This window comes from Solenopsis invicta, chromosome 3 (assembly GCF_016802725.1).
Source record: "Solenopsis invicta isolate M01_SB chromosome 3, UNIL_Sinv_3.0, whole genome shotgun sequence".
Classification (NCBI taxonomy): Eukaryota; Metazoa; Arthropoda; class Insecta; order Hymenoptera; family Formicidae; genus Solenopsis; species Solenopsis invicta.
The window spans coordinates 6,895,828-6,967,916 of NC_052666.1; the positions used below are offsets into that span (position 1 = coordinate 6,895,828).

General features: G+C 34.9%; 5 protein-coding genes across 5 annotated transcripts; 3 read left to right on the top strand and 2 right to left on the bottom strand.

Annotated features, from left to right (window-relative positions):
- Positions 1-3,703: 3,703 nt before the first annotated feature.
- Positions 3,704-4,574, bottom strand: LOC120357236. The gene is made up of 2 exons (XM_039447268.1): positions 4,363-4,574; positions 3,704-4,105 (listed from the first exon to the last, which is right to left on the bottom strand). Exons 1-2 carry the CDS (start codon positions 4,553-4,555, stop codon positions 3,735-3,737), a joined length of 564 nt encoding a protein of 187 aa, XP_039303202.1. The 5' UTR covers positions 4,556-4,574; the 3' UTR covers positions 3,704-3,734.
- Positions 4,575-12,798: 8,224 nt separating this feature from the next.
- On the top strand, positions 12,799-13,458 carry LOC120357322. The gene has a single exon (XM_039447486.1). It carries the CDS (start codon positions 12,931-12,933, stop codon positions 13,456-13,458), a length of 528 nt encoding a protein of 175 aa, XP_039303420.1. The 5' UTR covers positions 12,799-12,930.
- A 15,686-nt stretch (positions 13,459-29,144) lies between these two features.
- On the top strand, positions 29,145-32,206 carry LOC105203129. Its single transcript, XM_039447261.1, has 8 exons — positions 29,145-29,277; positions 29,933-30,142; positions 30,308-30,529; positions 30,610-30,660; positions 30,789-30,851; positions 30,972-31,201; positions 31,355-31,513; positions 31,607-32,206. The coding sequence occupies exons 2-7, from the start codon at positions 29,944-29,946 to the stop codon at positions 31,490-31,492; spliced, it is 903 nt and encodes a 300-aa protein (XP_039303195.1). The 5' UTR covers positions 29,145-29,277; positions 29,933-29,943; the 3' UTR covers positions 31,493-31,513; positions 31,607-32,206.
- An 11,509-nt stretch (positions 32,207-43,715) lies between these two features.
- Positions 43,716-52,374, top strand: LOC105203099. Its single transcript, XM_039447259.1, has 7 exons — positions 43,716-44,280; positions 45,363-45,430; positions 48,021-49,002; positions 49,266-49,298; positions 49,381-49,537; positions 49,621-49,780; positions 51,803-52,374. Exons 3-7 carry the CDS (start codon positions 48,212-48,214, stop codon positions 52,282-52,284), a joined length of 1,623 nt encoding a protein of 540 aa, XP_039303193.1. The 5' UTR covers positions 43,716-44,280; positions 45,363-45,430; positions 48,021-48,211; the 3' UTR covers positions 52,285-52,374.
- An 11,537-nt stretch (positions 52,375-63,911) lies between these two features.
- On the bottom strand, positions 63,912-64,832 carry LOC120357323. Its single transcript, XM_039447487.1, has one exon. It carries the CDS (start codon positions 64,830-64,832, stop codon positions 63,912-63,914), a length of 921 nt encoding a protein of 306 aa, XP_039303421.1.
- Positions 64,833-72,089: the final 7,257 nt, after the last annotated feature.

Sequence of the window (72,089 nt, forward strand, 5' to 3'; positions counted from 1 at the left end):
CACACTTGTCTCATTTTCTTCATCTGTTTGGATTGTACGTCGTTGTCTTGTTAGCGATCCTGTTTGACGCAATTGATCTTCAATTCGTCGAAATGTACGATTATTTGGTATTCTTCGTTCTGGATATTTTTGTTGATAAAGTAATCGTGCTTCATTTTCATTACGCATACTTAAATACCAGATCTCGAGCATATCACACTTTTCCGTAATTGTAAACATTGTTCTCACGCGCTCGTATGTAGACGATTGACTAACAGACTCATACTACCCTGTAATTCATATTACGTGCTATACAAATACTTTATTTACAAATCAAACAATCGTGTATTTTGAAAAGTTGAAGGTCAGCGATCCTGTTCGATATAACAGACTTCATACGAGCGCGTGAGAACAATGTTTACAATTACGGAAAAGTGTGATATGCTCGAGATGTGGTATTACAACAGAAGTTGGAGGTATATTAAGGATATTGTTTATGCAACTATTCCTGAAAATGAAGAAGATTTACGACATAAAATCACTAGAGCTGTTGAAAGTATTACAACAGAAATGCTGCAGTTAACAATAAGAAACATTATAAAACGCGTTGAATGCTGTATCGATCATGATGGTAACAATTTCGAACCATTTCTTAATTAATTTGTTAAAAAATTATTACTTTAATACTTTGCATGCCGATTATCTCGTAAACGATGCGTCGTAGCAATTTTTTTCCTAATATAATTTTGATTGAAAATTACCTCTACTATGTAAATATGCAAAAAAAATTATAGGTACCCATTTAAAAAACCTACATTGACCTTCATAACTCAAAAAGGTGACGAGAAAAAAAATTTCTTTACGTGCATTTTGTAGCCGACTAAAAACCATGTAAATTTTCCTTATTAAACTTTCTTCTAACTTCAACCAGTTACGAGATATTTGCTCGGACATTTATGGACGGACACCCTGTATATATATATATATATATTTATTTATTTATTTATTTACATATAAATATTGTAATAAATATTATTATTATTTTGCTGCTGCTGTCTTGCATGCTGCGCCTGATGCTGTGGTTGCTCCTGCTGCTGTTGTTCCGGTTGCTGTTGTTGCAGCCTTTTCTGCAACAGCAGATTGACCGCTTGTTGATGGCGGTCAATCTGCTGCTGCGGTTGCTGCTGCTGTTGCCGCCACTCTTGCAGCATCCGCTGAACGGCCTCCATCGTTCTTACCATTTGTTCCAGCCTTTGCTGGAACCCTTATCGCACGATCTGTTTATCTGAAAAATACAAACAGAATATTAATAAATAACAAAAATATATGAATATATATTATGTAGTAATTCTAAAAGCAAGGTTGACGTAAAATATCAATAATTTCGCTTGAAATATAAATAATTTACATAATTAACATAATATTACAAGTAAATAATGTAAGCTATGTGAATTATTATAAATTGCATGATACAATACAGAAAGTTTTAACGCAATAAAATTATTAATATATCCCAAAAAGAAATAACTCATCAGGTCTATGTCAAATAGATATTGATTCGATATAAAAATCATCATTTTGATGTCGATTCTATTATCATTTCTCGCTGGTGAACGGTTTTAATATTAATAAAATAAAAATATGTAACGTCTCAAAGAATTAAAAAAAAAACCAAGTTTATCAAGTCTGAGGTCATTTTGAGATGCAAAAAGAATTCTTTTTTAAAAAATCAGAAACAGAATTTTTGCATCTGAAAATGAACTCGTGAATTGACATAAACCTGTATTTAAAAACGTTTTTTTAATCCTTTGGGATGTTATATTTTTTATTTTATCAGTATTAAAATCACATCACAGCGAGGAATGATAATGAAATCAACGTCAGAACGATGATTTTTATATCAAATCGATATCCATGCGATATCAATTTGATGAGTTATTTCTTTTTGGAATATATTAATAATTTTATTCCGTTCTAACTTTCTGTATTGATATTCAATTTATAATTTACATAGCTTATCTACTAGTAAGAGATTCGTTAGACATGTAAACAAAACATATACATAACCTCTTGTATCATGAATTATTTCTTTTAATCGCTGAGTTATTATACGTCTCTGAATTATTATACGTACAATCCCGTTAAAGAATTACTTTAATCATTGAATTAACATGGATTGACTTTATCATTATGTTAGTATTAATAAAATATTTATAACTAACCTGCTATATCGCTGTCGCAGGAACATAAACAAATGACAGCGGAGACGCGGATCATCGATAAACGCGCGTCTACATGCTTTTTTATCAACCGATTAGTAAGACGCGTGCTAAATGTGGTATCACTGTTCTGAAATATGCTCAATTATTTTTTTATGCGCTATGTTCATTGTTATCTGTTTGGTCGCAACGTCTTGCTGCTGATCAGAGCTCTGTCTTTAGTTGGCAAATATTTACGACCAAAAAGGTAAAACCGAAGGGCAAACCGCTGAGGGCATTTGGTGTACAGACTTCCCTGCCGAAAATATGCGATTAAAACCGATTAAAAAAGAAGTAATCCAAATCGATCGGGATTTCTGCACCGAAAATACGGTATTAAGACTGATTAAAAATCAGATCGGAATTAGTATAATTCGGACGGATTAATATTGGGATAAATCCATTTCAATCCGAAATTACATGATTTCATAAATTATAATTAAATCGAATTTTAATGCGATATGACACGCTGAGACGCTAACAAATCTTGTGTGCCATTTTTAAATAAAGAGATATTTTGATGACAACACTATAAATCACGTTAAAAAATTTGTAAAATTGTCCAAAAGCTATGATTTTTTGGCAATTCATAAACCGTCAAGAAAAAAAAAGTTTTAGAACAATTTTACAAATTTGTTAAAATAATTTACAATGTTATTTTATCAAAATAGCTTTTTATTTGAAAATAGCACGCAAGAATTCTCAGCGTCTCAGCGCATCATTTCTCGCTACTAGTGTCAGGATTCCTAAATGTGATGGTCACTGAGAGTATTTAGGAGTCTTAATGCAACTACATTAAAATTTGTAAAAATTTTTATATTATGCATTACACTTAAACAATTTATAAATTTAAAAACAGAAATATATATAGAATAGGTGTCGTATTTCACAGTCAGAAATATCGTAAAGCATGAAAAACGAGCGATACAATGGTTCAGTTGCATTCAGGTGAATATGAACAAATATTACACATCACTCTCTTAAATAATAAATGTCACATTCAAATATCAAAAATTACAATCAGTTCCAACAAACCGTTCGTACATGTATCGTACATGGATAAGATAGAATCAGAAGATTATGTACATAGCTCAATAGTTCCAACAAGTGATGTAAAAAGCAAGATTATTCATGTAAATGTAGGATATTTTAAATATTTATGCAAACCTCCGAATGTATATGAGATTCAATAATAATAACATGGTAATAAACAAATTTCATATATATATATTTATCTATATAAAATATATGTAAAATTAAAATATTATAAAATAAACAAAACTTCTGTTTTTCACTTTTTAATTTTATAAATGAAACTTATGTTTTTCACCAAATAATAAATGATATTTTGGTTTTTCACTTGAAATGGTTTAATTTTCTAAATAAAATTTTTGTTTTTAACCAAATAAAAAATGAAACTTCGGTTTTTCATTTGAAATGTTTTCATTTTATAAAAAAAACTTCTGTTTTTCACCCGAAATGTTTTAATTGTGAAAATTAAAACATTTGAGGTGAATAATTATAAAAACGAACATCTTCGTCAACAATATTTGCATTTTTTTCGCTTTGTTCGTTAGTCTCTTGAGTGATTTTACTGTTTCTTGTTTTTCTGTTTGTATACTTCTTTTTCTTGTCACTATTTTTTAGCCTCGCATTTTCATCATTCATCTGTGAATCATCAACAACGTCCTCGCTTCCTTCATCAATCGATTGATCTTCATCGGTATCTTCACATATTTTCTTTAAATCAGCAAGTTTTTTTCCCACATAATAATAAAATTTCGACATTTCTCTCATAGAATTATCTTTATCAGGAGTATCGGCAAATTTGGTTTTGTACACGTTGTTTATCCAATGCTTGTATGCATCTGAACAAAAAATATAAATGACAATACATATTTTTAACTCAGTAGTATGGTCTTAAAAACAAAACATAAAAAAAATAATATATATTATATATTCATACAATAAACTAAAATAATATTCTCAAATAATTACACTTACGAATTTATATTCATTATTATAATATTCCATAGATTTTGTTCAAAAATTATTAGTAACAAACTTTATATATTTATATATTTATATTAATATTATATGTTGCACAAAGAAACATATGTTATACCTTCATTAGCCCCCAATTTCTTTTCATCCAGTTTATTGCATTTCTTTTTTTTACCGCGTCGTGCAATAGTGTATCCTGTAACGGTGCTAGTCATGAGCAATTCATCGTTGAAATTAGCAAGAATAATATTACTTGCAAATTGGCGAGGAGTTTTCGACGAGTTCAACACTCTGTTACAGTGGATTTCACTCATCCACTCGTTTCGCCCAATGTGAATCTGTAATGTGTGCATGAATGTTTATTATCATAACGAATAATTTTTAAAAATAATACATAGGAAAGGCAGTACTCATTACCACTAGTAGACTGTCTTGTCCCAATTGGTGGAAAATTATTTTTGTACTGCATGTTGATATTGGAAGTCAATACAGTTTTCAATGTTGCTGTAAAAATTAAAATGTTAATTTTTATCTAGATAACATTTTTAAAAATTACGACTATCCAGATAACATATAACATATCTAAACAAGATGATTAAAAATTACTTAAAGATTCCTTATTGTCTTTTATATATTTTTAAGAAATTTTCTTTTCTATGCTGTCTGAATAGCTATGTAATTCACTTATTAGTGTATTTATTGTACTTCAAGTATTTAGGATTTTTTTATAAACTGACGGAAAAAAGCGTAATGTATACACAATTTCTTACTTTCGCATTCGTTAGTTTTATCGATTAACGCTGTTTGCAATCGTTCGTTTAACTTTCTTACATTTGTCAACTCAGACGTTACTTTCTCCAGCTTTTTTTTCATTTCTTTGCGTTCACCCTCTAAATTGTTGTTATATTCGTGTAATTCCTTAATCCGTGATTGTAATTTCGACTTTTGTTCACGAAGTAACGATACTTTTTCTTTTAACTGCAAAAAACGGGTATAGTTTTAAGTGTATATTATACTACTACTATAGTAGTATAATGTATGCAGAGAAAAATGTATCCAATTTACAGACGAGAATTAAAATATCTACTGGTTATTCTTATATTGTTATGTTATATAATTATTTTTTATCATAATTCTTTTTATGGAGTTGTATGTTTGCCATAAAATAATGAATTGTTTTGCAAATTGCCACTTTCATACCGATTACTCTTTGATTTTTTATTTAAATACTCTGTTATAAGCTGCCAGACATGTATTTGAATGTGATACATTTTTCTCTCTGTGTAAGCAAATATTTTTTTTCTAACAAATATTTTACACAGTACCTTTAACTCATTACACATTTTCTTAGTTGCAGTGATTTTCATAAAATGATGGAAAGATTTCGGACGCAAAGATTTCGCAAAGAGTTCAGGTTTATGTGGACTCATCTAAATAAAAATTGTCATATTAGGTTAAGTTTTCAAAAACTAAATATACAGAACAATTATACAAATTATAAATTTCTAACTGTTCGATTCGAGAATGGCTCTCAAAATCTGGGGCTTGTGCCCTGTCCGCGCGTTTCGCACCAAGTAACTCACAAGGAAACGTACGGTCGAGAATTGCTGGCTAATTCTCTAATTTCTTTAATAACTTTATTTAAAAAACTTTGAACACACTACAGCTTTTACGAAAACGAGGTACAAGAATATCGACACGCTTGAAAAACTTAAATGAAAAAATGTACAGATACGTCCGCACGCATCGGTGACTGAATTATGAATAATTGTGATCGCGGAGCGCGGGAACAGCGCAGAAATCGGGATCAAAAAAGACAATCGGAAACGCGAATATTCACCTGTCTAAGACGCACGACGCTTTATGGGAATATGCGCAAACGGAGGTTTGTTGCCAAGGGAAAACTCGCGAGAAAAACGGAGTAAGCGATGAAAATAGGGCAATCGCAAAAATGCGATGAAAACGAATCAAACTCAAAGACGCGCAATGGAAACCGAGCGACAACGATGACGCGCGTACCGAACAATGCCGCCCCCCTTGAAAGGACCAACTTTCAAAAAAAAAAAAAAGGTGTGACAAGTACGCGCTTAACACTCTAGCTCTCGCGCGGGAATATACTATTTGACAAATATGAATGAATTGTGATCAAATTTAGAACAAAAGTTTAAAAATACATTGATATTGCCGTAATTCAATTGTCTATTGGCAATATCGCAAGCCGCGATAGCGGACGCACGAAAACACCTTTGGCAGTTTTAATAGTGGCTGTTCTCGCCACCCCGTCCGACTCTGGATGAGTTTCCTGGCCGCGACCCAGAACCCACTGCATTGGTGCTAAATTTTGTTGTCTTACTAGCACCATTTGATTTGGTGATAATTGCGCTCCCTTGCTACTCCTCCACTTAGTGCGTTCCTGTAAGGAGTGGAGGTACTCTGTACTCCACCGCTGCCAAAAGTGCTATCGAAGCTGCTCTACCCTTTGCCAGCGCACGAGGCGGTTCTCAGGAACGTTGCTTAGGTCGCTGTAAGAAAAACTGTTTAGAGCCGTGCCGACCAGAAAATGACCAGGTGTGATAAATTTTAAGTCGTTTGGATCCGAACTCAAAGGCGTGATAGGGCGTGAATTTAAAATCGCCTCGATTTCGCAGAGTGAAGTCTGCATCTTTTCGAATGTTAAGTGAGCATTGCCTATGATTCGGGCCATGTGAAACTTCGCAGACTTAACTGCTGCCTCCCAAAACCCGCCGAAATGAGGGGTGTTAGAAGGTATAAAACTCCAAGAAATTTCCTGATCATAGAGGAATTGCTTAATATCTGATTTGTTGCTCGTTATAAATTTTGTAGAATTCACTAAGTCGGTTTTGTGCGCCCACGAAGGTGGTTCCATTATCGGAAAACATATGAGCCGGCCTCCCCCTTCGCGAGATAAATCGCCTGAATGCTCCAAGGAAAGCTTCGGTCGTGAGATCACTTACGAGCTCAACATGAACCGCCTTCGTAGTAAAGCACACAAATATCGCTATATAGGCTTTGTGATTTCGCGAGTTTCTTCTCTTTCCCTCTTGCAAGATCACCGGCCTTGCGTAGTCGATTCCGCAGCGAGAGAACGGCCGGGATATCGTAACTCGACTCGCCGGGAGTGAGCCCATGACGGCTTCCGACTGACGTGGTATGGCTTTAAAGCACGTAATACAGTTTTGAACAATTTTTCAGGTTGTTGATCGTATTGCCAACGGCCAATATCGCTGTCTGACGGCCGCCATGGTGGCCTGCGTCCCTGCGTGCAAGTTGCGAACATGCTCATGCTCTATGATAAGTCTAGTTAAATTGTCGCTGCGCGGCAGTAATATCGGATGACACGAGTCGAAAGATATGTTAGCATTTTTTAATCTGTCACCGACCCGCATTAAACCTGCCTCGTCCATGAATGGAGACAACGATAGTAAATTACTTGAGATACTAATATTGCTCCCATCGCTCAAAGCTTTATATTCATCGACGAATGTCCGTTTCTGTTACGGCTCGACACCTCATAGAGAGTGCGAGTGACTTCTCGTCTGGGGATACCAAGCGAATAGGCTCGTCCGGACGCCGATTTTTCCGAAATTGCAAACAATATGCCACAATACGGCTTATCTTATTGAGATTAGAGAACTTGCTTGTTAATTTGCTAACGATACACTCACCAATGACGGATGCGACCGCAACGGTCTTCCTTCTTTCCGGCATATCCTCGCCCATGTGAACGAAACTGCTACTCGGCCAGAGATTATCATCGAGCTGGAGGAAATCGGGGCCGTGCCACCATTTAGACTCGGCGATTAATTCCATAGGGCTTACGCCGCGGGAGAGAATGTCAGCGGGATTATTTGACGAAGAAATGTGACGCCAGCTTCCAGGATCGGTCAATCGCTGTATCTCACCCACTCGATTGGCAACGAAAACAGCCCACTTCCTAGAGGAAGACGTTATCCAGTTTAATGTGATCGTGGAATCCGACCAGAGAAATGTTTGAATGCGTGCGAAACTTAACGACTCTTCCACCTTGGCTATCAGTCTTGCCAACAGAACGGCAGCGCATAATTCCAGCTTGGGCAAAGACACGGCCTTGAGGGGAGCAACGCGAGATCTCGAACATAACAGTTCAGATTGATATTTGCCTAGTCCAAGCTCAACGCGAATGTATACGCAAGCTCCGTAAGCTCGTTGACTAGCGTCGCAGAAACTATGTACTTGAATGACGGTGGAGTTTGAGTTTGGCTTGACACAGCGTGGAATTTGCAACTGATTGATGTCGAACAACTGTGATCTAAGTTTTGACCAACGAGAATGAATATCTTGAGGTACTGATTCATCCCAATGGACCCCGGACTGCCACAGCTCTTGTAAAATGAGTTTTGCCGTAACAATAACTGGGCCGAGGAGGCCGAGAGGATCAAACAACCTTGAAACTTCTGATAAAATGACGCGCTTGGATACAACGCCAGGAGTAGTATTAAGCTTGCATGAAAAATGAAAGGTGTCGCTGATTTGATTCCATTGAATTCCTAGAATAGAGAAATTACTTCGATCATCTATGTTGACTACTTCGCCATTTCTGTTGTCGACTGCTTCGAGCAATTCGCGACAATTAGAAGCCCACTTGCTCAGCTCGAAAGAGCCTCGACGCAACAATTGAATTGTTTCATCCCGAATACGACTGACTTCCTCAATCGTATCCGCCCCTGATAGCATGTCGTCAACGTAAAAATCACGCTGGACACAAGTGGAGCCAATAGGATAAATGGAAGCATGTTGTTCGGCCAAATGCTTGAGGCATCTGGTTGCCAGGAATGACGTCGATGATGTACCGTATGTCAAGGTCGATAATTCGTATGTCTGGACATCCGAATTAGGATCGCTGCACCAAAGAATTCTCTGCAGGCTTGTTTGTGAAGGATCTACCAAAATTTGCCGGTACATTTTGATAATATCGGCAGAAATTACGTATTGAAGAATACGAAAACGCGTCAGGATGGATGCCAAATCCTGCTGAATGACTGGGCCCACCATCAAAGCATCATTTAGAGAGATACCGCTGATCGTTTTGCAAGAAGCATCAAATACAACGCGCAACTTTGAAGACTGATCGGTTACCTTGTATACGCAATGATGAGGCAAATAAAAATTTACTGATCTTTCTTCGGGCAGTGCATTTATCAATTGCATGTGACCCAGCGAAAAATATTCGTCAATGAATTGTGAGTATTGAAGTTTTAATTGAGGATCGCGACGAAAACGTGTTTCTAGAGAGAATAATCGTTTGAGGGCAGCGGCTCGAGAATGTCCAAGCTTACTGATGAGATGCTCCTCGACGGGGAGTTTGACAATGTACCGACTTTGCGAGGTCTGTGTGACATTGCTGATGAAATGCTGTTCGCAAAAATTTCCTTCTGATGTACGAGTATCTGAAGTAATAATACTGTCGTTCAATTGCCAAAAACGATTCAACTGCTCATGTAATTGAGATCTGTTGCTGAAGTGTGAAGAGAATGCACCCTTGAAGGCAATGCGAGGCCTCCCAATCGCCCTGCTAAAATCCAGCTCAGCCGCATCTTTTGTAATATGAGATGATCTCGTGTGGCCCTGATCTGTCCAATACACAATAGCTCCCAGAATAAGTCATTTCCTATTAGAACGTCAATTTCAGATGACACGTCAAAGTGAGGATCGGCTAGCTTTAAATTCTGGGGAATGAGGAATTTATTGCGCTTCAATGAGAGTGCCGGCATTCTGTCTGTCACTTTGTCCGCGACGATGCACTCTAGCTGTGTATGAGTTTATGCGCGATTGAAATTTCAAATTGACCTTTTGATTGGCTGTAGAAATCGTTCTGTTTACCCCTGAAATGGTTATGTTAGACGGACGCGAAATAATCCCGAGAGTATCTAAAAAGCGTTTCGAAATAAGATTAATTTCTGATCCGCAGTCCAGAAGTACTCTGCATGAATGAGGTGGGCCATTTATGTCGAAGGCGTGAATGACGGCTGTTGATAGTATGCTAAAGCTATTGTTAATCGAGCCCGATGCATGCGCCGCTAGAACTGTGGCAGAACCGGACGGCTTGGTATCATCATGATTTGCGTTGTGCTCAGATGTTTTCGATGCGGAGCTGGATGAGTGTAGCAGAGTATTGTGTTTGGCTTGACAAACTCTGCAACTACCCGAAGCACATTTATTAGCTACGTGGATCGTAAGCAATTCGCGCAAATCTTACGGCTACGTATTTTCGTGATTCTACGCTGAACTGGAAGAGCTAGAAATTGTTTGCAGCGGTAAATTAAATGTTCGCCACTGCAATAATTGCACTTTGGACGTATAGTTGCTGTGCATGAGGAGTGGCGTTTGGAAACTGTCTGAGATGCCTTTGAAGTCGGTGCGCTAATTCCGTTAGTAGCTTCGAGCATCTGACATTGGTGAGTGGTAAAATCAAAAAATTGCTGGAGTGTTGGCAATTCAGCGCCGATCAATGCCGACCTCCATTCTCTGAGCGTAACCGCATCAAGTTTCGAGCTAAGTATGTGTACGAGTAGGTCGTCCCAATGAGAAGTTGGACGTCTTAGAGCGTGGAGAGCATGCAAATGTTTTGCGGCACCGTCCGCAATTTTTCTTAACTCCAAGTGGTTTTCCTTCGCCATAGATGGCAATTCCATTAATGCCTTTATATGATTTTGAACAATGATTCTCTTGTTATCGTATCGATGCTTGAGGAGGGTCCATGTGACCTCATAATTCGCATCCGAAATTTCCAAAGAATTAATTACGTTACTCGCGTCACCAGTAAGAGACGCCCTCAAATATTGAAACTTTTGAATGTTATTTAGAGTAACGTTGGAATGTATGACTGATACAAAAGTGTCATAGAAGGGAAACCACTCGTCGTATTTCCCGGAAAATGTAGGCAGATTTAATTTAGGAAAGTGGACGTGCGTGACCGATTCAGCTGTATCGCGAGAACTTATCGAGACCGGAGAGGATGGACCCGGCGTACGCGTCGCTGATATGGCCTTTACGACTATTTCGCGAGCCTTAGATGATAACGCATAAAATTGGACTTCGAATGTCACGCGATCGACAGTCTCCGATTCATCGGCGAGCTCTATTCGCGTTTGTTACCCTATCATACTCCATCCAATAATGATCTAGCTTTATTTTTCGTTCCTCGAGTTGAGCGATTATTGACGGAGAAATTGCAACTACTGAGTCTACATATGTCTTAATTCGTGTACACGAACCTTTAATGATGGAGCGTTGCTTCTTGAGCGCGGCGATATCTTCGTTCGGCATAGTGAAATGAAAGACGCGGGCGCACGCGATGCAAAAATAAAAGAGAAACGGCTCGGCAACAGCAATAACAACAGTTTCCCTTACCTTACTAAATTATCAATTAATAATTAACGTAAGGGCCGAAAGGTTCTCCCCGTGGATGACGTCGTCGTCTGAGACGGCCTCTTGGTGAATGCGCAGATTGTCGGGATGCCCGTTACTGGCTGCGTGCAACGCCGACCGCTGAATGTCCGTGCCTCTTTACTCGATCTGCGAAGTCGACCGCTGAGAGCCCGTGCTGCTGCGTGAAGATATACCGATCGCTAGACGCCGCTGAAGAATCGTCGTCAGCTTCTGGGAGGGCTCCCTGGAGAAACGTAGTCCGATCGCCCAGATGCCTGCTTCCCGATGCTCTGAATTGTAGCTGCGCTCAGGAAACGCCGACCGCCTCGAATGTGCGCCATATGATTGGGTTATTTAAATTGCATTCTACACTGTAGGCTTGTATGGGAGCTATTAAAAGTTATTCTATTGCTTTCAATTGAAAGCGGAAATCAGGAAACCACGATTAAGGATTAAAGATCGGTGTACTTGAAATATCGGGTTATTATCACACGAGCAATATTGTTTGTATACACCACTTTTATAAGATCAGGTAAGTGTCAAAAATAAGTTGTACGTTATATGTTATGCTAAAAAAGTTATACAGGCTGCATATACAATACTAAATTAAATCTTTTATAACCACAGACATTTTTTATTATCACAGACAATGGAAAGTACATCAAATACAAGTGACGACGATATCCAACAAACATGCCAGGAAAATCGTAAAAAGATAAAACGGTATAAAATAGGTTTATACAAAAACTATGAAAAATCATACAAGTATAATGTATCTTCACGCACATCAGCAATATGGGAAGCTCTTGGTATAGCTCGACATTGTACTGATGGTGAGTAAATGCCATATATATACTATATATATATATATATATATATATATAAAGTCTATACACAAGACATTATGCATTAATATGATTTTATTTGTTTTACGATTTTATTTGTTTTTTATTTTTTATGCTCAATAGATATAAAGATGTAAAATAAAAATCTATTTGTAACAATCGCTTTATTTTTAACAAGGTTTATTCTACATTATGGTTTTGAAAATTCTATAATTTTTATGATTTAGGTAATACTGGAGTCCATCAAATACATAATACTAAAGACGGTTGCAACAACACTGCCAAACAACTTGAGGATTGCAGTACATCTAATATTGCGAATAATAGTACCATGCGATATTCTCCATTGATGGCAACGGCAGCAAGAAATAAAGATAATGACGACATAGTTAACAACGACGATACATCTCAGTGACATGGATTGCATTGACAATGATAATGAAATAAATAATGATGAAGATGAAGAGGATAATTATACTATCAAAAACGATGACAACTATGAACATATCGAAGAGGAAACAAGTGAAGAAGACGAGGTCGCATTCAACGATATCGTGTTATTTTCAGAGTCTAAGTTGACTATACGAGACGTAATAACATTAGTAATTGCATTTTCACTTCGATTTAGGCTATCAGATGTTGGAAAATCTGCGCTTATAAACATGATAAAATTATTTGCCGGGCCAAAATTCGAAAAAATTAATATTTCCAAGTATACTTTAGGTAAAGCATTTGATCCACCAGACGACAAAATAATTTATCACTATTTCTGCGACAAGCGTCATATGAAAATTATGTATTCGACTTCAAGAAATAATTTTACAAGACAATCTGTAACGTGTTATTCTTGTCGAGAAAAACATGTAATTTCATTGACTTCCAATAATTATTTCATGTCATTTGATATAAGATATCAATTAGCTTTTTTCATATCAAGCAACTAAAACTGAGATATTCGATTTTATTTTATCAAAAAGTAATTGTCATGCCACCCGGGGGTTGAGCTACTTACCGGGCGCGTCTCCGGGTAGCGGATAGGAAAACGGCCGGAGGGGCCCGGGTTCCCCAGGGATGAAATCCTGCGTGGGTCTGGGGTACCCCCGGTTAGTGGCGGTTATAACTGGTCTCCAGGTGTAAAACCCTGCGTGGGGTCAGGAAGGCCATTACCGCGGACCAGCTCCCTAAGCCAAGCTGTAAGCTATCGTGGCGACGGCTGCGTGGCACTGAGGGAGCAGTGTCTTGAACGATGCCTCTGGGGCACCAGGCGACACCCCAGAGTAAGTAGCCTTACCCACGCATCCGGGGCTCTGTGTGGGCGGACCGTTATTTCCCTAGGTACTCGTGGGACCAAAATGGAAACTCTAAAGTACCTTAAAGACGTTGTAGAGGAGATGGAGGGCTCGCAGCGCGGGACCTCCAGTGCGGTGGCGGCGGAGGGGGCTGCGGACGGGGCTCACCTGGGCTCTGAAGGCGCCACCGCCGTCGGCTCCGGCTCTCAGGCGAGGGCGGTGGGTGCGGAGGGGGCTCGCCCGGGCTCCGGAGGCACCACTGCCATCGTCTCAGAGGAAAACTTCGCGCCAGCGGCGGGCCCTCTTGGCAAGAGGAACCGCTCTGGTGCGGAGAAAAGGAGGGCTAAACGGGAACGAGAAAGGTCTCAGTGTGGGACCTCCTCGGGCACCGTGACCCCCCCGGTAGCAACGCCGAGGGAGAGGGAGGGGCACGCCGGCGGCAAACGCCGGAAGGGCTCCACGGACACTCCCCTTTCGGCGGAAGGACCCGCTAAGAAGCATAGGGCTCAACGCAGTGGGACCTATGCCGAGGCGGTGGATCCTTTAACAAGGGTTATCATCCCCGAGGGTTATCCCGAGGAGGAAATCACCGCTGAGCGGCTGGCTCTCCTGAAGCTGGCCGTCAGCAGGGCAATCAGTGGGATCCGGGAAGGACCCATTCCATGCTTCCGTCGTACCTTCCTTAGGGAAGGGGCCGCGGTAGTTTTAGGCAGGGATGAGGCGTCCCTAATCTGGCTCGCTGAGCAGGGGGAGCATCTCTCCCTGGGAAAACGCCAAGCTCAAGGCGGTGGGCCCGGAGGTGCTTCAAAGGCAGCACAGGGCCGTGGTCTGGGTCCCGGGGGCTCCCGATGAACCGGCCGCGGTCCTGGAGCGGCTGGAGAGGCAGAATCCTGGGCTCAGCAGGGGAGGCCGGGAGCTGGACGATTATGGCTGAGAACGTAGGGGCTACCAGGGATGGTAGGAACCTGGTTCTCAGGATTCCAGAGTCCAGCGTCCTCAAGCTGAAGGCGCTGGAGTTCAAGCCCTACCTGGGGCTCGACCAAGTCACCTTCAAGGTGAGCGGGGCCCAAGGTGGGGATAGGGAGGGCGAGAAGGGGCCCCCCATGGACGAATCGTAAAGTTCGATCGTCCCGGGGTGACCTTTACTCAAATTAACTTGCACCACAGCAAAGGGGCCTCGGCGATTCTGTCGAGGAAACAAGCTGCGGTGCACACAGCCATTTCACTGATACAAGAGCCTTGGCTCGTCCGGGGCCGTATCAGTGGCGTGGCAGCATGCGGGAAGTTATATAAGCCTCCAACAGCCGAAAAGCCCAGAGCCTGCATAACGGTGAAGGGCGTTGACGCTCGACTAATCCCGCATTTATGTTCCAGAGATGTGGTAGCGGTCGAGCTCGATGTCGCCGACTCCTTGGGAAGCAGGAGGAGGGTGGTGGTGTGCTCCGCGTATTTTCCCCATGACGAGGGGGCCCCACCGCCGCCGGAACCGGTGACTAGACTGGTAGAGTACTGCCAGAGTGAGCGGCTTCCCCTGATAGTGGGTTGCGATGCTAACTCGCCCCACCGGTCTGGGGTAGCACGGATACCAACGATAGAGGTAGGAGGCTGTTAGAATTTCTAGCCTCGACGGACCTGGAGATTCTCAACAGAGGTAACGAGCCCACCTTTTGCACGGCGGTGAGGAGAGAGGTTCTCGATCTTAATGTCTGTTCTAGGTGTATATCGCGGGACGTGGTCGGATGGAGGGTCTCGCGCGAACCCTCACTGTCAGACCATAGGCAAATCAACTTCAAGCTGGCCTGGGCCAGAGGTGAAGTGACGACGTTCAGGGACCCCAGAAGGACTGATTGGGACTCCTATCGGGTGGACTTGAAATGCCATCTCGAGGGCTTCCCAAGGAGGCACGAGGAGGAACTGGAGCTCTGCGTGGATCATCTACAGAGGGCTCTGGTAGAGAGCTACGAAAGGAACTGCCCAGAAAGGGCGGTTAAGAACTCCAGGGGCAACTCCTGGTGGAGTCCCAAGCTGCAGGAGCTCAGAAGTGCGGCTCAGAGGGCCTGGAATAGGGCCAGGAACACGGGCCGCCAGTCGGACTGGGAACTTCACAGAAGGGCCCAGAAAGACTACAGAGACTCCGTGGTAAGGGCAAAGAAAAAGAGGTGGAGAGAGTTCTGCGAGTCGGTAGAGGGCGTGCCCGAGACCGCAAGACTATGCAGGATCCTAGCCAGGAACCCAGACGCCGTCCTGGACTCCATTAGTCTCCCTGATGGGACAATGGTGACCGGGGAGCGATGTCTGGAGCACCTGCTGGAGGCCAGCTTTCCGGGCTTTCGCAGAGAGCATGGTGAACTGTTCGCCCATGATGCGGCGGGCTCGCGCAGGGCTCGCAAGGCGGACTGGGGATTAGCGGCCAGCATTGTCAAGCCCGGAAAAGTGAGATGGGCGATAAACACCTTCAAACCCTTTAAGTCGACGGGACCAGTTCAAGTCTTTCCGGCTCTTCTACAGGAGGGGCTGGAGTTGGTCGTGGGACCTCTGACAAGGACTTTGAAGGCATGTTTGGCTCTGGGCCATACGCCTAGTGCATGGAAACTAGCGAGAGTGGTATTCATCTCAAAAGCGGGAAGAATGAGCTACTCCTCTGCTAAAGACATCAGACCGATAAGTCTGACTTCGTTTCTTCTGAAAACTCTGGAGAAACTGGTCGACGCGTATGTAAGGGACGTTGTTCTCCTGCGGCGTCCCTTGCACTGCGCGCAGCACGCGTACCGCATGGGCTACTCCACGGAGACGGCTCTTCATGCGACTGTGTCGTTTATTGAGGGGCAACTGGAGAGGGGCGGCTATGCGGTGGGCATCTTCCTAGACATAGAGGGTGCTTTTAACAACACCCCGCACAAGGTAGTGTGTGAAGAAGCGTTCCACAGGGGTGTGCCGGAGAAACTCGTAGAGTGGATCCGGGGCATGCTAGGGCGACGAGTTGTAGCCTCGTCGGGAACAACGAGGGTCAGTGGATGGGTGGAGAGCGGATGCCCCCAGGGCGGGGTACTCTCTCCACTGCTATGGTGCCTGGTGGTGGATGGGCTGCTTGAGGGACTGAGTGAGAGGGGCTTCTTCGTGCAGGGCTTCGCTGACGACGTGGCTCTGTTAGTGCGAGGACCCTTTCTCGGGCCTCTCTTGGAGTTCATGCAGAACGTACTGGGAATAGTAGAGCGGTGGTGCAGGGGGACCGGTTTGTCAGTGAATCCGCTGAAAACGGGGCTCGGTGTTTTCACTCGCAAATATAAAGTGGGCACTATAAAGGGGCCCATCTTTGAAGGTACAATGCTAGCCCCAGCTGGGTCAGTGAAATATCTGGGAGTGAACCTAGATAAGAAGCTGTCCTGGAGGGAGCACCTTGAAAGCCGCTGTAAGAGTCTGTGCTCCTACTTCTGGATGTGCAGGAGAATCGTGGGCCAGACGTGGGGGCTGAAGCTCAAGATGGTCTGTTGGACGTACACTGCTATACTTCGACCCAGGCTCACCTACGCAGCAGTTGTGTGGTGGCCTAGGGCGCGGAAGAAAGCGGCGGTGATGGCGCTCGAGCACATCAGGGCTCTGATTCTGAGAGGGGCCCTGGGTGCGATGCGAACCACGCCGGTGGCAGCCATGGGCATTTCGCTCGGGATCGAACCATTTCACCAGGTGGTGATGGAAGCGGCGGCGATCGCTGCACATCGACTAGCCTGCGAACTGAAGTGGAAGGAGGGGACTGCGCATACTGAGTTCCCCAGCGGCGTGCTGACCGACTCCATCTTCAGAATGAGGCAGGACAGGATGCCAGCAGTTCGGGCCCAGGACAGGCGCTTTAAAGTGCAGGTCACAGGGCCCGCGGACGAGATGGAACCCGGAGCACCGGTTCAGGCCTGGGACGGGGACGTCTGGTTCACAGATGGCTCCAAGACGGGTACGAGCTCCGGCGCGGGCATTGTTTGCCGACAGAGGAGGGTGGCGGAAAGCCTGCCCTTGGATGGGTACGCCACGGTTTTCCAGACGGAGATTGTGGCGATCCTGAGATGTGCCCAACTGGCCCTGGAAGTGAAGGAGACAGGTGGGCGCGTGAGAATATGTTCGGACAGTCAAGCTGCCATCAAGGCACTCGAAGCTCCGATCTACATCTCCCGGCTGGTCTGGGACTGCAGAAATGCACTGGAGAAGCTGACGAAGGACAAAGAAGTCATCGTGACTTGAGTCCCCGGTCACTCGGGGATTGAAGACAATGAAGAGGCCGATCGGTTCGCCAGGGCCGCATCAAGAATGGAGGTGTTCGGGCCGGGACCGGTGCTGGGGGTCCCTTTATGCCTTGGCAGGGAGAGGCTTCGGACCTGGCTGCGGAACGAGCACCTCGAGTTTTGGAAAAATGAGCTGAGGACCAAGTATCGACAGGCCGGGGCTCTACTGGGGGAAACACCCAGTGAGGGAGTAGTCCGGTACATAAGGTCCTTGAGCAGAAGGGTCGCCAGGCTAGTGGTGCAAATACTGACTGGCCATGGAGCCCTCAATTACCACATGCACAGGCTGGGCCGTTCCGATACGACCGAGTGTAGGGCTTGTGGGGAGGAAGAGGAGACAAGTCTCCACATTCTTTGCGACTGTCCGGTCTACGCGGGGTAAGACCAAAACTACTAGGCTCGGCATTTCCCGAACCAGGGCAGATTAGCAGGCTACCTATGAGGGATCTAAGTCTCTTCTGGAGGGAATCGGGGTTCCCATAGGCGGCTAACGACTGGAGGGTGACACAATGGACAACAGTCTGCGTGTCGTAGGCGGATCTTCGATCCGAGGACCGCCCCCTCAGTCTCCATTATTATTATTATTATTATTAATTGTCATGCCAATAATTCCAATGTTATAACAGACATTTATGACAGTAAAATTTATAAAAATATTCCGAAAGATGGAAATTTAATAGCTACATTCAATTATAGTACTGATGGCGCCCCTTTAACCAAAAGTGGGAAACGAAGTTTTTGGCCACTGCAAATAATTTTAAATTGTTTACCACCCAAGATTAGATTTAAATATGTTATTTTAGCCGGGCTACTAATGTGTACTCACGAACCGAACAGCAAATTATTAAACTTATATTTTTTAAAATTCAATGATCAAATTTCTCATCTTTATAACACCGGTATTAGTGTTCGTGGTCCTAATAATGAAAAGATTCGTGTGAAATTTTGTCCTTTAGTGTGTTCCGTTGATTCCGTTTGCCGTCCAATTATGCAAAATAGAGTGCAATTTAACGGAAGATATGGTTGCAGTTGGTGCTACCATCCCGGAGAATACATTTTAGAAATACACGGAATAAGATATCCCGTACGTGAAAATGATCCACCGTTACGGACTTCTGACAGTCACCAAAAGAATGTTCAAGTTGTGCGTGATTTAAATAAAAATAGTGAAATGGGCGTACGAGGTGATATCTCAGTATCTCAAATTCCACAAATTGACATGGTTTGGTCATTTGCTTACGAATACATGCATGGTATTCTCTGTGGTGTAAGCAAATATATTTGGAGTCAGTATACTTCAGAACCTAAGTCGTGTTTTAAGTTAAATAAAGCTGACCGGAATACGAAGTGTGTTCAAAAAGTAACGGGAATTTTTAAATTTCACGGGTTTGGAGAGTCCGACAGTCAAATTTTTTTTTTGTTTATGTTGGTATACATACCCCTGAAGTATGCTGAAATGTTGAGCTGTATTCATTGTTTACTTTGTCTCTGGCAGCCGCTAAGGTTACACGTATTTTTATGAGCTCGGCGATTTTCGTTTCTCAAAAAAAAATGGATCAAAGAATTTGTATCAAATTGTAGGTTGCGCCGTAGATGCGCTCCACGTTGGCTTGCGGGATAAATGGGCCGTCACAATAAACGTGGCCGAGAGACTGATGTTCTCTTAGTTTTTCTTTATTAATTGAGCACACTAGAACGAGCACTTACATCTCAATCGAGAGATTACTCACAGCCGGCGTAAAACGATCCGATCTGTCGGACGGCTTCTTGCAGAGAGAGCGTCTCGAGAGCCGAGCGCGAACGAAGGCTACCGGAGAGCCGCGAAGATGACGGGCCCGTGTGTGAGCGAAGACTAGAGGGCGCGGGAAACTTAAGCATAGCACGCTTGGCAATGAACGCAAAGAAAATAAATTCTACTTATAGTAATCACAACTCATGAGTAACTTCGAAACTCATTATAAATACCGAACACAAATTTTGCGTAAAAAATAACATAAAGTGTAACAAAGTGTGTGAAATGTTAACAAAGGCCTATGGTGAGTCTGCTATGAGTAAAACAAAAGTTTACGAGTGGTATAATCGTTTCCAAGATGGCCGTGAAGACGTTGAAGATGACGAACGCCAAGGACGCCCCAGCACATCAAGAATCGATGAAAACGTCGAAAAAGTGAAAGAAATGGTTATGAACAATCGCCGAATCACAATCAGAGAAGTCGCTGAAAAAAACGCCCGAATTTATGGAAAAACAATTCATGGCTTTTGCACCACGATAATGCACCTGCTCACACTTCATTGCTTGTTCGTGAATTTTTGGCCAAAAACAATACTGTAATGATGCCCCAGCCTCCATATTCGCCAGACATGGCTCCGTGTGACTTTTTCCAATTTCCAAAAATAAAGGGCCGTCGTTTTACAAGCATAGATGACATTAAAAGCGCATCGCTGAAAGAGCTATCCCAAAGATCGAGTTTGAGAAGTGTTTCGGGGATTGGAAGAAGCGCTGGCATAAGTGCATAATATCTAATGGTGACTATTTTGAAGGCGACAACATTAATGTAGACGAATAAATAAATATTTTTTTCAAAAAACGAAAATTCCCGGTATTTTTTTAACACACCTCGTATTGTTAACCAACATTTGAGTTTTATTAAACCGACACAAGATATTCATAGACTTCCAGAATCTTTACATTATCGCGCAAAATGGAAAGCATCAGCGGAAAAATCATGGTTCTTATATTATAGTTTGCCATGCCTTAAGGGCATTTTAAATCAGGATGCATTCACACATTATTCTTTACTTATAAATAGTATGTACGTATTATTACAAACTGAATATATAACTGAATATATAACTGAATATATAACTGAATATATAACTGCAACTGAACTAAAACAATGTGAACATAACTTGTTGAAGTTTGTTGGCTATTTCGAATTATATTATGGACAACAAAAGATGACTTTTAATGTGCACGCTTTATTGCATATAGTACAATCTGTAAAGAAAACGGGTCCTTTGTGGTCATCTTTAACATTTCCTTTTGAGAGAAATATATACGAATTGAAACAATGTATGATTGGTCCGAACGGAATTGACCAACAAATGTCAAAAAAGTCCTTGGAGATATTGCTCTTTCTAACGAATAACATAGATTATTCTGATATATCTGGCGTGCGTGAATACTGCATAAATTTATTTCAATATAAACATTTGTCAAATTCCGGCACGTGTGAAGAAAACAATGTTGTCTTAATTGACAAATATTATACAGTAAAATGCGATGATGGGATGTATAAAGCATATAAAAAGTGTATCGTTAAAGGTGTCGTATTTCACAGTCAAAAATATCGTAAAGCACGAAGGACGAGCGATACAATGGTTCAGTTGCATTCAGGTGAATATGGACAAATATTACACATCATTCTCTTAAATAATAAATGTCACATTCAAATATCAAAAATTACAATCAGTTCCAACAAACCATTCATACATGTATCGTACATGGATAAGATAGAATCAGAAGATTATGTACATAGCTCAATAGTTCCAATAAGTGATGTAAAAAGCAAGATTATTCATGTAGATGTAGGATATTCTAGATATTTATGCAAACCTCCGAATGTATATGAGATTCAATAATATGGTAATAAATACAATGCTGTTTATAAAAAAATGTTATTGTACATTTTATTTAAAAAAATGTTAATGCAAATGTTATGCAAACCTCAATATAGTTAAAATTATTAATAAGAAATATTATTGTAATAAACAACTTTTTTTTTATTTAAAAAATCTACAATTTATGTCCAGGTATACTAACGTGGTTGAAATTTAATTGTTGGTTAATTTACAGAATGACAATGTCAAAATTTCTAATATAATTATTGCATATAATATAGTAGAAATGCTTAAATTTCTGAGTTGCCAGCATCCTACAAGTTAACCAATGATTAAATTTAAACCTTTGATAGAAATGTGCATTAAGCGGATTATTTTGGATTATATATCCGTTCGATTATTCAAATGTATTTGGATTGACAACAGTATGGATTAGAATGTAATTATTTCGGATTAGAAATAATTCGCGAAAGCGATATTAAAATCAATTACGATTTGTATAGAATTAAAACCGATTATTTTTTAATCCGCTCGTGGATTGAATCGATTAAAACATGCTTAAAACCGATTAAAAAGGATTCCGTTTTAATCAGTTTTAATCGCACATTTTTGGCAGGATTGAAACATTATTGGGCATTACTTAAGAATTAGTAGGAATTAGTAGGCATTAGTGGACATTGGTAGCCATTAGTGGGCATTAGTGGGCATTACTATGTATTATTAGATGGGCATTAATAGATATTTATTATATATTATTAAATTTTATTAGGTATTAATTAATATTATTATCAATTTTAAAGAAATTGAATACAGATTTCAGTTTATAATGATACTTTCCTTTTATTTCATTATCTCGTGTGCCAAATATCGACTGAAAAATCGACTGAATTATCGACTGAACGTGCCGAATCCTAACCTAAATGGCTCGATTCGCAATCGTGTCTTTAACGGTCTCCTCGGTTACCTGTTAGATTATCTGCTACACTGATACAAAATTTACATTTAGACTATTATAGAATCTGTTTGGGGTGCGGATTCTATATAATCCATGTCGTGTGCGGACACGTTTGTCCATTACAAAAATTTGTGCAAGATTGCTGATGCAATCATCAGACGCAATACTAGATTTTTGATTCCAACTTTATACTTGTTCCACTATTATTTACATACTGGTTGCATTGCTGTTGCACAAAAAGGTTCGTATTTTCAGAACATTAGAAAGAGCTTGCAGTGTTATATATGTTAAATGCAATTAATTTATGGTTTTATTTTCTAACCAAAAATGTAACCTTACGTATTTCTTTATAATTTTATACAATTATGTTTTTTTATCAAATCTATTAGAATTCAATCTTTATTCAGTAGTAAATAAACATTTATTTTTAAATTTAAGTTTATAAATTTTCTTCTAGTGTCACAACTTATTACTTGTCATACGAAGCAATCGAGGACGCAACTTAGTGTTAAAATTATTTTTAGCAATACATTTTTAAGAACAACACAAATGATATATTATTGTATTTAACAAACTATAGTCTATGGTATCATTTTTACTATTAAAATAAAATGTGTATGTAACCATATGTATATGTACATAAATTATACTAAACTATTATCTTAAAAATGTATATTTTATAGATGATAGATACCGACGATTTTGCAAAAGAACTTAAGGATTCGCAGCAATCGACCTGTTCAGAAGATTTTTTTACGGAAGCTGAAACAGCTTTGAATTTAAAAATCCCTTCAACTTTAAAAAATTTATTAATAATTAATGGTTTCGAAAATGAAATCATTGTAGCTAATATAAATGATACTGACTTATCAGAAATTGTATCATTTGCAAGAAATGAGTTATATAATATTACAGACAAAAAGGATTTGCCAAAATATTATGGCCCGTACTGGAAAAATCCTTCATTGTTTCAATTTGTGCCCAAGCATAAAAATATAATAACTTTGCTATCTAAATACTACAAGAAAAAATTATTAAATAAAAACATTTTAGAAAGTATGTGTGAAGTTGAAAAAAAAATAGATAAAGGAACTAAAAAAAAGCAGAAATTAATTCGATCAAATTTAAATTTAACTGAAGCAAGTACTTCTCAATCAGTTTCAACCGTAAGTAATAAAATAAAAAATAATTTATTGTTACCTCTGTCTGATGAATTATTGCAAACTACATTATTAGAAGAAAATAAATCAGTAAGAAGAGCTATTATTTCTTGGACGCAAAGTAAAGTAAACCAAGCTGGATGTGAAGTTTTGCGAAATTTTCTTGATCAAATAATTATAACAACGAGTATGGAAAGAGATGAATTGAAATGCATTATAACATGTTTTTGTGGGTCAAATTATACTATATCTAAATTTTCGAAAAAATACTTAAATTCAAAACGTTGGATTTATGCTAACTTTCAGACACATTTATTTAAAAAGCATATACAAAATAGAGATATAGTAACTACTAAATTTACAGGTAAAAACACTCTTATTACTAAGTACCCAGTAAACATTGGATATTCTATGTATATACATGTAGTGTCCGTAATGTGAAAAAAATATCCTGTACTTGTCATGTACATACATAGAATATTCAGAAATGTATATACATTTATGAATATTCATAAAATATAGTATATATATACATGGTACGCATATTCATTCAAGATGACAGCTGGAATATACATAGTACGTACGTCATGTACATTTCATGTATGTACATTGAATGCACATACATACGATATACATGGATGTATATACGTTTATAAATATTCATAAAATATTGTATAGATATACATGATACGCATATTCATTCAAAATGACAGCTGGAATATACATAATACGTACATCATGTACATTTCATGTATGTAGATCGAATGCACATACATACGATATACATGGATGTATATACGTTTATAAATATTCATAAAATATCGTATAGATATACATGGTACGCATATTCATTCAAAATGACAGCTGGAATATACATAATACGTACGTCATGTACATTTCATGTATGTACATCGAATGCACATACATACGATATACATGGATGTATATATATTTATGAATATTTATAGAATATTTATAGATTAGTATGAATATATGTGGTATGTATATATATTCATTCGAGATGTTAATCTCAATATCCGTAAAGGCGATCACACGTAAAAAAGTTTTACTCGTAATCATAACATCGTAAGCATATATAATCGACCAATCACAATCGAGTATTTTAAAACGTAAGACCGCACTTTTGATTATGATGCTTGATTTACCTACGGCCTTACAATTACGACTAAAATTTTTTTACGTGTGATGGCCTTAAGAATATTATATACATAATGTATTAATGTAAAATACATAACGTATTAATGTGAATATACATAATACGTTCCATCCATGTACATCAAATTCACGTAGATATGCGTGAAAATAGTGCTGTTACTATTTTTCTATAAGGGATAGGGCGTTCAATCTATAGCATTATTAAAAAAATATAATTGATATTATCCCAGATAACATTTTGACATCCATTGTATATCCATACATATACATCAATGGATACGATTTGGTAAAAGTATAGATTTATTATCCCAATATATAATATATATGTGACTTCTCGGTTATAATTTAATTATTCAATGAAGAGTGTAAAAAATAAATAATTATGAAACATATTTTTCAAATATATATTTTTTAATATATTAATATATTTATCACGAGTTCAATAAACTGACCGATCTGATCATTTAGTGGCACTAGTCGATTTTAACACATAAATTGCGTGCAAATCGAGCAATGACTGTATCACGAATCTTATTTGGAGATTTTCTTGCTATGAATGATTTTTATATTCCGAAAGGCGGAAAGCGCCCGGCAATGGCCAAAATTACGATGATGCGAACACTTACTGCAGCATATTTACGATAAGGAAACAAAATTAGCTGCGAGTAAATAAATGGCGATTAATATGCGCTAATTAGACAAAACGCCCTTTGCAGCTAGGCCCCAGAGTGATACGTGCATGTGCGCGCTAGGCCGCGGCGACAACGCGCTTATTGGTTATTGGCCAGCGCATCGCGCTTCATTGTTGCATATTTCGCGGGGTGGCACTCCTATCGATTCTTTATCGAGCAGGATCTAACCTCGTTCTCTTCTTGTCCGAGTCGTCTACAACGGTCGCGGGTCGACTCGCCGTTCTTTCTATCCTTTTCGTGGCCGCGTGGCCTGAGGCGATTGCCTCAGGCCACGCGGAGGATCGTATCTTTCGTGTGTGATTTAAAAGAAAGAAGAAATATCGCAAGCTGGTGAGTAGTTTTTCTATAAAGCCACAATTCTCTTGTCGCATCTCTGCTCGCTCTGTCGCCTACCATATTTTCGAGTCGTACTGGCAACGCTGCCGCCATTTAGTGAATTTCATCATTTTCGGTGAAATTATTTCAAGTGAGCGAAGCGACCGGTTAGCGAAATGAGCAACCGAGCGAGACAGAGTTGAACAGAGTCGGCTAGCATAGAATAATACACGTATAGAATCCTTTTTTAAAAAAAAAGTTCTTTTCTCAATAACATTTGTGAATATTAGTATGTGATAATGTGAATGGAACGCGTGCAAATAAAAAAACTCTGTAATAATCTATTTATAGGCAGATGGCATTGGCTTTCGCATTCAGAAGGTGGACTGAGACCGCGCGCAGCTCATACAGCGATCTATGTTCAGGAAACAGACTCTCTTTATGTTTTCGGCGGCTATGATCTCAATTACATACTCAGTAACTTAGAAATATACAGGTTTAGCACAAGTCAATGGGAAGACGAATATGGAAATGTATTAGGTAAGTACACAAATTAATGCACAAACAAAGTTTCACTCAAGAAATTTAAAACAATATTATATATTTCTTAATAATTTCTTTATAACTTTTGTAATTGTATTTTGATTACGTTTTTGTCTTCTTTTCTAACGTATAATGAATCATGTTTTATAATGTGGAATGACAACAGTTTTTTTTATATTTTGCGACATCTAAAAATAAAAAATAACTTTAAACTACATTCGTAGAAGGCGCAACATCTGCCGAGTATCTGGATCCAACATTGATCGCTATGGAATTACAATGCAATCCTGGTACCAAAGAGATATACGGCCTACCGACATCAACTTTAATTTGGAAGCTACTTTATAGTATCAAAGATAATAATACATTAGGTCAACACGGTTCGCGAGAATTCAGGAATATGCATAAGGACAAGGAGAACGAGAAGAGCAAAAGTACCATTAGGATCGGTAGGAACGATGATCCCAGATGAAAGCATGTCCACGACATGTAAGACCAAGATATTCGCAAATATCAACAAGGTAATAAGTGACTCGTTCATTAATTTAATATCTCGAAACAATCTTGAAAATCTCCGGAACAATACACTGTTAACTTCGTATTTAGTTTGTGTAAAGATATAAAATAAAGATATAAGCACTATATGTATATACATATATATAAAAAAAACTTATATTTTTTTTATGAAAAATTTCATAAATAAAAATTCATCAAATCTAGTTAAAGTGATCTTTAGAACAACTTTGTATAGAATTTTATATATTCAAGATTCTTCACGAAATATTTAATGCTACCTATTTGTACAATTAGACTTAAATTAATATTTTATTACATATTTGTTTATTAAAGATATCGCAGAAACTTGGAAAACTTGTACAAAAAACACGCGGCGATGCAACGGATATGCAGAATGACGACGTGAAATGGGAAGAGCGAATCGTGGAGGGATTCGCAGAAGAAAATTGTTTTTGATCCAGAGTATCCGAAAGTAACTACTGATTCACTAAAAGTTGAACAGAGCTAACTATTGATAAATTACTCAAACCGAGTCCTCGATATGGTCACGCCGCATGTAAATATTAAGGTCCGTACGACATATAGCATTTATATTATATTAATGCATTTTTTCTTGCGTTTATTCAATGCATTCTTTATAAGTACAGAAAGATGTTATAATATATCGAAAGATATTAGTTTCTTTTCTCCATGTATATTCGCTTGGCACATCTTGGCATTATTACGTGCATGTAAACATTAGATTAATCTATTTTAAATAAAAAATAAAATGCCAAGCATTAGCGGACTACTTTCAATGTTTCGGTTTTTATATGACTAAAGTACTATGTGATAGAATAAAAAATAAATAAAGTCTCAAGTGATAGGTCTATAATATTTGATGAAACAAATAATCGCGTTTGTATCATAGTTAACCAAATTGTTGAAATTGCGAAAGAGTACTTATAAAGAATGCGATTTCTTTCAATGATATTTCGCGATTAAACTTCCTTCCACAGTAGTTGTATTTAAGGTAACAATGTTACAAATAATGGGATCACATCCGAATCATAACAATTTTTTGTATACGGAGAAATATGAAAAAATCTTTTTTATTTTTTAAATAATCAGAGGAAAGTTACGATCGCGTTACGTTTAACATTTAGAAATGATATTCCTGAATAATAGCGTTATATGAATATTACAAATACTTACAATATATTGTACTATTTTACTTCTATAACAATTAAATATATATATATATATATAACCCAATTAAAAATATAAAATATATATTAAGAATATAAATTATTGTGAAAGCAACAAATTTAGCTACAAAATAGAGTAATAGCAGAGTAACAAAATGGATGATATGGATTAGCTAATATTATTGTATAATGAAGAAAACATACAATTGAATATTTATATACTACTGTCCCCGTTATTGGTTTCATGAATTATCTCGCGCATTTTAGAGCATTTTGATGATATGCTATCGGTATTCGCTCGATCATTATTTGTCGTGTCTAAAAATCAAATGTTTTCGTTGAATCGATTTAAAAATTAGTTGTTTTTTTTATTATATATAGAAATGAAAAAGTGTCGATTTTAAAGGTGTATATCGAATAGCAAAATTCCAAGTCTTGTACTAAGTATCGCCAATATTTCGGATAATGCCAACGACAAATCGTTTTTATGAAAACGATTTTTAAATCTCAAAATTCTGCTGAAATATGATTTCTGAATTTATAGCGTATTTAACGTCTTCTCTTCGATTGCACAAAGAATTGCGGGCCCCAACGTGATACGTGCATGTGCGCGCTAGGCCGCGACACGGCAACGCGCTTATTGGTTATTGACCAGCATCGCGCTTCATTGTCGCGCATTTCGCGGAGTGGCACTCCTATCGATCCTTTGTCGAGCAGGATCTATCCTTTTTCTCGATCTTTTCCTGTGCTGTGCAACCACTGCAGTAAACGGTCGCGTCATAGTAATTTTGGCTGTTGCCGGGCACTTTCCTCCTTTCAGCAGTCAACGATCGTTCGTAATTCAGATTGAAGTTAAAAGATCTTTTATCCTTGGAGATATCTCCAAGGATTCGTGATACGCTCAATCTACACGCATCAAGGATCGGGTTGCGTAATTTCAACACCAACAACGGTCGACCCGCCATTCGTTTAATCCTCTTCGTGGCCTGAGGCCTGAGGCGAATCTTTCGTGTGTGAAAGAAGAGATATCGCGTACCGGTGAGTAGCTTTTCTATAAAACCGTACTTCTCTTGTCTCATCTCTGCTCGCTCTGGAACCGTCGCGTGGGTTACCATATTTTCGAGTAATGCTCACGCGACATTCCGATCGTTATCTCGATCGTCCGTATTCCTACCTCGAAAAACGAGGATTCTTCCTTGTTTCTGTTTGCTTTGTCTCGCGTGCTCCGTTTTACCATACGCAAAACAGAGACAGATAGGAACAAGAACTCCTCTTCTTTTATAGAAGGACTCTAAATACGGGTATTAATCTATGCTAGCCGACTTTGTAGTCTCGCTCGGTCGCTCATTTCGCTGACCGATCGCTTTGCTCACTTCAAATAATTTTGCCTAGAATGATCATTTTGCATAGAATGATGAAATTCACTAATGGCGGCAGCGTTGCCAGGAGTCCTTGTTCCTATCTGTCTCTGTTTTGCGTATGATAAAATGGAGTACGCGAGACAAAGCAAACAGAAACAAGAAAGAATCCTCGTTTTTCAAGGAAGGATACGGGCGATCGAGATGACGATCGGAATGTCGCGTGAGCATTACGTCATATTGCGTGCGTGTGTATGTGTGTCGCGTCTGCATTTCATAATTCACTGCCAATACTGAAAATCTGTAATACGTAATTAATGGAAAAAATATTACAGAATAATTAAAAATGCCTTGGCTTGTGATAAAATTCAATTTGGAAAACATTGTAGAAGCGGTGCCAAAAAATTGGTATTGTAAAGAAACATCTTCTTGTTACTGGCCGCCAGATACTTGCAATCATTCAATTAGCGAAAAGATAAAAAATCAATATAGTCCAGATCCTTTATTGTGGGAAACACATCCCGCTGAAATATTGGGACAATATGGTAAGCCTTCTCTTCATATTTTATAACTCTTTCAATGTATTCTCATTTTTTCTCTTCTTATTCTCTCATGTATATTCTCTGATGTGTAGACTGCGAGTAATAATATTATCCTAATGTCCATTTAATATATACCTTTATGACTTTTACAAAATATTTTTTGCTTAGATGATTTTAAAATTGCTAAGAAAAAGGCCAATAAAGCCAAAAGTACTAATGAGCTTTCCTCGAATAATGAAGATTTTAAAAAGAAAAAGATACTAAAAAAACACAAAGATAATAAAACGCGACATAATACAGATACCGATAATACATCATTAGATGAATATTCAAATGATGGAAATAGTTACCCCGTCACATCTTTTCTGAATTCGGAAAAATCAGTGAATGGTAAATACCATCGATGAATAAAACCCACAATTAAACTGTTTATGTATTTAATAATATATATAATTTCTTTAATTTGACAGACACTCATCAAATTACTGTTCAGCATAAACGTACAGAAAAAAATATAAATAGTGAGTATATTAATTGTGAGAAATAGTAGAGTTCTAAATGTCATCTAATATATGGTGGCAACAAATTATAAAAGAAAGTTTCATATATAAAAAGTAATATATTAATATATTAATTTATTTTTTAATAGATGCTTCAAATTTAATTGTTATAAGTAAGGATGCTTTTTCAAAATATCAGTTATTAAATTCAAGTGAGTAAATTATGTTTGTAATAATGTTATTCCTTTACATTTCTATTTACATGAATATTTCTATTTACATATATGTTTGTGTGAAATGTTAGCAAATTATTATTGATTCTTAAATTTCAGAATATCAAGAGGAGGTACTGAAGGAAATAAACTTACTACATCTAAAAATTAATGATATATCGGATAGCATAAAAGTTATCATTAATAGTGCGAAAGTAAACACCGAAACTGTTGTCCAAAATGATAGATCGGAAGTTTTAAAAATCATACATTTATTTCCGATGACCGAAAAATCATTAATTGAGGTGGAAGATTGGATTAACTCATCAATAGATAATAAAGAAGCACTGGTATGAATAAACTTTCTATCTCAATTTATATGAATTTTGTCCCTCTGTAATAAATTTGCATTAAAATTAAAAATATGTATTTAAAATATGTATTAAAATTTATTGTTGATTTCTCTATTAGCTTTCATTTAAAAAAAAAACTTTATATTTCAGACTAAAGAGTTAAGTCATATAGGAGGCACCACCTTAAAGGAATTGATTAAAAAATTAATGTACAGATTATTCTTTAATGAAGTTGGAATGTTATACTCATGGGAAGGGGCCAAAAAAAGAAGGTTTTCAAAAACTTAAATATTGCAGCTGTTATTTTAGGTAAATACCATAAGCTTTAATAGATTTGTGATCTCATAAGTCAAATATTTTTATTTTATGCACATTATTTATTTTCTTATTTATGATTTTCAGATGTAGTTCGTGTAAATCCGAAATTTCAAAACGCCACTGAAATTGAAGCAATTAATTATATAAAATCTTGGCTCGTTAGAAGTAAGGATCGATATAACAACGAACGGAGAAAGACTAACCAAATTGTAAACAACACTCAGGAAGAAACCAATCAAGTTGACTCTCCGTAGACTCAACACTAACGACAAAGATACGTATTTATAATTTTTAATATCCATGCGAAATGTAACATTTCATCGAGGCCGCTTCGATAATTGAAAAACTAGTATATTCATGTGATAATTATTTTCATGCGATAATTATTTTCATTGATTGCACAAGTCATGTCTATATAATTGATAGGATTATATGTTTGACACTTTACGTAGACAATTGTTTACTGCAATGTGTCAATGATTTAACTTTAAAACGGTCCTCCTAGACACTCGATATTACTGATCGTTTAAACTGGTTTTTAACATTGATGGATACAGATACATTATCAGAAATGATAGTGTGTAGATTTTAAATAACTTTTGATCCCGTACACTGCATTTAATGGGTGTGTAGGGAATCCGGTAATTTTTTTAAGTATTTTTTAAATATATACTGTATTTCGAATAAAAATGAATCAAAAAAGAGTTTTCGAGAAAAACGTTCTCGACATATTAAAAAGAAGGTAAATCAATCTCTAGCAATTATTAACAGTACTTATCAATTTTGTGTTCAAAATTCAATGAATGAGACAACAAACGTTGAAACCGATCACTCGCTTGATGAAACCGATTACAGCTACTCAAATAATAAAATTGATTATTATTCTGATAGCGAGGACACTGGTTCGCGTTATATAGACATTGACAATTTAACATTCAACGAACAACCCACCCATAGTTGTGCTAACGTAATTAAAAATACAAATTTGCGTTTGAATCATATCAAAAATAGTGATCAGCTATCTACAAAAATTGCTACTTGGGCTGTCAAAAACAACATTCGTTTTTCTTCACTAAGACAACTGCTTAGTATTCTACGCAAAGATCCTTTTTGTTGCAAAGATTTACCAACAGATCCTCGCACTCTTTTAAAAACGCCTAATAAATCATATGATAAAAAAGTAGGATCCGGTTTATATCACTATTTCGGGGTAGCTGAAACATTAAATTCTTTATGTATTTCTCTAAATATAAATGTAACATCCAGCACAGAGTTTTTTCTTGCAGTTAATATTGATGGGCTACCTTTGAGTAAAAGTTCTGCAAGTTCGTTTTGGCCTATTTTGTGTTCCGTTAAATCAATCGAAGCTCTTAAAAATAAAGTTTTCTTAGTAGCTCTCTATCATGGAAATGAAAAACCGAATTCTAATGATTTTTTACTTGATTTTGTTAATGAATGTGCAAAGTTAACAACAGATGGCATATTAATCAAGACTGTAAAATGTAATTTTAAAATTCAAATGTTAATCTGCGATACACCTGCTAAATCATTTGTTCTATCAGTCAAAAGTCATTCAGGCTACTTTTCTTGCACAAAGTGCAATCAAGAAGGGGAAATGATTAATAATGTTATTTGTTTTATTGAAACGGAAAATCTTGTAAAAAGAACAAATGAGTCTTTTAGAAATAAAGTTCATCCAGAACATCACATTGGTGAAACTCTTTTAATTAATATTCCAAGCTTTGATATTATTGATAATGTGCCTCTGGATTACATGCACAATCTTTTGTTAGGCGGAACTAAGAGATTGCTGTGCAATAAACGCTATGGGTGGATATTTGGTAAACCTCCTCACAAATTACGTGCCAAACATGTTAATGATATTACTAATTTACTTTTTAAATTACAAAAATATATTCCTTGTGAATTTTTAAGAAAGACTCGATCTATAGTAGAATGCAAGCGATATAAAGCAACTGAATTTAGACTTTTTTTACTATATACAGGCCCAATAGTCTTAAAGCAAGTATTGTCTCCTAAAGTTTACAATAATTTTATTACACTCAGCTTGGCGAGCACTATCTTAATTAGTAATTATTATTCAGAGCATGAACGTTATATTTCTTACGCTCACGAGCTCATAAAGCATTTTATTACTAATTCTATTCAAATCTATGGTCCAGATTTCATTTCACATAACATACTCGTACACAGTTTGTTGCACTTGAGCGATTGTGTAAGATTATTCGGTTCGCTAGACAACTTTAGTGCTTTTCCATTTGAAAATTTTCTGCAAAAGTTAAAAAAAATGGTTCGTAAAAGTTCCCAACCCCTGCAACAAGTTGTTCGTCGAATCGTTGAAGAGAATGTTTTAATGTCTACTAAGAATACTGATAATAATTTGTCTACAGAATTGTTAATGGAACATTCTGATGGACCCTTAATAAATACTTGTAATCCTCCTCAGTACAAAAAACTTAAAACTATCGAATATTGTTTAAATATTAATAAAATTGCTGACCGATTTGTACAGTTGAAAAATAAAACAATAGTTGAAATAAAAAATTTTGTTACCCATAAAGATTCAGCAGCTTTTTTAGGTTATAGCTACAGTTTACAAAATGATTTTTACTCCAAGCCATGTAATTCATCTTTGTTCGACATACAGTATATGAAAAAAATTAATAATTTACTTGAAATGTGGTCTGTTGATAACATAAGTAGGAAGTTAATAGTTCTACCATATAGAGGTCAATACGTTACTTTTCCACTATTACACATAAGTGTAATGGTGGAAAAGTAACGTATTACATAATACTTATGTAAATGTAAAACTTTAACTCTGATTATAAAATCAGAGTTAAAGTTTTTATTTAAACAAATGTTTTAATATAATTGTTAAACAGAACATACATTTTTCAATTCAACTTTATTGCGTTTTTATATAGTGTGAGTTATTATAAAAATATTAAATCTAAATATGTGTAAAATTTTTGTAACCATTTGGTTTATGTACAAAAAGTTAAGGTTACTGATGCCTTACTGCAGCCATATTCATATTACATATACTAACAAAACTCTAATAAATATTCATGAACAAATTGTTATAGATCTACTTGCTCGTTTAAAAGCCTTTTATCAGTAATAAACAAAAAATTAAATAACCTTTAAACTAACAAGAGCATTGTGTTCAAATTTTACACAAATACACGAACGTAATAATAGAACAATCTGTAAACTTTTTATATTCTTAGTAATGCTTTTGAGGTACCACTATCATTAAATTCATCTGGTGAAATATAAACCATCTAAATTTTGTATACTGATACCAAAAACTTAGTTACCGAACCATTTTGTTATAAGGCTACCAGATTGTTTAGTCAAAACAATTATATATTTAGTAATTATAAGGATAAAATTTTGATGGTTTATATTTTACCATACGTCTGGTCAACTTAAAATATTATTCTTAGTGTATAATCAAATACGCATTCAAATAAATGATTTATTTTGACATATTATTCAAGAAAAAGATCATAGCATTTCTTGTTTCCACATCATAATTCAATATGGGTGTAGTAAGGGATCAGGAGCCTTAAACACAACGTTAATTGTTTTATTAATTCCTTTACATCAACAAATCGTCTCAGCTGCTATAAGTATTTAATTCTTAAGAAGTTGATTATTTTTTTTTACACAAAAATATATATTTTCCGGTATTATATGAAATGCTCGATGTATCTCAGTGATTCGATCTGATCGACAAAGGGAGTAGTCTGATATGCACATGAACATACGCCATATTATACGTGATAGCGTTTAATTGATTTTTATAGATTATAAGATCGATGTCAGACGAGACACTGAGATAGTCATTAGCACATAGAGACTGATGCTTTTCATATAGATAAAATATATATTTATATATATACATATATTATTTAGATTAGAGTTCTCATGCAGTATATTATACGTAAGTTGTGCCTGTGTAAAGCGTGTGAATGTATTGTACCTGAGAATATGAGTACATGAGGGAAATTGTGAATATTAGAGTATGTGTAATTACAAGAATGAGAGAGAGAGAGAGAGAGAGAGAGAGAGAGAGAGAGAGAGAGAGAAAGTAAGCAAAGAGAAGGAAAAGGAGAGAAAGAGAGAAATGAACAGAGGGAGAGTGCAAAAGAAAAAGAATGAGAGAGAAAAAGAACTAGAAAGCCACGATAATGATATACATAAACGTGGCATATACGTCGTTGTAGACACATATAGGAGGTATATAAGATTGTATGTATTAATTATTAATAGTATTAATATGGAACAAACATTTTGATTTGTTTAATAACTTTTCAAATAAATAATGTATTTATTTAGAATAAGTTTATTTTGTAACTTAAGTTAGCATACCTTCATTTTTTAAGTTTCTTATTTATAGAATGCTTTAATCAAAGAAATAATGTCTAATATTTTGTTCAAAATACTTCAAAGTTTAATTTTAATGTAATATTTATGAATATAGTACATTAAAAAATAAATTTATATATATACATATATACATGTATTAGTAAATTTATATTTCTTTCCATAAACATATAATCCTTTACCTATTTCAATATAGGTATAGAGTATGCATATGGAAAAGTACCTATATATACATGTAAATACCTTAGAACATTTATACTGGAAGAGGCATAGTCTATCTGGCGTACGTAGTAAAAGTATTGCCAACATCTATCTATCCTTATCAGTACGAAATCTGTCAATGCACTTATGCGATTGGATAATATATATACACATATACATATGTTTTAGTTTGTCACACATACACACATGCAACATGATTGACGCATGCGTATCGAGTAAAATGTATCAATAAGGTATAATAGATGTTGACGGCACACGCCCCTTCCAATATGTATATGTTCTAAGGTAAATACATGTACATAGAAATATATATACATGCAAGGAAGTACATAAAAGATATTTTCGTAATTAAATTTATGTATATATCATGTATATTGTGTCACTGACATATTCTATGTGTGTATAATAGTGATTTACAAACGATGTATATTGGATATCTTCAAAATGTACAAATATAACACGTACAGTATAGCGCGTAGCATTCGCACATGTCTATATAATATCCAATGTACGTCGTTTATGTATCAATGTATAAAATATATCCTAGAAAATTTTGACATTCATTATAATACATTGCATATACATCTGTGAGTATCTCATATATATATATATATATATTTACATACTGATGTATATCAATGTATATACACTGAATGTCAAATTGTTATCTGAGGACATATTCTATGCACATACAATGATACATAAACGACGTACATTGAATATACACAGAATGAACAATGAATATACATTGAATGTACATTAAATGTGCACTGAATGTACATTGAATGCATATGCATGAAATATTCGACAAATATACACATGTATATTGCATAGATATACAGTGTACATCCAGCGCGTTGCATTTGCATATACCTACGATATCCAATGTACGCCGTTTGCGTATCACTGTATGTGCATAGGATATACACTGAATGTGCACTGAATGTACATAGAATGCATATACATGGAACATTCGACAAATATACACATGTATATTGCATGGATGTCCAGTGTACATACAGCGCGTTGCTTTTGCATATACCTACGATATCCAATGTACGTCGTTTGTGTGTCACTGTATGTGCATAGAACATACAATATCCACTGAAGTATATGCAATGTATATACATTGCATGTTAAAATGTTTACTGGGTATATTCCAAATGTACTACCAAAATCTCCAAACACAAAGTTATGTCAAAATATCGAAAATGCAGATACTGAAAGTATAAATAAAAGTCAATATAAAGATATTACAAAAATAAATGTTTTTACAAATGTAGAAAATACGGATATAATCTCAGTAGACAATTTGCAAAATGTTCACGAAAAGTGTGAAATCGATTATACTGTTATAATCGTGATTCTATTTCAGTTATTGATCTCGAAACGACTTCCAATACTATTGATCTCAATACTGATTCTGATTCTATCTCACAATCAGTTATTAATCTTAATATTGATTTAAATAATCAAATAGAAGAAAATGATATTAGAAATATTCCTTCAAGTTTTAATGTTCAGACAGATATTCAATGTAAAGAGATACCTAAATTTCAAAATGTTAAATATCAAAGATCTGAGAGGTTAAAGAGAGCTCGAGAAAAATTAGGGCCTAATCAGACTTTAATAACGGATTATTTTGTTTCAGCTGAAAAAGTTGCAAAAATTTTAAATGATAATATTAAAATAACTAAATACTTTTTATCTAAAATAAAACAATCAGAAATAAATTCTAATACAGAAGATAACGGATTAGTTTTATGTAGTTTTTTAAAGAAACTTTTAAATATATCATGAACAAATTTGAAACATCCAACGAATAAAAATTCTTATAATGAAGCCACAAAAAAATTTGCGACTTATCTTTATTATACAGGAGGAAAATTGTTATATGAAACATTGTATGCAAATTTACCAAACATATTACCTTCAATAACTACACTAAACAGATATTCATTTATTAATCGTAAACATACTGAAGAAGGTGATATTGATTTTATTGGTTTAATGCAATATTTAAATAAGAGAAATGTTCCAAAAATTATTTAGATAGCCGAAGATGCTACACGCATTACAGGAAAAATCGAGTATGATTCGCGAACAAATAAAGTTCTTGGGTTTGCTTTGCCTCTAAAAAATGGCTTACCTGACCAAAATGAGTACATCGCCAGATCTGCAGAAACTGTACAAAATATCTTTAAGACTGCTAATAAAGTTACATATGCATATGTAATAATGGCTCAACCTCTCTCTCATAATGTTCCCGCATATTGTTTATCTTTGTTTAGTACGGATAACAAATTTGATACAAACGATGCCCTTGAACGGTGGAATTTCATGAAAAAAGAGGCAAAAAAATATGGAATCATTATTGCAGGTTTTTCAGCTGATGGCGATACTCGTTTGTTAAAGACAATGCGTCTCAATTCTTTACCAATTACAAGAAATGAAATATTTTCATGGACTTCAACTTCGTTTCAAATAAATATAAATAAAGTAGAGGAATGTTACATTCAAGATACAACACATATCATAACGAAAATGCGGACAAGATTTTTAAAAGAAGGAATAACACTTCCAATAGGAGATTATTTTGCTACTGTTGATCATCTTCATTACTTAGTAAAAAATGTTTCGAAAGATAAACATCTTCTAACATCTTGGGACTTAAAAGGAGAAGATAAAATGAATTATCTTGCAGGAGCAAAAATGTGTTCTTCATCTATAATCAACCATTTAAAGCAAGTTACCAATAGTAATGGCACAATTGCTTATTTAAATATAATGAATTTTATAATATTATCTTTTTTAGATGAATCAACAGTTTTAAGTGCTCGAGTTTATTACATATGGTATTCCGTTTTTTTCCTAAGAATATGGAAAGCATGGATTAAGAGAAATAAAACTTATACAATAAAAGATAATTTTTTAACCAATAATTGTTATCTTTGTATAGAACTAAATGCACATAATTTGATAAAACTAATTATTTTATTTAAAAATAATAACCAATTTTTTAAGCCCGAAATGTTTCATCCTATAAATTTTAGTAGTCAAACATGTGAAAAGTTTTTTTGGTCAGCTCGATCTATGACTTTTACATATTTAACTGTTATTAATTTTAGCATTAAAAATTTAATATATTGTGCTGATAGAATTAAGCAAACAAATGAACTTTCAGGAATATTTTTATTTCCTAGAGAAGATAAGAAAAAATGTAATACTCAAAATGTTCCTACATATGAAGATATACAGAATTTGAACATTGAAGAAATAGTTGCAAATGCACTGAAAGACGTCATTAAAGAAACTAAAAAGCTAGGTATAAAAATTGAAAATCATGAAGATTGAAAATTCATAGATATTCCTTCTCAAATAATAAAAAGTGAGTTTAAACACAATGACGATATAGAACATGAAATTGATAGTGATTATATTATAAATAGTTCCAATGATATTATAGATACAAATGTTGAAAACATTGATGACTATTTTATTTGATAATCAAAGTTCTGATTTAGAATTGAAAAGTCTAGAATTAAAAGATTTTTCAAAAAAAGTCCCACTAGAATCGATAACAGAAAATTCGCCTTTTATAAAAATTCAAATTGATGATAAAACAATGGTTATTAAGAAGTCTACTATTGGCTTCTTGACGATTGTAAAGGCAAAGTTAGTGCAGATAGATTACGAAGAATTATTACCAATGACAAAACATCAACAAAAAGACGAAAAACACTGTATTCAAATTGCATCTAAGAAAAAACAAAAATATTCTCAATTTTCTAATTCTAAAAGTAAAGAAGTACAGTATCCTAATTTAGAAGATAAAAGTGAATATTTTCTTGAAAATAAGTCAAAGATATTATTAGAAAACTACTATGCTGTTTTTTATGATAATAAATATTATATTGGTCGAGTTATTGAATACAATAAGAACAATGTAAAAATAAAATTTTTAAAATCAGAACTTGATTCTTTCGTTTGGCCACGTGATGAAGATATAGCAGTTGTTAAGGGGATGCTTAACATGTCCTTTTTTACCGACTAAACACGATTAATTTTTGCAGACAAAATTCTTGTAATTACATTTACAGATTGCAAAATCCTTCTCGTCAATAAAAGTATAGACATTAATAGACCTCATAGTAATCCACTTTATGCCGAAAACATTGACTTTATATCTTTTTTATCTAATCTTAACTGGCTCTGTAATCTAGAGCAGAGCTCGGCAAGAAATGCACATTTCGCCCGATTTTCAGTTGACTCCGCCTAGCGCTCGTCCCTTACCTCGACGTCCCGCGCGCAGCCTACGAGCCGCGCGAGGCTCAGGACCGTGTCACCTCGCGACTCGCGACCGTATCGTGTCACCGGTCATCGGACCTCGAATACATATTTTTAATAGAGTTGAGCAAAAATTCACTACCTGTGAATTAGTCACTGATAATAAAAATTCACGTTCACGACCTGTGAACAAATATGAAAATTCACTGTGAATAGTGTGAATGAGGCTTTCCGCTCTGTCGGGTAGTCACCAAATTACAAAATTATACATAAAATGCGCAATTAAAGATTATTTGCAATGCAAAGTACAAATTAGAATCTAAGATTTATTAAACAAAAGTTTTATTTTACGTTTTTTATAATATATAATATATATTATAAAAAACGTAAACTAAAACTTTTTGCTCAACTCTATTAAAAATATGTATTCGAGGTCCGGTGACCGGTGACACGATACGGTCGCGAGTCGCGAGGTGACACGGTCCTGAGCCTCGCGCGGCTCGTAGGCTGCGCGCGGGACGTCGAGGTAAGGGACGAGCGCTAGGCGGAGTCAACTGAAAATCGGGCGAAATGTGCATTTCTTGCCGAGCTCTGATCTAGAGTGTCAACGAGTGCCAAATATTCGCTTCATACAAATATTCAACGGTCTTTTCGTATAAAATGAGTGTACCATGAGTTCCAAATTAGTCGCCGGAACAACGTAGGATTTTCAAAATTTGGCTCAGAAGTCTAAAAATAAAGATTTTTGTCTGCAAAAATTTGTGAGCATATGTCCGGTCCGATGCCGGTATATCTCAGCTGATCGCAGCAGAAGAAAGAGAAAATTAGTTGCTCTGTATTGTGACAGATGGCAGTGTTCAAGTCGGACGAAGCAATCGATCTGTTTATCGACCGATTGGATTGAATCTAAGCTAGCCAATTACTAGGTTAGGTTTCCTGTCAAACAAATTCAACTCGACGAACTGGCTTGAATTCTTTGGCATTCTGACATACAGTACTAAAAATTTATAATTCCGTATACTGTAAACGTTACATATACTGTAGATTTTTAGTATTAACAATGAATTTCAAAACGCAGCCCTTTGTTTTGCATTATCTACTCTCTAAGTCTGAATCGATGGAATTTTACTGATTTACAGTTCTATACTTATAACAGTGTCATCAGTGACTATTCACTATTTTTCAGTGATTCCGATTAAAAAGGAGATATTCTCACTGACCGAATCAGTGTAATGTTACTGAAAAACAGTGCATATATCACTAAATAAAATAGCTGTAGGTATATCACCGAAAACAGACTATTCACTGAATAAAATACTGATTTCAATTTAGAGAGTATATGAATGTTTTATTACCCAGATAGCCAAACGTGCAAAAACACGACAGAAGCACGCTGTGATTTTCAATCGTTTCGATATCGTACTGGTATCGTGCAAATCAATGTTATCAGATTTAAGTAACTGCTTCAAATTATTTTACAATACCAGTATTATAACATAACTGTGTGCTGTAACTTTGAAAGCGCACGGTGCTGTTACGTGTGTCGGGTTTTGTGCCGAATTTTTGTATCCGTTCTAAGCTTGTACGTTGTTTTTTCACGTATCCGGTCACATTATCAGCATAAAACTTTACGGTGTGCTGTAGCTTTGAAAGCGCACGGTGCTGTTACGCGTGACGTATTTTGTGCAGAAATTTAATATGTTTTGTGTATACAGGATGCAAAGACAACTGCATTTTCTCATTATATATATATATGTATATATTATCATATAGAGTATCATACATACAATCAAATATTTTTTCCCGGGTTATTATAGCAACGATCCGATAATCATTGGGTCGTTAATTATTGTAAATTTTACACAAAATGGTAGAAAACTTTTATGCTCCAGTTTTATATTTTACTTACTCTATCATATATATATATATATACACACACACACACACATATACACATATACACACACATAGGGTGTTCATTAATGGTTGTATACACTTTCTATCCAGAGCGCGCCTTAATCAAGTCTTACTGACTGCGCTCTATATAATTTATATGGAGTGAAAGTAAGTCACCTCTTATGGTAAAAAGTATACAACTATTAATGAACACTCTGTATTTATTTATATATAAATATATATTTATTTATATATAATTATATATTCATTTATATATATATATATATAATCATATATATTTATATTTGATTATATAATATATTTATATATTCATATAAAATATTTTTTCCCCGAAAAGCGCACAGGAAGTTATTTTTTTCAAGTGGCAGTGCGCCGTTTGTGTGTCTATAGTCATTTAAATAACAATTTTTTCCGCGCCTCACAGTACCGAGCGGCTTTTTTTTGCCGCGTGTTTGCATTAAGTAATGGACTGGGCTAAGTCAATAATTTTCAGTAATTAATGTCTTAATTATCAATTACTACGAATTTTACAAAATAGTAGAGGACCTTTCTGCTCAATTTAACTTGTCTATCAGTACATAAGAGGTACAATTATTGGACAGCTTATATGTATACTTCGTATTGTTTAATAAACTATAGGCATCTCTCCATCTTGAAAAAAATTGCATACAAATTACAAATTAATTACAAATTGAGCAGGAAACATAATATTTTATAATATACTTTTACAAAATGTTAAATATGCATTAAAATAAAAAAAATATTTAAACATTTATTTAAAAATAATTTTTTATTTGTAGCTGTACTATAATTCTAATCACATTAAATAATAAATTAGGCAGTATATTCTAACATTGAAAAAATCAATTTACAATTTAATGATTGTTCACAATAGAAAAAAATTATTTCGATTAAATAAAAAAAAATACGTATATTATGATTATACGTTTTTAGAACTATACATCGTATGTACCAGTTTCAGGAAAATAAAAAAATAGATTATCAATTGGTTTGTCGTGAATCCATTATAATTACACTGTTCGCAACATATATATTATTTATATGTGTAAATTTAACACTTGCCTGTTATGTTAACTGAATTTAACAGATATAAGTGCCCAAGCAGAATGGAGTCATCACGTCAAAATGATGTCAAAGTGACTGTAAAATGATCATTAAAAGTCACTTTTCGATCAATTACAATTTACTTTCATTTTATTTTGATATAATTGTGAATCATTTTGATGTCATTTTGACTTGTTCTGCTTGGATGTAGACTTGTGAAAATAATATGAAAAATTGTTTTTATAAATTTACATTTTGATCTGTTAAAATTTATAGAAAAAGTGTTGATGTCTATAACAGGAATTGGGATCATTGCAATACTTTTTTACTATTCTGTTAATTTCATCATAAAAAATTATGTTAATTGTACACACAATTAACTTCAAATTACGATCAAAATTACATTTCTTTTTTTCTTAAAATACTATTTTTACGCAGTAATAATGTAATCATTTAACACATCTAGATAATGTTAAATTAACACAAAATTTTAAGTAGACCGTTTGGAACATGTTATTTATATTACATTTAACATAATTTCTCCAACTGTATATACACGTATATAGAGAATATAATAAAATCCACATAACATGTATAACAGCATGAACATAAAATTGCTGGATCATTGAGAATCTGGCACAAAGCCGCCATATTGATTTACATAAGAATCTCAATGTTCTATTGGTCTTGTGTTATGCGGAACGCAGCCGATAAGCTGAAATATGTGACGCATGCGCCTAGGAAACTGCATGGAAAGACATCCTAACACTATTCGCAAGCGCGCGCGTAACACAATCATATTATGTGATAGCTGATTCATACGAGAAGAAAATCCAAAGGCTCGAATTATGGTATTTATGCGAAATTAATATATAATATATAATTAGTGAAAGTTATAACAGGAATGTACAAGGATTTTGATAATGTTAGAAACTCTTCATCATTTTTAGGCTAAAATTTATAGTTTCATCTTCCGGACAAAGCTATTCCATAACATCCTCTTCGAGGAAAATTTTACTCGATATAATACCTATATAGTATATGTGTACTGCATATATATATATATGCATATATACATAAATTTCGAGTAAAATTTTCCTTGAAGAGCACGTTTTGGAACCTAACCTAAATATATTATATATATATATATATATATATATATATATATATATATATATATATGTACACATTCCCATTCTGTTTTTAATAGAAATAAAGTGACTTATTTTTATTTTGGAACTCTCAACCATGAAAGCTTGAAAACCTAAAAAAATGAAAAAAAATTTTTGATCTAAGCTCTTGCATAACAATCCTGTTCCAATTTTATAAACATTTTATTAACATATACTACAATATCTAGTCAAACATGATAATAAAATCGACGTAAAAATTTAATGTTAAAATCAAATCAATTAACGTTAATTTAAAGTTGAAATCATTGAATTGATATCAAATCAACGTCGATTACATTATCCATTTCTGGCTAGATAGCGATATATAAAAAATGGTCAATGTCTTGTCAATCAGATATATTAATCGTCTTTTTATTTGTATCATTTATTGAGGGATATCTTGGAAACAAGAGGGCTCCCCAGGAAAAAATTTTTTATATATAATCATATATATAATTGTGTATAATTATATATAAAATATGCCCATACAAATATGTATACGAGTATAATTAAATATAATTATACATAATTATATATAATCATATATAATTGTATATAACTATATTATATGTAATTATATATAATTATATATTCATTTATATATAAAAATACATAATTATATATTTATTTATATATAAATATATATATGATTATATATATTTATGTATGGACATATTTTATATAAAAAATATTTTTTCTCGGGTCCTTCAACTTAAATTGTAAATTTTTATCACATCTTTTTGTAATATTACTGATTTCAGGTACATAACTGGTGAATTATGGTATTTGATATAATTTACAAAGGATTCTTAGATTGGATCAAACTAATGTGAGTTTCAATGAATGTTAGTACGTTTTATTTATAAATCTAACATGAATATATAAGCATTACATTTTATTGTCTTTATTTACTTTAAAATATTCAACATTTAATATATGGTGACTTTTATTATATATACTTCTGACATTTGGTTTCATATAAAATGAATTCTTTTTAAAAAATATAAAATATTATATATAAGTACAGAATATAATCTTTATTTTGAGTACCTCAAGAAACATGAAATTTCTATCAAAATATAAAGTATCTTATGGTCGTAAGCCTGTTAATCAGTTGCTGTACCGGCAACGTAGAAGAATATTACTACAGTTAGGTATACGCAAAATACAATCTAAAATGCAGAATAGTAATCAATCTTCTTCCTCTCTTCACGATTACATAGATAGTAATCTGATTATTGCACACAATTCTGTCGCGGAAGATTCTCAACTATCTAAGTCGTTTAATATACCTAATAATGTGTCAAAGAATTTAAAGCATACAATTTTTGAATCGGCTGACACTAATTTAGTTCTTCAATCACTCGCATCTTCTGTATGCAACAGCGATGAGTCACAGCTCTCTGCATCAAGTGACAGCTTTGTCGCTCATAAAGAAATAACTGATGGTTTTTCTACTGACAATACTGATGAGGACAGTAGGCACTCATTTTTGCAACTACTTCGTCAATGCTTTCTTGACAATAACGTATCACATACGACAGGAAGTAAGATTCTGAAAATATTGAAAATGCATTCTTGTTTTTCTTATTTTCCGAAAGATTCGCGAACGCTTTTAAAAACCCCCAGAATTCGAATAGAATTGTCCACTGTCGAACCCGGCGAATACGTTCATTTTGGGTTTGAAAAAGGAGTAATTAAAAGTCTTAAAAAAATTCAGTCTGTTTTGATTCCAAATATATTAGAAATAGATTTTAATACTGATGGTGGTGCTTTGGATAAATCGGGAAATTCTCAAATATGGCCAATTCAGATCAGAATTGTAAATATTTGTAATACTGAACCTGAAGTAATTGGAATTTATCGTGGACCAGGAAAACCCGCAAATGCTTGTGATTTTTTTAAAACTTTTGTAAATGAAGTGACTAAAATTATACGTGACGGTGGTATTGATTATGAAGACATTAAGTTACCGATTCGTTTACGTGCATTTATAGCCGATGCGCCTGCTCGCGCTTTTATTCTAAATCATAAAGGACACGTGGCTTTTAATCCATGTTCAAAATGCTACATAACAGGAGTGACAATAGAAAAACGAACAGTTTTTCCATTCGGTCCAATGCGTTGTAGAACTGATGACGAATATTCTAGGCTCGTAGATCAAGATCATCATAAAGAAGGACTAAGTGCACTATCCAAACTTCCCGTGGGAGCAGTTAGCCAGGTCCCTTTCGAATACATGCATTTTATTTGTTTGGGTGTCGTTAAAAAGTGCATATCGGCATGGGTAGATGGTGTATTTACGAAGTCCAGTAAATTATGTGCCCGTCAAATATTACAAATTTCTGCATCTTTAAACAATTTGTCACAGTTTTGCCCTCGTGAATTTGCTCGTCGTCCAAGGTCTATTGCATTTTACAAAAGATTTAAAGCAATTCCGTCAATTCCTTCTGTATACTGGGCCTGTTGTTCTTAAAGATGTTCTTCCTGAAGATCTTTATTTTCATTTTTTGATGTTACACTCAGCAATTCGATGTCTAGTACTGCCGACTAGAAGTAATCTGCATTTAAGATATGCGGAGCTCGCTTTACAAAAATTTGTCAAGATGTGTGAACAATTGTATGGGTCGTTTTTTTTTATCGTATAACATACATGGACTACTTCATATATGTAATGATGCGAAAAATTTGGGCCCACTTGATTGTTTTTCAGCATTTCCTTATGAGAACAATATGCGCCTCATAAGTAAATTTTGCAGGAAACCAAATCAGCCACTGCAGCAAATTGCACTTAGAATAATGGAACAAGAAAATTCTTATATACGCATTTGCACTTCCAAAGAATCGTCTTATAGATGCCTCCAACCGCACACAAAAGGTCCTGTTCCTGAAGAATTTTTTTCAAACTGTACACAATATCGCTCGATTGAAAATGATGCATTATATCTTAGTATTGCGAAACGTAATAATTGCTGTATGTTGCGTGATTCATCGATTTGTGTAGTTATTAACATTGTAATGGAAAATTTGAATCACTTCCTGGTTATTCGAAAATTCTCAAAGATGGAATTATTTTATGATGTAGGTTTGTCTTCAGAACTTTTTGAATTTTTTAAATGTTCATTGATTTCTGCAGAATGGTCGCTTATTCATATATCTGAGATATAAAAAAAATGCTATCTGATGCCTTTATTGCAAAACAAACATAATCATAAAGATAATCAGTTAGAAGACAATACCTTTAATTTATGTCATGATTGCGTATTTATTGTAGCTACTATTTTGTAAGTTTCGTTTCAATTTATTCTAAATATATTTTATATATTTTAAAATTTAGAATCATCCCCCTCTATATGTACAATATTTTATTTATTATTTATATTTTTGTCTGTCTTTTTATTTTTATTTTTTGATAAAAGACATCAATGGCAACTGACGTCAACCGACCAAAGAGAAACATTCAGAAGCCAAAGCGATATAAAAGGACATCCGTCGACGATGATGGTCTAAATAAAACTAAGAAATCGGCTATAATTAATACAGAAATCGAAGATATCAGAGCTGTACTCCGAAGTTATGAATCGAAGACTCCGACAGTTTGCAGGACACAATGAACAATCATAACAAACTTGAATGCGAACAAAAGTTACCTGTTAAATCCGAACAAAAGTTACCTACTAAATGCGAACAGACGTTACCTATTGAATGTGAACAAAAGTTACCTGCTAAATGTGACAAAAAGTTACCTGATATTTACGTGCAACAATCACACAACATGCAAACACAGAACCTATCACAGAATATTATGCATTCACAAGACGAGTTTACTCCCTTGCACTCAACTTCCTATGCTCGTAACTCTTACACACAATATATGACATCGGAAATTAACCAAAATGTGAACAAAGTACCTGCTACACAGTACTCGTCTCAACAGAATGACAAGAGTTTCACAAAATTGCTCCAAACATCGGAGTATACAGTTCCAAATTTTTCAGTTTCGCGTGAACAAAACGATAATCAACGGTATTTGACTGGAATTCACAATACGTATCCATCCGTTAATTATGAACCTCAAACACATTACACACCTCAGCCTACAGTAGTTCAACCTCAAATAAATTACACACCTCAGCTTACAGTTCAACCTCTTAATTCACCAACAGTCACTGCATCTAATAATGAACCATATTTAAATATTGCATCGACGTCTGAAATTGAAAAATCTATCTCAACAACTCTGCATTCTGCCACCACTCCATGTAGCACAGAAACTAATACGACTACGCAAGTTGATAGTACAAAACCAAAAATTATATCAGACATAATATTAAAAAAGAAGCCTTTAATGGAAAAGCAATCAACAGCACTGCAGTCATCAAAAATGGACAATTTATTGGTGTACGTTGACACTTAACTTTTATTTATTTATTTTACTGTTGAAAGCTTTATTTCGTTTTAATTTCATTATATACAAATTGTACACGTCTTTACAAAAGATCAAATACGACTGAGTAATGTCTAAGAAATACAAAATGGCGCCATGATCGTTCATCTAATTATGCCGCACCCTGTATAGCATATTTTGCTTTCACATATATTAATCTTTTTTTTCAAACGTTGATATTCATTATTCAAAGTTTAAATCATTTCTGTTTATGTAGACATATAAAGGAGTACTACGATCCAAAATTACAGTACGTACATTACGCAATGATACAATATTTACTATATTATAATGTTTGCTACATTAATGAATTATATTTTGTTCATTTATAGGCGCATTTACGAACGTTTCGTTACAATTGAAAAACTTCTGAAGAAGAAAGTGATAAACAAAGGAAATATTCCTAACAAACCAAATATGTTACCATTACATACGATAGAAGAATTTGAACGCTTTGAAGAACTTCCGCCGAAAGAGTTAGATGATATCGTAATAACTTGTATAATTTTTCATTATAATTGTACTATGATTGTAATATCAAGTTTCAATATTTGTATACGTATAATTTTTAGGTTGATTACTTTATACATATTGGAGGATTTAACTTGCGAGAAACGATTACTTTTATTATAAATGAAGCGATGACTCCGGAAGTTACTACACATTTTACTTGGTGGGGCAATAAAAATAAACGTCAACTTTTTGATACCAAATTGATGTACACGATATTTCGTAAGTATATTTATTTCACATTAATTTCCCTAGTGCCTTTTATTCTTTTATGTATTTTGCTTTACTCACATCGCTTTCTCGTTTACTTTGTTGTAACCTAGGCTAATGGATTCACATTTTTATTCTCCATACTGCACAGAAGGCTGCAGAAATATTGTTGCAACATTGCTGCAACGTTGCAACAATATTGTTGCAAATTTTGTGCTATATGGGTCTGTATGACACCGTCGCTTTTTTGTTTTCTTTATTGTCATTTATTTTTCATTTGTTTTTCCATTGATTTTCTTTTTTTTTCTTTTTCAATGTTTTAATATTTTATTCTGTAACATATAAATAATATAATAATTCAAGCAGAAGGAAAGCATCATATTCAAATCATTGAATAATTATTTAAAATTCTTATTTAATTTCAAACAACGTTTTAACCTGACGTACAGACTTTTAATGTATATTAAGTTTACTTCAAAGATATTATTTAAATTAATTATATTCACAATTAGTAATATTTAAGAAGAACTTCAGTTACGTTTTAAAGTATTTCAACAATAATATTTAAATGTATTATATTTAAAGGATTTCTTATGTACAGAATATGCGTATCAAAAAGTTGAAATAAAAATTATAAATGAAATGCATTTAAAATTATATATAAAATATAACTACTGTTTTTATTATACGTTTTTATTTTTTATTTACAATTTGATTAATATAATAAATGTAAATATTTCTGAAATATATAATTAAAAAAAGTATTATATATATTTGTGATAGATTTCAGAAACATTTCTCTTGCAACATTTCATTTGACATTTTGCAAAATCTCTTTAGAAGTGTTGTACATGAGGTGTGAAAGATTTAAATCTTTCTAAAAGGTCTTTGCAACAATCGGGCTGTACAATTTTGCTGTGTGAGAATATTTTTATAAAAACTTAGAGACTAGATCTTACTGAAATAAGATAGAAACCATCAGTTCGTAATAAATATTTTTCTCTTTCAACAATTTTCATTCGGCATTTTACCATCTTTTTTTACAGCAGTATGTACTCTTTTCAACATCATTTTTTGCTTTTATTTCCAACAGTTTTTGTTTCCATCATACGTTTTTTACCTTTTTTGGAACTTTTCTTGACCCTGACAACATATATCAAGATTAACATCATTCGAGCTGCTTTCCCTAATGTCAATGATTACTTATAATTTTTATATCTCTTTATATACTGTGCAATATAATCTTAAATAATTATTAATATTCTATTAGTAAACAAGGGACCATAAACTCATAATGATTCACCTAATTAATAAACATCTTTAAAACTGTTTGTAGAACTTTTTTGAACTGATTTTCTAATTCTTGCCTACTTCTTGTTAGTAACATTTTTATATTATGTTCTTCAAATATTTTTTATATATAAATGATTTTATATTTGTTATCATGTCCCAAACTTTGCGTAACCATACCCATTAATAACACACTCCTGAAATCATTTCGAGACAAAAATTTTAAAATCAGAAGGTCGAGGATGCCATAGTTTTTATATAAAAAAGGTTTATGCCTATTTCTATCAACACAGATTAACTTTGATCTCAGTTTAACTTACTCTTTACTTTTTTTAGTTTTAAAAATTGAAAAGAAATAAAAAGTAAGTTAAACTGAGATCTAAATTAATTTACATTGGTGGAAATGAACATTAAAATTAGTAAATTAAACTGTTCGAAATAAGCGTGCTGAAATATGACATAATATTACAGCAGTGAAGATGTTTTTAAGTATAAATCTTATTTTTCATATATATAGATTTTGCATACAGTTTCACGGAACGATGTAGCACACCTAAGCGAGCAAATTTCAGATATTTTGATTTGTCAACTTTAAATCTTTTTCCATTTAAAAACTATTGTAGCGCCGACATTTTAATATTAGGATTTTTGTCTTGAAATGATCTTAGGAATCCATTATTGACGGATGTCTCGCGAAGTCTAGAATATTCTGTATAAATGTTCTTATAATGAAACTAATTTTAGGAGCTGTTCGTGCAAATAGAAATTTCGAGAGCCCAGACAGAAAAATGTTTCAAGAATGCGTTATGAACGCCTTGCGAGCAACAAAGCAAAAACATCGGCGTGCAATGAATGTAAATGACAACGAAGTAACAATGACACGACATCGAATGGAACAGATTGCTAATATAGTTTACATAAAACCCTGCAATAATAATCTTCAGAAGACTAGAACTTCAAATGGACCGAAGTCAAAAGACAGTATTGTTAAGCAAAAACATCGATGTGAAACTGATGTCAAGGATGACGAAGCAAAGAAACAATGTCGAAGGAAACAGATCGCCAACGTATCTTTTGCAAAACTTAATAACAATAATGTTGAGCAAAGTGGTACTTCAAGTGGACAGAAGTCAAAAGAAAATGACACGGATATCTTTTCCGAAGATTCTATTTCATCAAAGGGTGACTACTTGGGGATGTCTTCAGAAAATGACTCGGAGTTATAAATTAGCTTACACTTTATATTTAGATATTTGAATTCATTTTTATAATAATAATTTTATAATTAAAATTAATAAATTTTTGTTTTTATGGCATTTTGTTATTTTTTTAATAATAAAATAACGTCGTTTTTGAGAAACTATAAATTTTGTACTTTACAATTAAAAAATTGATTAAAGAAGCAATCTCATATTAAATTTTACTACAATTACATAAAACAACATTGTAAGATAAATAATTTTGTCTTGTCTTTTTTTTATTATATTTACAGAACGAAACTTGCAGTTTGAAATTTTTCTATTTTGAAGAATTGAATTTTTTTCAAATTTCTTTGTTGATTTCTCTGAGATTTAAAATTACGAATCTTAGTTCATAATAACTCTTATGAATCTTTATGAAAAATTCAATTTTTAGTCCTTAGTACGCTGAAACTTACCATAAAAGGAAAACACAATCATTCGTCTTAAAACTGGGAGCGTCCCAATTGTGCACAGACTCGATTGGACACCACCAATCATAGCGGCCGATGCCTACAGCTTTTTGTTGATTAGAGTTAGATAATTCACATGATTGGTTGGTGTCCAATCGGGTCTATGCGCAACCAGGACTCACTCTTAAAACTTATTTTTATGTGAATTTATTTTTTAGAGATTGTTTCTTTAATAAGTTGTTTAATTATAAAGTACATTTATGATCTTTCAAAAACGCCATTATTTATAAAGTACACACGCACTCGCGCGCACGCACACACATACACACATGTAGTGTATTTGCACGTTTGTGTGTGTGTGTGTGTGTGTATATATAAGTTTTGTACGGCGTAACAGATTCGTGCACGCAGCGTGCCGTTTCAAAAAGACAGAATTTGTGATTCTGCTGTCTTGTGACACATGCTGTCTCACATGAGTGCAACGTGCGCGCACGACGTAACGTTTCACAGCTTCACCGTGCCGGCAAAGTGCGGTTACTGTGCCGTTCAAATGCTATCTGGGTATATGGATGAAAATGCTTGATAAACGTTGTTGATGTAATGTTAAGTATTACAACAAGAAGAGATATTCACGTAAATTTAAAGAAACTATCAATTTCGTTCATAAGTATCAACATTTATAGTAAAGGTTTCACAAAGTTATCGAAGTAATATAAGATAATATAAAATGTATAGAAAAAAAACTTAATCTATAGGAAGCTCTCTAGAGGTTTTAATTAAATAAAAGGTTGTTATTATATTAAACGTATTTTATCATTGTAACATACAATATATTTCTCATAAGAATCGTCTCATAAGAATGTGAAAATAAACAGCAAGAATTTCTACATTTTAATCGATTACAGATGGATTCATCACTGGATGATAGAATCATCAATGTGTTTATTTTGAAAATAATAATTAATATCCTAGATAGCACAGAGGATTTAAAAAGAATTGTTTACGTCACCATTACTAAGTTTTTTTTGAAATGTAAAAAGAATTCTTTTTCTGAAAAAGAAAGAAAAAGTAAAGAAAAGAATTTTTTTTATATTTTAAAATAAACTCAGAATTGGTGACATAAACATGAATTTTTTTCTAATTCTGTGTGTTATCTGGGATTCTTATACAGATATTTTTATATTTTAATAATTGTATTGACTTTATATAATATTTGAAATGTCTTTATATTAATTTTGCTTAAAAAAAATATTAAAGTGTACAATTGTTACATCCGGAGGATTTCACGATTTCCCTTTTCGCATCCATTATATAAATTATGCTAAACAAGCTAAGGGATTGTCTGTAAAATTTACAATACTTGTACCCGGAACTCCACGATTTCTCTTTTATAAATAACACTATCGGCTATTATAAGAAAAAAAATCAAACATTGTTCTCGGAATATATATATAATGGCCACATATTACATCCGGAGCAATAAATAGAAGCAAAAAAAGGAGAAATCGTGCAACTGCAAAATTATAAGCAACGATGCTTATTTAATAATTCATATGGACGAACAAAGCCTGGACTCAAAAGAGAAAAAATCTAAACGCTATTAAAGTCTGGCAACAATCAGAGATAAGATTGAGTCGCGACGCCGGACGGAAACTATAAAACTATAAAATCAAAATTTACAACCCGGCTTTGTTTGTTCGAACCTATGTTTCATCACGAACGGAAAGATGATTCATATGGAAAGCGAGTCCCAAATAAACGGACGCGGCGATATAAAAAATCGGGACCGAACGTTCCAAGAAGAGGAACCGTAAGATAACAAATCCCTTAAGCGATTGGGTGATGCAACTGCTCGCCCCTCTTAGAGTTAAGAAAAATCGAGAGAAGATGGAAAATTAGCCAACGAGAGATCATCCGAGAATATGATTGGTAGTGAGCGTTGGTGAATACCCAACGAATAAGCTCAAAATTTCAACAACAAGGAATCTCCAAGGAAAGGGAAAAAGCTCAAAAAGCTTCACCCAATCAAATCCTCATCTCACCCACCAAACTAATCTCACGCCCTTTTCCTAAGCCCTATAAAATACGCAGCTTCGAACGCCTCGAGATTCATTCATTCAAAAAATTCAAAGTTTAAGTTCGCACTCACGTCCACGCGTTGCAAGTGTCCAAGCTGTGCGCGTTATTTTCAAAATCGTTTTAAACTTAGAATCTGTGCTTAAGAATTCACATACATTAAAACTCCGAGCAGCCCACCGTTGAAGCATCCCCAGAGCGGACAGCCTGCGCTGCGTCAAGCACCTTTCAACCCGCAGATTTCCATAGTTCTTCCCTTTCTCTTCTTGTCTAACTAATAAGTAAGTTTTTTCTTTTTTTCTCTTTTTCGGTTTTACTTCAATTTTCCATTCAACTCGCCAGGAATCAATCGCTAATGAGCAATCACAGCCGTTCATGTCCCAGCTCCTTGTTCCCAATATTATTATTTTTATTTCGGATTAATACAGCAATTCTCATTTTAGACAATTCCCGACTTTCCCTCTAAATATTTCTTAAATCTCTATGTAAATGAAATGTTCTACTTCCATTCTTAAATCTTAGGTTTTGATTTGATTTAATAGTTAAAATATGAATCTCAACGCATAATTACAATTCCCGTAACCGAAATCAATCAATTCCATCTTCTCCTATACAAATGTAATAGAATTAAGTTTTTTATTTTTTTATTTTATACTATAATTCCTAGTGATAATGCATAATACTAATTTCTTCAATAACCTTTAATTAATTTCTTGTTTTGTTCACTTTTATAATTATATATCAATATTACACAATGTATTTAAATTTTAAACTTCTGAATAATCATTGCCTAATCATTTTGTATTTTAATTAAACTAACCGATTACGTACTGCTGTCTTAATTAATAATGATTACCTTGTTATATTGTTTTCTTTTTTTTTTCTATTAAATAACAATAACCGATAATGTATTCATTTGCTAATTCTTTTTGAATCTTTATATATGTAAAATTCAAGTATCAGAATATATGTTAAATTTTAGTTAAAAAGAAGCTCCAATGTAAAATTTTATTTCATCAAACCCATCTCGTACTCACACACTAACCTCCCGACTCGAAAAGATTACACTCGGTCCGATCCCGAGTTATAGAGATTGAATTCTCTGACTCAAATTAGGACCAACGATCGCACGATTTTGAAAAGGCGTTAAAGCGTGTCATTACACGTTGACGCATAATTTCGGAATCTTCAAAAGTGCGTTCGGCTCGTGACGCACGTCCCACTAGTGCGGTCACGAGAAGAAAAGAGTTTTTGTTGCATCCTTCCCTGCCTTCCTTTCCTTAAGGCTGGATGTAACACAATTATATATTAAAGTATTACAAGAAAAGATATTCACGTAAAATTTAAGAAGTTATCAATCTCGTTTATAAATATTAGCATTTATAGTAAAGGTTTCACAGTTATCGATGTAAAATAAGATAATAAAAAATATATTAAAAGTAAACTTAATCTAGGAAACTGTAAGAGTTTTTATTTAAATAACAATTTAATAACATTTTTATTATTTCACAGTTTTTATTCTATATTTTATAATACATTTTATAATAATTGTTACATAAGATATTAATACATTTTATAATAATTGTTGCATAAGATATTAATACATTTTATAATAATTGTTGCATAAGAATCACAATATAAAAATAAAAAATTTCAACATTTTTATCGATTACAAACGGTATTGGATACATGTGTTCATTTTGAAAATAATCTTTTATTCGTAAAAAAAATACTCTTTTTAAATAATTTTTGAATAACTTGTTAAAGAACCCACATTTTGGTTATTATGTTACAAAAATATCATGCTAACATCTCGACAACAGCTAACATCCTTCTTCTAAAATGTTTCAGCAAAATGTTTCCTTTGTAACGTTATTATAACGCACAAGAACGTGATTGCTTCGTTATCTGTACGTTGCAATTACATTACAAAGAAAACATTCTGTTGAAACATTCTACAAGAGAGACATTTGCTTTTGCCGAGATATTAGCATGACATTTCTGCAACATTATGACCAAAATGTTTAGTGGGAAAAGATGACGAGAAGTGACTAATTGGCTACTTTTTTTAATACCGATAATACGCTGCTGCTGCAGGCAGATATACTGAATAGTACAATGGTGGCGGCGGTGGTGGTTGTTGGTAATATGGTGATGATGCGTATGTTGACGGCGGCGGTGGTGATGGTGTATATACTAGCGGCGGTGATACACATGGTGGCGATGGTGCGTATGTTGGCGGCGTCGGCGGTGGTGGTGCATATGCTAGCGGCGGTGGTGGTGGTGTATGTGGTGGTGGTGTATATGCTAGCGGCGGTGGTGGTGGGGGGTACGCATATGTGTCTAATGACGAACAGCATGCCGATCTTTTATTTACATATTTCTGCCGTCTTTCTTTTTTATTAAGTTTTTGTAGATTTCTCCTCAATACCTCCATTTTCTGAAACATAAAATATAATTTATATTTAATAAATATTTCATTAATACTATTTAAATAAATATTTAAATTTAATAATTTTTTCCTCGGTACACACACCAGTGTTGGGCACACACAATGTAGTTGTTTTGATAATTATGAATTACAATTTTATTTTTAATTGCGATTAACAATTAATTAATTGTTAATTGTCCTTTTGATAGTTCAATTGTAATTGAAACAACTACATTTAAATATTCAAATAATTAATTGATTTAATTTATTATTTCATTAACGCTCAAACTGACACACACACACACACACACACACACACACACACAAAACAGAAATATAAATACTTACTTTTGACAAAGTATTAAGATTATTTGGTTGCGACGATGATGAAGACATTGGCGACGTTGGCAGCGTCTGTGACGTCGACGGCATCGGCGGCAGCGTCTGTGACGTCGACGGCATCGGCGGCAGCGTCTGTGACGTCGACGGCATCGGCGGCAGCGTCTGTGACGTCGACGGCATCGGCGGCAGCGTCTGTGACGTCGACGGCATCGGCGGCAGCGTCTGTGACGTCGACGGCATCGGCGGCAGCGTCTGTGACGTCGACGGCATCGGCGGCAGCGTCTGTGACGTCGACGGCATCGGCGGCAGCGTCTGTGACGTCGACGGCATCGACGTCCGCGGGATCGACGTCCGCGGGATCGACGTCCGCGTCGGCGATGATTTCACCAGCGCCGTTGTCTTTTCTGTGCTCCTTGCTGAAAATAAATAAATAAATATAGATAAGAAACATCTCTGAATTTGGGTCAAGGATTTCATGTTTTGCGGATCCTGTCGAATACCACACGTAATCCAACGAGGCTAGTATTGCGCGCGCCGTGGCTACTTGTCCAGACATTGGTCGCTTGAGATATGAAATGAAATTATTGGCTGTAGGAGATCGCGCCACAGACAATTTCATTTCGTATCTCAAGCGACCAATGCCTGGGCAAGTAGCCGCGGCGCGCGCAACACTGTCGCTAGCCTCGCTAGATTGCGTGTAGCATTCGACAGGATTCGCAATCTAAGATACCTCATTTAAATGTTACCTTGTGTAGAAACAAAAACACACACATCCCAGTAAGAAATGATAACGAAATCGGCGTACACAAGGTAACAAGGTATACCTGATTCAGAAGTATACCTTGTATAGAAACACATACATACACGCACGCACGCCGATTTCGTTATCATTTCTCACTGGGGTATGTATGTGTGTTTCGACACAAGGTATACATATTAATCAGGAATCTTAAATTGCGGATCCTGTCGCATGCCGTACACAAGCATGTATGCCGTGTACGTGTGTGCTTGCATCATCTTCACATCAGCACATACATATACGGCAAACATTCTTGTGTGTGGCATTTGACAGCATGCACAATTTCAGATCTTTCATCTCAATTTATAAACGTTCCACACACACACACACACACACACACACACACACCACGCACACGCACTCGCACTCGCACTCGCACTCGCACTCGCACTCCCACTCGCACTCCCACTCCTACTCACACTCACACTCACACTCACACTCACACACACACTCACACTCACACACACACACACACACACACACATACACACACACACACACACACACACACACACGTATACAATAAACAAATTATTAATACTTACGTCTCGGCATGCCTTCCGCAGGCTTCCGCAGATTATTTCCGCTTTTTACACGTGGTCACTTGTTCACTTTCAACTGGCGTTTCTCCGATATCCGATACACTATCAGTACTGAGGATCTATAGATATCAGTACCTATACTAAAGGATCTATAGATACTCAGTACCGATAGTAAACCGGGAATCGAGAATCGGGACTTAGCCGCGTGGTCCGAAGCAGAGCAAAGCAGAGGCAAGAAAGAAGCGCTCGCTCGCTCGTCGTAACAGCACTCTCTTCTGGCTCATCGGCCTGCGCCGAGCAGCGAGAAGTGGGGAGCTCATCTATCTCTTTTCCTCTACAGCTTTAGACACAAATTCCGATCTCGATCTGTCGATCCGCGTTGCAACACGCGTGATACATTATTGTTAAATTTTTCCAAGTTTATATATAATTATTAGGAGTACAAATTGAAAACCGCCGTTTTTTGTCAAAATTTGAGGATTGATTGTTGAAAAATGGTTACATACTTATTCTTGAAAGTATTGTCCATCGCTGGCCACTACTTTCTCCCACCTTTCGGGCAGCATACGAATCCCGCGTCGAAAAAACTGCTCGTCTTTTGCGGCGATCCACGAATCGACCCAGTTTTTGGCCTCTTCGTAATAATGGAAGTGCTGCTCAGCCAGGCCATGCGCCATTGATCGGAACAAGTGGTAATCTGAAGGGGCGATGTCAGGAGAATACGGCGGATGAGGTAAGACGTCCCATTTCAATGTTTCCAGATAGGTTTTAACGACCTGAGCAACATGTGACCGAGCGTTGTCGTGCAGCAACATCACTTTTTCGTGTCTTTGCTCGTATTGTGGCCGTTTTACCTGCAATGCTCGGCTCAAACGCATTAGTTGTGTTCGGTAGCGAGCTCCTGTGATGGTTTCACCCGATTGCAACAGCTCATAATAAATCACGCCGAGCTGGTCCCACCAAATACACAGTATGAGCTTCGAGCCATGGATGTTTGGCTTGGCCGTCGATGTTGATGCATGGCCGCGGTAGCCCCACGATTTTTTTCGCTTTGGATTATCATAATGGATCCACTTTTCATCGCCGGTTACAATACGATGCAGAAAACCCTTCCGTTTTTGCCGTTGGAGCAGCTGTTCGCACGCGAAAAAACACCGTTCGACATCTCTCGGCTTTAATTCGTATGGCACCCAGTGTCCATGCTTTTGAATCATTCCCATGGTTTTCAAACGATGTGAAATAGCTTGTTGAGTCACGCCCAATGAATCTGCAAACTCCTGTTGCGTTTGAGATAAATCTTCATTCAGTAATGTTTCCAATTGTGCGCTTTCAAACTTTTTTACCTGTCCGGGACGCTCCTTGTCTTCTACGCCGAAATCACCACTTTTGAAGCGTTGGAACCATTCTCGACACGTTCTTTCACTAATGGAAGCCTCACCATAAGTTTTTACAATCATTCGACGCGCCTCAGCCGCAGATTTTTTCGAATTGAAGGCAAAAAGCAAAACTTCCCGCAAATGACGCTTATTGGGCACAAATTTCGACATTTTCGATCACAAAAAAATATATAACGCCGATAAAAATTCACAACTGTTATGATAAGGAATTGTTGCCAGATGCCCAACCTTACATTTAAAATTTTTGATCTAACGTTTGGCGCCAGCTGTAGCGACTTAATGTATAAATCACTAGATTTATTCGAGATTGAAAGATATTTATTATAAACGTGTTCATTCCTTGACAGACAATATATTAATAAAGAAGTAAATGTTTTTAACAAAAGATGTTTAGTGTGTTGCTAAGTAACAAGTGTAGAAAGTGTAAGTGTAAGAATAAATAGTGTAAGTGAAAGAGTGTAAGAACGCCACAGTACTCCCCCCTAAGCGACGACTACGTTGCGAAATGAACTTTCTTCTTAGCCGGGTAAGTTCTTAAAGGTCTTGAAACAGGAACAGAAATAGAAGCGGGAACATCCAAACTGGTTACAGGTTCCGTAGAAGAAGAGCAAGGTAAGGAAGTAGAAACTGCAGAGAAATCTTCTCTAGGAAGAAAAGCTGGTTTAAGCCGTCCCGTAGAAACATTAACAATATTACCTGAAACGTTTATAGAGAACAAATAATCAGAAATACGTTTGACAACAAGAAAAGGCCCAGAATAAGGAGGTTGAAGAGATTTCTTGACAGCATTATCACGAATCCAAACGTGAATACAATCACAAAGATTTTTATGTACAAAAGGAGATTTCTTGATGTGATGACTGGTTGGTGAAGATCTAACATTCCTCATATGAATTCTGTGTTTTTCTAAAAAGATTTCAGGATCCGCAGGAAAATCCTCTTCAATAAAAAATTCTCCAGGAATCCGAAGAGTGGTTCCATAGAGTAGTTCCGCAGGTGAAGCTTTTAAATCTTCTTTAAAACATGAACGAAGACCTAGAAGAACTGAAGGAAGAGACTCTAGCCAATTCTTCGTCTGATGACACATAATGGCAGTCTTGACAGTCCTATGCCACCTTTCCAAAATGCCATTTGAAGCAGGATGATAAGCTGAAGTTCTTTTCCTGTCACAACCAATCAAATTGGTTAAAGCCTTAAAAAGAGATGCTTCAAACTGCGATCCTTGATCCGTGGTGATGGTTAAGGGAGAACCGTATCTAGCTACCCAATGAGTATAAAAAGCTGTAGAAACAGTGTCAGCAGAGATTTCCTTAAGAGGGATAGCTTCAGGCCAACGTGAAAAACGATCAATAATCGTGAGGCAATAACGAAAATCTTGACAAGATGGAAGAGGACCAATCAAGTCTAAGTGGACATGTTGAAAACGTTGATCCGGAATCGCGATTCTAACAGGAACATTCTTCGTGTGTCTTGAAATCTTGGAACGTTGGCAAGGTAGACACGTACGAGTCCATTCTTTAACATCCTTTTTTAAAGATGGCCAAATAAATTTATGCGAAAGTTGTTTAGCTGTTGATCTACCACTGGGATGAGCAAGACCATGAACAACATCGAAAATCCTCTTGCGAAGAGATTTAGGCACATAAGGACGAATTAGTTCAGAGGAACAATCACAATAAATAGGAGAAGTTGAACCAGAAAGAATAAGTTTCCTTAACTGAAGAGAAGAGTTTGAAGAAAGTAAGTCTTGAAGTTCTTCATCTTCTTTTTGATAATCAGCTAACTCATCAAGAGAAACTATAATTGGCATTGAAACTGATTCAATTCTTGAAAGAGCATCGGCTACAGAATTTAACTTGCCTGAAATATAAACAATATCAGTAGAAAATTGGGCTATAAAATCCAATTGTCTGATCTGTCTAGGAGATGCTTTATCAAGTTTCTGCCGAAAAGCATAAATCAAAGGCTTGTGATCTGTTCTAATAATCAGTTGACGTCCTTCAAGTAAATATTTAAAGTGCTTAATAGCTAAATAAATACTAAGTAGTTCTCGATCATAGGTGCTATAATTCTTCTGAGTTTGATCAAGTTTTTTAGAAAAGAATGCAATAGGTTTACTAACATTATCAATGGTTTGTTCTAGAGACGCTCCAACAGCAAAATTAGAAGCATCACAAGTTAAAATCAAAGGAACATGTGGAGCAGGATGAGAAAGAGTAGTAACTCGGAGAAGTTCTTCTTTACAATTTTGAAAGGCTGTTTCAGTTTCATTATTCCAAGGGATAACTCTTCTATCTCTCTTGCGACTATCCTTTAAAAATTCAGTAAGTAAAGCTTGATGTTCGGCTGCATTTTTAAGACAGCGACGATAATAATTGATAATGCCAATAAATCTGCGCATATCATGAATTGTCTTAGGTTTAGGAAAATCAATAATAGATTTTACTTTTTCTGTTGTAGGTTTAATACCTTGATCTGAAACTAGGTATCCAAGGAAAGAAAGTTCTTTTTGTCCAAAAAGACATTTGGATACATTAATTGACATTCCGGCTTGTAATAAACGATTAAAAATAATGCGCAAATGGGCAATATGTTCTTGTTCATTTTTGGAAGCTATAAGAATGTCGTCAAGATAGCAAAAAACAAAATCTAAATCACTGAGCAGTGAGTTCATTAATCTTTGAAAAGTTTGAGCTGCGTTACGAAAACCAAAATGCATGACTAAAAATTCAAAAAGTCCCAAAGGTGTGGTAACGGCGGTCTTGTGAATGTCCTCTTTGGCGACGGGTACTTGATAGTATGCTTTTACTAAGTCAATCTTGGAGAAGATATTCTTACCATAAAGCCCAGAAGTAAAATCTTGAATATGAGGCAGTGGGTGACGATCAGGAATGGTAGCCGAATTTAATGCACGATAATCACCACAAAGTCTCCAAACATTTTCCGATTTGGGAACCATATGTAAAGGGGCTGCCCAAGTACTACTCGAAGGTCTACAAATTCCTTGTTCCATCATAAACTTGAATTCCTCCTTGGCAAACTTGAGTTTTTCCGGAGAAAGTCTTCTGGGAACTGAAAATTTAGGAGATCCTTCCGTGATGATACGATGTTCAATTCCATAAGACTTCACCGAAGAAAGAGGAGCAAATCGAGTAAGTCCAGGAAATTCCGCTAAAATCCTGTGATAAGGAGAGTCAGGAGACATGGTACATATGGATAATTGTGAAACTTCTTGGATCTTTCCAAAATGTTTAAGGCCAGTAACAGAGTCGACCAAGCGTTTGTTTTTAATGTCAACTAGGAGATTAAAATATCCAAGGAAATCTGCACCTAAAATGGGACGTTGAATATCCGCGATGCAAAATTTCCAACGGAAATTTCTCCTGAGGCCAAGATCCAAAGAAAGAGTTTTAGAACCATAAGTATGAATTTGAGTACCATTGGCAGCAAAAAGTTTAAAATTAGCTGGTAATGGTTTAAACAAAACTCTCTTAGGTATTAAGGAAATATCAGCACCAGTATCAACAAGAAAATGTAAATTAGTTGATTTGTCAAAAATTACGAGGCGATGGCAAGGTAAACCGTTGTAAGCAGCCTCAATCTTCAACGGCGCTTCTAGTTTTCCTGAGAGTCGGTAAGAGTTTTTGACGTCAAGCAAGGAATGGTACATCTCTTTGCCTTATTACCAAATTTTTTGTGATAAAAACAAATTGACTGATCTTTAGAATTAGATCTTTTATTTCGTGAATTTGATCTGAATTTTGATTTGCTTCTAGATCGGCTAAAAGATCTGCCACGACGATGAGATACTTCAAGCGCAGCGATTCTTTGTTCCAAATCAGCAAAATCAGATTGTTTAGAGGTTGATTGCGTATTAACTTCCGCGACTTGAAAACCAGTATCACGTTCAACTATTTTATCCGCGAGTTCCGAGAGCTTGACTAAAGGTACGTTTTCAACCACTGCAAGAGTCGCTTGAACTTTATATGGTAAACGTTGTAGCCAAATCGAATGTAAAATGTTATCTGCTAAAGAACCACCGGATAATTGACGGATTTCACGTAAAAGTTCTGAAGGCTTCTTGTCATTTAACTCAATACCAGCTAATAATTGTCTCAAACGTTTTTCTTCAGAATCCGTGAAACGATGAATGAGTGCTTTCTTTAACTGATTATATTTATCAATTTCAGGCGGATTTTCAACAATCTCCGAAATCGCGACTAACGCTTGTTCATCAAGATGACGAATAACTGAACTATATTTAATATCTTCAGAACGGATACGGTATACAGTAAATTCACTCTCAATCTGAGCAAACCACAGCTTAGGTTGTTTATGCCAAAAGGTTGGAAGTTTCAAAAGGCGAAATTCATTTGAATGGATCTGAGTGGACTCACCCGATGACTGATGTTCAAAACTAGAAGATAAATTTAAAATCTCTGTTCCGACCTGTTGTTGTAGGCTCACGGTTGACGCTGAAGTAGTAGAAGTTGACGGAGTTGACTCAGATTTAACAGGAGTTCTGTCCACAGGCATTTTATTAAACTGATGCTTCCAGAGAAGAACCAAGACGATCCAGAAATCAAAATTCGAAGATTCTAGTAGACGCCAGATGGCACTTCGGAAATCAAACTTCCCGCGTCAAGAGATATTTCAGCTCACACCGTGATCACGTCGGGGTCACCAAAAATGTACCGACTTAATGTATAAATCACTAGATTTATTCGAGATTGAAAGATATTTATTATAAACGTGTTCATTCCTTGACAGACAATATATTAATAAAGAAGTAAATGTTTTTAACAAAAGATGTTTAGTGTGTTGCTAAGTAACAAGTGTAGAAAGTGTAAGTGTAAGAATAAATAGTGTAAGTGAAAGAGTGTAAGAACGCCACACAGCATTTACCGCTGGCGCCATCTACTGGAAAACGACGATTTTCAATTTGTACTCCTAATAAAAAAAAATATTTGTTATACATACGTCTCTTTGAATATATGTAAAATTATTCATATATAAAAATTAATAAAACAATATAGGTCATTTGTTATATGACGAAATCTTGCACAAAAAATATAATTTGCAATCATGTAAAGGTTTTTTAAAAAATAGATATAGACATATTAACCTTATATGAAATATTGATAATTCTACATATATAATTTTTAGACAGTATTTCGGCAAAATTAATTATACATATCTATATGATTTCAGAGCTTTGTGTATTCCACTACAAGTATTATAATTCTTTTACTTTCGTCTATTATTTCGATGATAAAAATAAATGTGATTTTGATATTGAATTGGCAATGTGTTACTCGCGCGGGCCGCCATTGTCGACATATAAATAAATAAATTTTTATATAATATATTGATTGTACAGAATTTTATATATATATATATATATATATATATATGTATGTATTTAAATCCTTATTTACAAATTTTTATACGGAACCCTCTCAATATGTCCCTTTATATAAATCTGTATTCTTTAAAATTTGAGTCCAATTTGTAAAGAATTTCCCGTGCCTCGTTAAGTTCAAACTTGAAAAAAATAATTTTATTTTTTATTTTTTTTCTAATCAGTTTCTAAAAATTATGTAACGATGATAACAAAGTTGCGTATTATCGAAGTTTTGTAGAACATGATTATTTATTTTATAAATGTAAAATCAAATATTGACTGAATTAGCTTGTATAATTACACATAAATACTTGAAATTATATAAAATAATACAATATTTAGCTATATTAATATCTCCCGATATCTATGTCTTGGCTAGTTTTTACAATACTCATATAAGTCTAATATTTTTAAAAACAAGTTGTAACATTTGTACAATTATTTTGAATTTCAAGTCCTACATGGAGTTTAGTTCATATTTACTATTTGGTCCTAAACTTTACAGAGAACAATTTTTTATACAAAAGAACAAATTGAGAAGGTCCTAAATAAAAGTTTGAAAACAATCAATATATGTTTTTATTTATTGTATGTCTCAAAAGTACCGGAACGATGAAATATTTCGGAAAAAAGCATCATCAAGAAGAATGTTTCACATAAAAGTTGTATATTCTTGGAGAGATAATAGTACAATTTTCCATGTCATATAAAGATCATCGCTACTTTTTACAATAAAATTACATTATTGTTTTCTTTTATTTTATAGTGATTGTTCTAATTATTCTACATAAAGTATATAAAAAAAAGGTATGTGTATAAAAAAATTATGTTTCATTCAATATTAAAATGAGCTGTCCATATCAAAATAAAGTATAAAATATCTTATAAACTATTACACTTATTTTATTTTTCTATTATTGTTAGATGCAGAATAATTGGAGAAATCATATTATAAAACAATTATTTATAATTTCATAAAATAAATACCCATGATCTTTATATGAACGTGAAAAGTTGATTTTTACCAAATTTAATTTTATCATTATTAGTTCATCTTCAGAATATAACTTTTGTTTAAAATTCTTTTCACACTAAGGTTTTTTTTCATATGTATTAACTTCGGGACTTTAAGATATACTGTGTGTGTGTGTGTGTGTGTGTGTGTGTCTGTTTGCACACACATGCACAATATATACAGCAAGAAAATTATCTACCATTTTACAAAATTCTCAATAATTACAAGATATTATTTACTAAAGATCGTTGAATCTGCCACGCCTACCAACAAATGCAAATGCGCGATGATATACATCCAGTAATAATTGTTGCTAGGCATGCAGATTCTTTTCTTGAAGCGACACAACGCCGCTCATGTACCTACCTATTACCGTTTTTAATAAATAATTTCCCGCGCGTTTCGCAGCGCCGAGCGGTCTATCTCGCAGCACTCTTACATTTAGCGGACCGGGTTAGTCGATGATTTTTCATAATTATCTTTCTCGTTAGTATGGCAACTTATACAAAATAGTAGACGACTTTTCTTTTCAATTTACTTGCTGTATCAATTAACAAGAAATGCGATGGTTATTACCGGATATTCTCAAATCTTTTTCTTTACATTTACAATCATATAAAAGCTTGTAAGAAAATTACATATAATCGAAACTAACATTGTATGGAAAGGACTATTTTTCAAGTCCACAAGAAATAGACATTATTGGTTATATGCATACGCGAAAATAGTCACATAATCTCGGTAACGGTTGCGCGAATGCTCGTAAACAAAACAGCAACGAGATGGTTATCAGTTATCGACTACGATTCACTTTTCTCGCCGTCGTGCGACGTGATACATCTCGCGTGTACTGTACGATTGAGTGAGAAGTGTATAAGTATATAAAAGTTGTTAATATTTATAAAAGTTTTTATTGACATTTGTGTGACACGAAAACGTGTTACGTGTGAGTTAGTGTGTCTGTTACAATGGGAAATAAGTTAAGACCACATGTGTGTCAACGCCGACTATCTCTTAGAAAAGGATGGGTAAAAAGGTGAGTTGTAAATGATTAACACACACACATACACACTCTTTCTCCCCCCCTCCCCTCCCCTCCCCCCCCTCTCTCTCTCTCTCTCTCTCTCTCTCTCTCTCTCTCCCCAGGGTATCCCAGAAGTAAGATACGACTGATTTGGGCATGTAAAAGCAGTCAAAAAGAACAAAAAAATTTTACATTATTTTGCGCTATATCCGCTATAATTATAGTAATAGATCTTCTGAACCAATGTTCGGTTACGTCGCGCCTTGCATCTCGTTTGATTACGGTGACGCGCGGTGAGGGGAAGGTGTCATGGTGCTTCGCTGTCTAATTCAGATTTTTTTCTTGCCATACGTCGCTGCCATCAAACAAAATGCCATTAGCTATGCAAAGCGCGGCGTAACTGAACATTGGTTCTGACATTTTTAACTTGATAATTATAGCGGATATTGTAAAATAATGTAAGACTTTTTTGTTCTTGACTGTTTCTACGTCCCCTCGCACTCTCATTTCTAACACACACACACACACACACACACACACACACACACTTTTTTGATACTTTTAAGCATTATTAAAAAAAAAATAACTTATGCATTTGATTCACATAATTGTTAAAATATTGACAAATGAAATCAATATACACAAAAAAATATATTTTAATGTCATATAAAAGTCATCATTTTTAGAAATATAATTAAAACTTTTTTTTACAGTATAATTTAATTGATTATTCTACATATAAACGTATTATGATAGAATTAAAAAAAGGATACTTTACAACATATCTTTTATACTTTATATTGAAGTATGCAAAAATAGAATATAAAATTTCTCGTAAATTCTTGATTCATCATTTATTGTACAGAATAAGGGAAATCATATTATACAAAAATTGTTCATTACATTGAAAACAATTATGATCTTGAAAATTAATTTGACACCATTATTTTTTTTTCTTCAGACTATACAACTTTTGTCAGATCAAATTTGTTATTTGGTCTTACTCATTATAACAAAATGATAAATTATGAGACATCTTGTATAATTTTATGCAGTATAATTCAGTATAAAATTATACGGGATGTCCTATAACAAATATGATCAGACAAAATTGTATAGTCTAAAGAAAATCAAATAATGGTGTCAAATTAATTTTCAAGATCATAATTGTTTTCAATGTAATGAAACAATTTGTAGTATAATATAATTTTCCTTATCTTGCACAAAACATGATTGAAGAATCAATAGTTTACAAGAAATTTTATATTATACTTTGGTATATTTCAATATAAAATATAAAGATATCTTGTAAAGTATTTACTTTATAATAAGTATATCATTATACTTTTATATACATGTATAGAATAATCAACTGAATTATAGTGTATAAAAAAATTATAATTATATTTTTCAAAATGATGATTTTTATTTGACATCAAAAGATATATATTTTTTTTTAATTGATTTTTAATTGATTGTCAATATTTTAACTATTATTTAAATCTCTTTATTAATTTGTAAAGTGTTGATATTTTAAGTAACGTTATAATAAACATAAATAAACAATTTTAATTATTATTTTAAAGTGGTAAAGATACATACAATTTATATCATGTTTGTACAAAATTTTGCTCAAATATTAATAACATTGTTCGCAAGAAACAAATGCATAAGTTATTCCTAATCAATAATCCGGAAAAAATAGAATCTCTGAATTGAAAGATATTTTTTTTATTTCAAGATTTATGTACAAATTACATATATATACATATATAAATATTACCTTAAATACTATTTTAATATTACTTTTACGTATTTACTATGAATTGTATGAATTATGTTCTGACCATGTTGATTTTGACACATATTAATTTAAATCAATTGCCAGAGTTGTTTTACGTGGGCTGGCTAGTTGTAAGTAATTACCAGAGTCGTTGTTCGTGGGCTGGTTAGTTGTGATTGCCAGAGTCTTTTATGTGTGCTGGCTAGTTGTAAGTAATTACCAGAGTCGTTGTTCGTGGGCTGGTTAGTTGTGATTGCCAGAGTCTTTTATGTGTGCTGGCTAGTTGTAAGTAATTGCCAGAGTCGTTGTTCGTGGGCTGGCTAATTTAGTTCAAGTAATTTTAACAAGTGTCAATTTCAACATGATTGTTTTTTAAAAGAATTTGTATTATTACATTTTATTATTAGTGAGGTAGTATTAAATAACAACAAAATTAAATTAAAAGCTAGATAAACACAAAATTGTTCTAATTTTCCAGAGATTCTATCTTTTTCAGAATTATATAAAACGTTCCACACAACAAACTATAAATTTTTTTACTGAACATATTTTCTAACGCATTATATCTTTTTACAGGCGTAGAATGTTGAGAGCGCTGGAGGCAGTCGGCACAAAAGTGTATGATGATATTAATGCTCATGAATCTGTCGCGTGCTATGTTCCGAATTCCGAATTACAATTAAAGACTGATGCGATGGATTCAGAGCTCTCAAATGATCATACTTTGCGTACGCCAATAAACAAAGGTATGTATAAAGACGTCAATAATTACGAAAATAACGAAACGCTTGTTATCGATGACACAGGTATTATAGACGTAGATATGCATGATAATATACCTGAAGGTCGTCGCATTGTGGACCTGTCGTATTTGTTTAAAGAGTTGCATAGAGTATTTGAAAATCATGAGCGAGGAATCGACTGCCAATTTAAAGATTGGAGAGTCGAAACGACTCATTGTCGTGGGTTACGTACGCAATTAATTTTCAAATGCAAAATGTGCCATTATACAGCTACCATCTGGTCAGAATCCATAGAACCAGAGGTATTAGATATTAACACAGCTGCTGTGGCTTCAACTATTACAGCAGGAATTGGTTATTCCACGCTGGAAGAGATGTGCGCAGGCATGAATATTCATTGCATGTCTCAAGTAACTTATATTAAATATCGCGAAAAAATAGTTGATGAATTCGAAGACTGCCATGAAAAATATAAAAGAGGCAGGTGAACTCGAAAGACAACTTGCTGTTGAAAGAAATGAAATAAAGGACGGTATTGCACATATAACCGTTGTAGCGGATGGAAGTTGGAGTAAGAGATCATACGACAAAAAATATGATTCACTGTCCGGTGTTGGAGCTATACTTGGTTATCGCACAGGACAAGTTCTGTTTATTGGAATTCGCAATAAATATTGTGCGATATGTGATTTCGCAGAGCGACAAAATTTTGAACCGAAAGCTTATAAATGTTATAAAAATTTTGATCGCAAAGAAAGTTCCACACGTATGGAAAGCTACGCCCTTGCATGTGGTTTCAAGTGTAGCATCGAAATGCATAATTTGATATACAAAACACTTATCGCCGATGGTGGCAGTAATATATATCATAATATAAAAAACAATAATCCATATCGCGAACAAAAGGTAATGGTTAACAAAATAGAATGCAGCAATCATCTGCTTCGCAATATGTGCAGTAAATTACAAGCCGTAGCTTCGACGACTCAGCCAAAAACGCAAAGAAAACTTGGTGTTGTCTAGGCAAGAAAAATTGTCAAACCAAATATCCTGAAGATACGAAAAGAGGTGAAAGAAGCAGTTTCTTTACGAATGAAAGAACAACAACCTCAACATTACAAGGCAAGGGAATTACGACTCGACATATTGAACATTCCTAGTCATGTGTTTGGTGAGCATAAACAATGTAAAGAACGTGGTCGTAAATGCGAAGAAAATCGTGAAAAAAGTTCTGTTCGGCTTCTGACGTGGCACGGTCTGTATCAAAAAGTAGAGGATATTCTAAAATATCTGAGTGTTCACGCTGACAGCTTATTACAAAACGTTACAAATAATAATGCGGAAGCATTTCATTCAAACGTCTGCAAAGTAGTGGGCGGAAAGCGTGTCTTTTATGGTGCACGCGGATCTTATAACGCTAGAATTGCAGGATCAGTTCTACAATATAACACACAGCAAGTTCTTACCGAACTGTATAAAGGTATGGATAAAGTTGTTCCTCCAATTGTCGAGAACCTGGAAAAACGACGTCAAATAAAAGTTGAAAGAACCAGAGAATCTCGACAAATAAATGGAAGGAAAAGGAAATTAATACGAGAAGGAACAGATCGTTTTTATGGCCCGCAATCAGAAAAACCAGATCTTCCAGATGATGTATTACAACAATTTCGACAAAAACATTTAGAAAAATTGTTCGAAGATGGAAAGAACTGGAAACAAATTGAACGGGATACTATAAAACAAAGTGAATCTGAACTATGGTTAGCACTGAGACGTGAAAGATTAACAACATCTAATTTCGGAAATGTATGCAAAATGAGAGCG

Coding starts and splice junctions, on each gene's coding strand:
- LOC105203099 (XM_039447259.1), top strand. CDS start 48,212: ATGAACAATCATAACAAACTTGAATGCGAACAAAAGTTACCTGTTAAA. Junction 49,003..49,265: donor AAAATGGACAATTTATTGGT/GTACGTTGACAC, acceptor CTGTTTATGTAG/ACATATAAAGGAGTACTACG. Junction 49,538..49,620: donor CGAAAGAGTTAGATGATATC/GTAATAACTTGT, acceptor TATAATTTTTAG/GTTGATTACTTTATACATAT.
- LOC105203129 (XM_039447261.1), top strand. CDS start 29,944: ATGCCTTGGCTTGTGATAAAATTCAATTTGGAAAACATTGTAGAAGCG. Junction 30,852..30,971: donor ATATCAGTTATTAAATTCAA/GTGAGTAAATTA, acceptor CTTAAATTTCAG/AATATCAAGAGGAGGTACTG. Junction 31,202..31,354: donor TAGATAATAAAGAAGCACTG/GTATGAATAAAC, acceptor TTTATATTTCAG/ACTAAAGAGTTAAGTCATAT.
- LOC120357323 (XM_039447487.1), bottom strand. CDS start 64,832: ATGCCTGTGGACAGAACTCCTGTTAAATCTGAGTCAACTCCGTCAACT.
- LOC120357322 (XM_039447486.1), top strand. CDS start 12,931: ATGGATTGCATTGACAATGATAATGAAATAAATAATGATGAAGATGAA.
- LOC120357236 (XM_039447268.1), bottom strand. CDS start 4,555: ATGAGTGAAATCCACTGTAACAGAGTGTTGAACTCGTCGAAAACTCCT. Junction 4,106..4,362: donor GAAATTGGGGGCTAATGAAG/GTATAACATATG, acceptor TTTTTTGTTCAG/ATGCATACAAGCATTGGATA.